The 65,251-nt window shown below is 35.8% G+C and overlaps 14 protein-coding genes and 1 pseudogene across 21 annotated transcripts in view; 10 read left to right on the plus strand and 5 right to left on the minus strand.

Moving 5' to 3' along the window:
- Nucleotides 1-379: 379 nt before the first annotated feature.
- On the plus strand, nucleotides 380-9,036 carry LOC145897129 (adhesion G protein-coupled receptor A3-like). 3 transcript variants are annotated; one of them, XM_082985326.1, is made up of 31 exons: nucleotides 380-559; nucleotides 682-779; nucleotides 1,056-1,136; nucleotides 1,200-1,271; nucleotides 2,042-2,113; nucleotides 2,177-2,248; nucleotides 2,354-2,514; nucleotides 2,592-2,704; nucleotides 2,762-2,885; nucleotides 2,959-3,149; nucleotides 3,203-3,313; nucleotides 3,369-3,527; nucleotides 3,591-3,752; nucleotides 3,843-3,971; nucleotides 4,147-4,226; nucleotides 4,283-4,536; nucleotides 4,589-4,758; nucleotides 5,253-5,392; nucleotides 5,522-5,627; nucleotides 5,908-6,059; nucleotides 6,168-6,260; nucleotides 6,324-6,488; nucleotides 6,546-6,615; nucleotides 6,682-6,795; nucleotides 6,864-6,932; nucleotides 7,094-7,358; nucleotides 7,460-7,707; nucleotides 7,768-7,869; nucleotides 7,930-8,042; nucleotides 8,100-8,290; nucleotides 8,347-9,036. In XM_082985326.1, the coding sequence occupies exons 1-31, from the start codon at nucleotides 425-427 to the stop codon at nucleotides 8,844-8,846; spliced, it is 4,512 nt and encodes a 1,503-aa protein (XP_082841452.1). In that variant the 5' UTR covers nucleotides 380-424; the 3' UTR covers nucleotides 8,847-9,036. The 3 variants fall into 3 exon arrangements, with proteins under 3 accessions (XP_082841452.1, XP_082841437.1, XP_082841445.1); XM_082985311.1 differs by having other exon boundaries at nucleotides 6,324-6,615; XM_082985319.1 differs by having other exon boundaries at nucleotides 3,224-3,313; nucleotides 6,324-6,615.
- On the minus strand, nucleotides 8,899-10,430 carry LOC145897150 (E3 ubiquitin-protein ligase MARCHF5-like). Its single transcript, XM_082985336.1, has 6 exons — nucleotides 10,178-10,430; nucleotides 9,905-10,110; nucleotides 9,708-9,838; nucleotides 9,450-9,634; nucleotides 9,228-9,393; nucleotides 8,899-9,173 (listed from the first exon to the last, which is right to left on the minus strand). Exons 1-6 carry the CDS (start codon nucleotides 10,312-10,314, stop codon nucleotides 9,051-9,053), a joined length of 948 nt encoding a protein of 315 aa, XP_082841462.1. The 5' UTR covers nucleotides 10,315-10,430; the 3' UTR covers nucleotides 8,899-9,050.
- Nucleotides 10,431-15,008: 4,578 nt separating this feature from the next.
- LOC145900834 (N-acetylglucosamine-1-phosphotransferase subunit gamma-like) lies at nucleotides 15,009-15,860 on the plus strand. The gene has a single exon (XM_082988887.1). It carries the CDS (start codon nucleotides 15,049-15,051, stop codon nucleotides 15,841-15,843), a length of 795 nt encoding a protein of 264 aa, XP_082845013.1. The 5' UTR covers nucleotides 15,009-15,048; the 3' UTR covers nucleotides 15,844-15,860.
- On the minus strand, nucleotides 15,839-24,169 carry LOC145900808 (uncharacterized). Of its 2 annotated transcripts, none has more exons than XM_082988886.1 (22): nucleotides 23,860-24,169; nucleotides 23,481-23,697; nucleotides 23,280-23,388; nucleotides 23,147-23,220; nucleotides 22,922-23,070; nucleotides 22,803-22,857; nucleotides 22,680-22,742; nucleotides 22,355-22,470; nucleotides 22,193-22,295; nucleotides 22,042-22,119; nucleotides 21,382-21,971; nucleotides 21,081-21,115; nucleotides 19,754-19,855; nucleotides 19,560-19,682; nucleotides 19,313-19,363; nucleotides 19,041-19,100; nucleotides 18,737-18,781; nucleotides 18,606-18,675; nucleotides 18,303-18,375; nucleotides 18,179-18,236; nucleotides 16,799-16,873; nucleotides 15,839-16,735 (listed from the first exon to the last, which is right to left on the minus strand). In XM_082988886.1, the coding sequence occupies exons 2-22, from the start codon at nucleotides 23,571-23,573 to the stop codon at nucleotides 16,665-16,667; spliced, it is 2,193 nt and encodes a 730-aa protein (XP_082845012.1). In that variant the 5' UTR covers nucleotides 23,574-23,697; nucleotides 23,860-24,169; the 3' UTR covers nucleotides 15,839-16,664. The 2 variants fall into 2 exon arrangements, with proteins under 2 accessions (XP_082845012.1, XP_082845011.1); XM_082988885.1 differs by having other exon boundaries at nucleotides 20,016-21,115.
- On the plus strand, nucleotides 16,887-18,175 carry LOC145900850 (uncharacterized). The gene is made up of 4 exons (XM_082988888.1): nucleotides 16,887-17,448; nucleotides 17,511-17,634; nucleotides 17,932-18,016; nucleotides 18,081-18,175. Exons 1-4 carry the CDS (start codon nucleotides 17,001-17,003, stop codon nucleotides 18,165-18,167), a joined length of 744 nt encoding a protein of 247 aa, XP_082845014.1. The 5' UTR covers nucleotides 16,887-17,000; the 3' UTR covers nucleotides 18,168-18,175.
- Nucleotides 24,170-24,681: 512 nt separating the features above from the next.
- Nucleotides 24,682-26,546, plus strand: LOC145912453 (actin-related protein 2/3 complex subunit 4). The gene is made up of 6 exons (XM_082999921.1): nucleotides 24,682-24,842; nucleotides 24,949-25,056; nucleotides 25,784-25,906; nucleotides 26,012-26,107; nucleotides 26,166-26,336; nucleotides 26,395-26,546. The coding sequence occupies exons 1-6, from the start codon at nucleotides 24,840-24,842 to the stop codon at nucleotides 26,398-26,400; spliced, it is 507 nt and encodes a 168-aa protein (XP_082856047.1). The 5' UTR covers nucleotides 24,682-24,839; the 3' UTR covers nucleotides 26,401-26,546.
- A 158-nt stretch (nucleotides 26,547-26,704) lies between these two features.
- LOC145912445 (thioredoxin reductase 1, cytoplasmic-like) lies at nucleotides 26,705-32,477 on the minus strand. The gene is made up of 16 exons (XM_082999909.1): nucleotides 32,265-32,477; nucleotides 32,053-32,113; nucleotides 31,886-31,995; nucleotides 31,188-31,322; nucleotides 29,990-30,161; nucleotides 29,784-29,926; nucleotides 29,326-29,441; nucleotides 29,134-29,273; nucleotides 28,858-28,927; nucleotides 28,664-28,772; nucleotides 28,535-28,608; nucleotides 28,322-28,478; nucleotides 28,158-28,265; nucleotides 27,994-28,102; nucleotides 27,258-27,379; nucleotides 26,705-27,182 (listed from the first exon to the last, which is right to left on the minus strand). The coding sequence occupies exons 1-16, from the start codon at nucleotides 32,361-32,363 to the stop codon at nucleotides 27,120-27,122; spliced, it is 1,788 nt and encodes a 595-aa protein (XP_082856035.1). The 5' UTR covers nucleotides 32,364-32,477; the 3' UTR covers nucleotides 26,705-27,119.
- A 2,230-nt stretch (nucleotides 32,478-34,707) lies between these two features.
- Nucleotides 34,708-36,822, plus strand: LOC145896176 (exosome complex component RRP40-like). The gene is made up of 3 exons (XM_082985059.1): nucleotides 34,708-34,879; nucleotides 35,704-35,993; nucleotides 36,253-36,822. Exons 1-3 carry the CDS (start codon nucleotides 34,867-34,869, stop codon nucleotides 36,661-36,663), a joined length of 714 nt encoding a protein of 237 aa, XP_082841185.1. The 5' UTR covers nucleotides 34,708-34,866; the 3' UTR covers nucleotides 36,664-36,822.
- On the plus strand, nucleotides 36,733-39,189 carry LOC145896166 (sodium-dependent glucose transporter 1A-like). The gene is made up of 8 exons (XM_082985046.1): nucleotides 36,733-36,963; nucleotides 37,020-37,162; nucleotides 37,399-37,538; nucleotides 37,600-37,942; nucleotides 38,005-38,213; nucleotides 38,269-38,452; nucleotides 38,667-38,858; nucleotides 38,963-39,189. The coding sequence occupies exons 1-8, from the start codon at nucleotides 36,877-36,879 to the stop codon at nucleotides 39,048-39,050; spliced, it is 1,386 nt and encodes a 461-aa protein (XP_082841172.1). The 5' UTR covers nucleotides 36,733-36,876; the 3' UTR covers nucleotides 39,051-39,189.
- Nucleotides 39,190-41,139: 1,950 nt separating this feature from the next.
- Nucleotides 41,140-51,783, plus strand: LOC145894099 (meprin A subunit alpha-like). Its single transcript, XM_082982562.1, has 17 exons — nucleotides 41,140-41,222; nucleotides 41,289-41,349; nucleotides 41,514-41,591; nucleotides 41,652-41,773; nucleotides 41,838-41,947; nucleotides 42,016-42,191; nucleotides 42,280-42,382; nucleotides 49,355-49,470; nucleotides 49,533-49,626; nucleotides 49,956-50,038; nucleotides 50,169-50,313; nucleotides 50,366-50,523; nucleotides 50,585-50,760; nucleotides 50,899-51,117; nucleotides 51,171-51,279; nucleotides 51,341-51,608; nucleotides 51,679-51,783. The coding sequence occupies exons 1-17, from the start codon at nucleotides 41,169-41,171 to the stop codon at nucleotides 51,770-51,772; spliced, it is 2,166 nt and encodes a 721-aa protein (XP_082838688.1). The 5' UTR covers nucleotides 41,140-41,168; the 3' UTR covers nucleotides 51,773-51,783.
- LOC145913211 (exosome complex component RRP40 pseudogene) lies at nucleotides 42,723-43,881 on the plus strand (annotated as a pseudogene). The gene is made up of 3 exons (XR_014403330.1): nucleotides 42,723-42,729; nucleotides 42,916-43,205; nucleotides 43,465-43,881. The product of XR_014403330.1 is annotated as an exosome complex component RRP40 pseudogene (transcript).
- Nucleotides 44,035-46,398, plus strand: LOC145894109 (sodium-dependent glucose transporter 1A-like). Its single transcript, XM_082982573.1, has 8 exons — nucleotides 44,035-44,176; nucleotides 44,233-44,375; nucleotides 44,612-44,751; nucleotides 44,813-45,155; nucleotides 45,218-45,426; nucleotides 45,482-45,665; nucleotides 45,878-46,069; nucleotides 46,174-46,398. The coding sequence occupies exons 1-8, from the start codon at nucleotides 44,090-44,092 to the stop codon at nucleotides 46,259-46,261; spliced, it is 1,386 nt and encodes a 461-aa protein (XP_082838699.1). The 5' UTR covers nucleotides 44,035-44,089; the 3' UTR covers nucleotides 46,262-46,398.
- LOC145894117 (multiple coagulation factor deficiency protein 2 homolog) lies at nucleotides 51,777-55,447 on the minus strand. Of its 2 annotated transcripts, none has more exons than XM_082982586.1 (3): nucleotides 55,334-55,447; nucleotides 55,141-55,256; nucleotides 51,777-52,404 (listed from the first exon to the last, which is right to left on the minus strand). In XM_082982586.1, the coding sequence occupies exons 1-3, from the start codon at nucleotides 55,441-55,443 to the stop codon at nucleotides 52,196-52,198; spliced, it is 435 nt and encodes a 144-aa protein (XP_082838712.1). In that variant the 5' UTR covers nucleotides 55,444-55,447; the 3' UTR covers nucleotides 51,777-52,195. The 2 variants fall into 2 exon arrangements, with proteins under 2 accessions (XP_082838712.1, XP_082838720.1); XM_082982594.1 differs by lacking the exon at nucleotides 51,777-52,404 and adding an exon at nucleotides 52,428-55,027.
- Nucleotides 55,448-56,528: 1,081 nt separating this feature from the next.
- Nucleotides 56,529-58,533, plus strand: LOC145898164 (zinc transporter Slc39a7-like). Its single transcript, XM_082986599.1, has 4 exons — nucleotides 56,529-57,257; nucleotides 57,321-57,425; nucleotides 57,498-57,653; nucleotides 57,707-58,533. The coding sequence occupies exons 1-4, from the start codon at nucleotides 56,537-56,539 to the stop codon at nucleotides 57,925-57,927; spliced, it is 1,203 nt and encodes a 400-aa protein (XP_082842725.1). The 5' UTR covers nucleotides 56,529-56,536; the 3' UTR covers nucleotides 57,928-58,533.
- A 6,463-nt stretch (nucleotides 58,534-64,996) lies between these two features.
- LOC145887781 (uncharacterized) overlaps nucleotides 64,997-65,251 on the minus strand; it is a 5,928-nt gene continuing 5,673 nt past the window's right edge. For all 3 annotated transcript variants that reach the window (XM_082978998.1, XM_082978999.1, XM_082979000.1), the window contains one exon: nucleotides 64,997-65,251. In XM_082978998.1, coding sequence (XP_082835124.1) covers nucleotides 65,063-65,251 — 189 coding nt within the window. In that variant the 3' untranslated portion in view covers nucleotides 64,997-65,062.

Raw genomic sequence — 65,251 nt, forward strand, 5'->3', positions numbered from 1 at the left:
TGTTTGTAAAATTGCTCTATTGGTGGCGTAGTCTCTGAATTCTTGTAATCTTTTTTCTCCTATGTGTGTTCCCTTTACATGTCATTTTTTTATTAACCCTATTTGATTTGTTCTGCGATGTTGCAATAATATCGGGTAATTTTTTTTCTTGCAAAAAATCAAATCATGTTTATTTAGCGGAAAAAACCAACTACGCGGATGAACAATAAACAAAGAAACAAAATGGCTCGGGCATGCAACAGGGGCACCGATAAAACCATAAAGGTTATCGAGTCCGGCGCCCATTGCAAAAGCCTAATCATTCTGGCGAGACCGCCATTCCTACTACACAATGCGTAAACAATTTACACCTTTTGTGTTTTGTGCTCGTTTTAGATCACCGCATAATGTTGGTGGATGCGTAGCATTGGTAATTTGTAATGCAATGGCTGAAGGACGTCTCAAAGAAAGGATAATCCATACATGTATTACGATTTGCTTAATTTTCGCCTTTTTGTGCCGATCAACATGTGGATGCATAGAGCCATTTTTCAGTGAATGTATTTGTGAAGTTCAGCAGGTACCTATTAGACTGAATGTATAATATATATGTGCAGTGCTGTACTTTCGGTATGTTTGATAAGCTTGTATATGTAAAAATGCCAAATCATGCACTGTAATCGAACTATTTTAAATTTTTAGTTGTTTCAAGAAAAAGGACGCCTTGTGTCATGCACAAATGTTGAAACTCTTGAACATTATTTTCCAATCTCAGAATACCCATTGGGCACTATTTCTCTGTAAGTTTATATATGTTTTAATCTAAATAATTTACAGTAGGGGTCTTAAAACTGTTTTAGAATGTTGCATGGGAGCTAGGAATAAAAAGGGTTGGATACTGTTATATGTCAATGGTCAAATGTATTCTAACCTCAAACTAATAGAATATGTGAGATTTTGAATATTAGTGCTTGTACAATTTTTGTGAAATAAAATCGGGAAAACCTTAAACTTTATGTTAGTGGTAGTACATGGATATTATGTGAAATACAACCCCAATATATTTTTTTTTGTAGAGAACTTACTGGTTGTAAGATCACCAATGTTTCAAAGCTTATTCCACGCCATCAGTCTTCTGTTAACAAAGTTTTGCAATTGTAAGTATGTTTATTGGCCAGTGTATATGACGTATCTTGTTATTGGAACCTAATCTTTTGCAGAATTTTAACTCATAATCAAATCAAGTATATTCAGGCAGGAACATTTCAGCACTTCAAAAATCTGAAATTATTGTAAGTACTTTATGCATGTTATGGTGCAGTGCTTCTTAACTATTTGTGGATATGTTATGTTCACTCCACTATGTTGTGAAATTACATTATTCTGTATCGGTGGTTCTTAACACTTTTTGCCTGGCGGATCCCTTTTGATGGCATTTCAGTAGTCACTGACCCTTAAGGTTTTGCTTAATACTGCTCTTCTGGCAAACTTTATTGTATTTACGTTTCTCGACGTTTCGGCTATTATGCAACAGCCTTCATCAGGAGGAAGTATCTGAGAAACGTAAATACAATAAAGTTTGCCAGAAGAGCAGTATTAAGCAATAAATATGCCTGGCAGCATCAGTAACAATTTACCTTAAGGTTTTTCCTATTTGGTTCTTGCTTAGCCACAATGTATTTTTGTTAGTGATATAACAAAGCTGTAACATGCTTCTGTAATTTAGTATGTTTTCAATCTTATATTGTGAAATGCGTAAACCTATTTCGAACGTAGGAGACGACTATAGGTTGTCGCAATCTTTCACATTTTTGTCCAATGTTTATTTAGTCTAAAAGTCACAATTACAACCTAATTGCATAAATCCAGCTTTTCTTTAAAAATGATACTTATTAAAGCCAATGTTAAGTAAATCAACAAATATAGTGCGCATTAAAAAAAACATGTGTTTTTTATTTACCCTTACAAGATTTTTTTCATGTGGAGTGGAGTTTTTGCCTGGTTAAAAGAATGTGTTATGCTGCTTGTCTGTGCACTAAAATTGTTATTTTATTATTTGAAGAAACCTCAGCCACAACAACATTGCTGTAATTACCACTGAAATGTTTGATGGTTTACCTGATTTGCATACATTGTAAGTGGGTTTTTAGTTTGGGAATTTACATATTTGTAGTGTAAAACTGTTTTCAAAACTCAGGTATTTAGACCACAACAGCTTTTCCTATGTTCCTGGAACTGCATTTGTTAATCTTCCTGCTTTAAAAAAACTGTAAGTCTGCTACTATTTTCTGTGGATGGTAATAGTTTTAAGTACCTAGCATTATTGGCATATTACTTCCTTGTGACTTCCTGTGTTTGCTCACAATTGTTGCAGGGATCTGACATCTGGCTGCATGATTTGCAATTGCCTCATGCATAATTTTATCTTGTGGTATCAAAAAAAGAAGAAAAAAATTGAACTTATTGGAGAGTGCGCTCTTCCTATAAAACAGCAAATGCTTGAACGCCTCAAACCAGAAGACCTTAAAACTTGTGGTATGGAGTGTTTAGTACAATTTTGTCACCACAGAAAGTATCTATAAAACCTTTTGATAAAGTTTAAATCTTTACAGATATCTTGGAAAAATTGCCATATTTTGAACTTTATCCCTCTAAAAAACAGGTTGTGTTTGAAGGTGATAGTCTGCCTTTATTTTGTGAAGGGACTAATTTACCATCATCAAAGGTGACATAGCTGAAAAGGTCTGAATTTAAATAAAAATATGTATTTTTGGTTGTGCAGATTACATGGAGACACAATAATGTTAAATTGGCTGTTGATCATGGTGGCTTGTCAAGCACATCATTATACCAGCCCAAAATATCGGCATATCATCATTTATTTAAAATTAATAACAGTTATTCAGGTGGGGGAGTGAATAAAGGTTGTAATCAGTTTTATTAACCCCAAGCTTAAAATTTTGGCATATTCTTGCACAGGCATTTGGTCATGCACAATTTCATCAAACTATTCTGTGGTTTCTGACCGAGTCGATATGCTTGTTTTAAATCAGAATGCTCAATATTGTCCTAAAGAGGTTGCAACAAATGACATGGGGCACTTTATATGGCCAGAAACTGTTTCTGGGATAACAACTTTCTTAACTTGTGATCAGCCACTGTCCACTGAGGTATTTACTAGAAAACTTACTTTTAAAATATTTTTTTGAAAACAACTCTCAAGGTTACCACCAATTCATTCAAGGCCAGTCGCAGTTGTCTGAATGTGGGGAAGTGGAATGAAGCAGACTATACTCAATGCCAACTTGCTGATGACTTTGCTCGACATATTAAAGTATGTGTTATTTAGAAGTGTGTCGAAAACTGTAAATCATTTTTTTGTTTTGTAGAACTTTTTTATGAAGAATGTAACTCAACGAAATGCAGTAAAAGAGTGCAACCAAGTTACTCAACTTTTGTCCAATATTAAACTTAAAGCAACTATTGGTTTAAAATACCTTGAAGAGCTTATGCTGATTTGTCTCACAAAATTTCCACCATCAAAAAATGTGAGTCATTTGGCTACACTTTAACACATCAAAAGGTCATTGGTTAGGTATTTTTTGTTTCAGAAAGAACTTGGAAAAATATTAGTTGAACTTTTAAGCAAAGCTTCAACTTCAGGATTTGAAATTATAAAAGACAGGGATAGCGCAGAATATTTTAAGTTGATGCACAAGACATTTCTCACAATGATGCAGCAACAACTAAGTGACAAATCTTTGTTTGTGGAGGTGAATAAACATGCTGTTACACATTGTGTTTGTTATGACATAATTATTGTTTAACTGTGCATGGTTTCATATAATGCCTGTAATTTTCAGACATCTTCGAACATGGCTGTGTTTGGAAAGAACCTTAACTCAACAGAAAAATTAATGGTTTGTTTGCCATCTTTTAAGAAGAGTTCACAAATGCAAGTAAAATGTAATTTTTCCGGAAATATTAAAAATGTAAGAATACCTAATATTTACTTTTTACTCTTATTTTATATAATTTGGCCTTTTTGTTGTCAGTGTAATTTTTTTTGTAAGCTATTGTGTATTGATGTCTAGTTTGTATGTTTATTGTTGAAACCTATTTAAAATTTTTATTTAATATTAATGTACCTTGTTTTTTTTTGTGCAGGTAAAGGAGGATTTGTTCATTGAAATCAGTTTACCAAGCATTAATGAAAAACATCAGAAAATATTTGTTTTGAACTATAGGTAGGAATATTTAAATTTAAAATGTTTGCAAACGTCAACTAAGATGCTCTTTTCAGAAATGGAAATACTTTTCAATCTCGACATGCCAAGACAATAACATTGCAGTATCATGAAAAGTGGTTCACTGAGAAAAATAAGAGTGATGCTAACTCAAATTATAAACCTGATCTAAGTGCATCAAAAGTAGTCACCGACAATCAGTACGAAGAACATGTCATAATTTCAAATGTTTATGCAATTACTATCAACAACCAAACAAAAGGAAACCTATCCCAACCAGCGAAATATGTGTTTTCTACAACAGAGAGAGGTATCTATGGCATGTATGTTATATTCATATCATGACTAACCTTTGTTAATAGTTCCAGCCATCAAAGCATTGTATGGATATTATATTGCATTGTGGGATGGCGAGAGGTGGTTGCCAACTCGTGGTTTTTGTCACTTTAACCAAACTGGTGTTCTACAAAATGATCATGAGAATCTTACAGTTGTACTTTGTAGGGTGTTTGGGACAATTGCTGTTATGAAAGTAAGTTGTTTACCTTTGTACATTGGGGTTTGGGGAACATGTGCCAATTTCTATGTATGTGAATGGTTGCTAGAAAGTTTAGAAATAAAAGGGTGGTCCAAGTTTGTGAGCATCTGGTGCTCTAATACTTTTTCAATGCAACCTGATAGACCCAAGCCTAAAATTTTTGAAAACTGTTTTTAATAGGATATCGGCAAAAATTTACTTAATATCTAAAAGAGTACTGAAACATGAGTTTCAACCTAGCACTGATTGCTGTAGAGAAGATTCCAGTAACAAAGAAACTAGTTTTAGATATAAATAAACTTGTAACTTGAAGCAGTTATATCCACCCAAATCTGTGTAAAGAATTAAAAAAGTAGCTTTTATCTGAAAGTGACGAAGAACCAGATTTTTCGAAGCTTTTTGTCAAAAAAAATATTTTGAATCATTTGTACTTCATGGAAATTTAGAATGTGTTTTACTGTATTATATTATTTTATCTTTTTGTTTAGAATGTTTATCATGGAAATGTGGTTTCATCTAAAAATGACAGCTACCATCCAATGCTTCATCCAATAGCGATGGTTGGGAGTGGATGTTTAGCAATTAGCCTTCTGACTGTGATTTTTACATACCTAAAATTTTCTTCCCAGTAAGTAGCACAAATACTAGTTGTTCAAACTTTCAAAACATGAAAAGTTTTATTACATTGGTAACGTTTCTAATTTGCTGATGGGTCACCTTAACATTAGTGTTCTGTTAATAAAAATCATTTCAACAGGATCAAAATATCTCGGGATGCACGACACATGTTGCTCAACAAATGTGTACATTTCCTAATTGCAATCGTGTTCTTTGTGGTTGGTGTCTGGAGAGTTAATTCTGAGGTTTGGATATTTTTTACTTGAAGTCATCTCTTTCTGTATATCCTAAAGAAAAAATACTATAACCAAAATCTACTTTCGATTTGCCATATCCTTTGAAGGGGAAGGTACAAATAAGACGAACCCACAAGGGCCATACCAGTCCATGAACAGCATTGTTCGCTTTCTTTTATAACCGCTGGGTTCCTCCTAAAATTTGATGTAATCTGTATGAAAAAAGTTCCTCACAGACATGGGCCCTGTTAATTAATCCCTTCTCCATAATTTAAACAAATGTGCTTAGTTTTTTTGCTACACAACTGGAATTTTGTTGCACTACTCATCGATGTCAATACTCCTGTGGATCACAATTTCTTCAAGAAACATCTGTAAAGAAATGCTCATTATACAAAACCCACCATCATTAGAGCCAAAACCATCAAGACCAATGCTTCGGTAGGAAATTTTGTTATAGTCAGTTGCTGACGATAGTGCAGTTGTTTTTTTGTCATTTGAAAATACATTTACCCACTTGTTGGTATATTTTGTGATGTTTCTCTGTAGATTTTATCTAATTGGTTGTGGAATTCCAATTATTATTTGTGGAATCACTGCTGCAGCAAAGCTGCAGAATTATGATGGGGATGGTGGAAAATAGTAAGAACTTACACATGTTAAGTTACTGAATGGTTTACCACATTACAACAAAACTGTTTACAGTTGTTGGTTGTCCTGGGAGACTAGTTTGTATGCATTTTATGGACCTTCAGCTTTGATTGCAAGCTATTGCATAATAGTTTTGCTTCGAGTGCTAGCAACATTAAATTGCACTCACAATTTAAAATGGAAAAGTAAAAGACAGAAGAATCATGCTGCAGAAGCAATGTATGGTTGTGAAATAGACATTGGCAACAATGCAATAATTTTTATGTATTTTTGCAGTAACTTAAGATCTACAAGTTATGGAACAAATGGTGATGCTGACAGTGATGTCTCACCTACAGTGAAAGATGTATGTATTTTCTGAATTCTTTTTTTTTAATTTGGCTGAACTTTAATGATGACCCATGCACAACAGATAGAAAATGAGCAGAGTTATAGAAGCAGGCTTCGTGGTGTGTCATTAACCCTTGTCTGTTTTATCGCAACATGGACTGCTGCTGCCATGTCTGTTGCTGCACCTCATATACAGGTTTAGTTTGAAGTCCCTTCATGTATCAATAAATCTTAATTTTGTGATAATATTTACCACTATTTTAGGAGTTTACCAACACTGCTCAGTATTCTTCATTGAACAACCCACCTACAAATGAACTTGGATTGTACATGGTAACATTTTCAAATATATTAGAAAAACTAATACGTACATGTTTCGCAGTCTTTAAAAAAATTTTTGGAATTAAAAAAACAGTTGCTGCTGACTGTAGCATTTATAACATACAGTCTGATTTGTTAGGCCTTTACAGAATGTGTTTTTATTCTTTTAACAGAATGTTGAACCAAAACCTGACCCTCCGTCAATTGATTTGAGAGTAATCTTCTCTTGTATTTTTGCTGTGTTTGCTATTTTTACTGCTGGTTTCCTATTTGTCCAACAACTGATCACCAGGAAAGATGTTTGTCAAGCCTGGAAAAGGGTTTGCACAAAACCATGTGCAAAAAACAAACATTTTCATGGTAGTGCGGACTGTTGTAAGAGAAAAACTGATTTAAAAACAACAAATGAAAGAAGGCAAGATACTGCCACAACTGCAGGTAAAATTTGAGTGTGTGTATATTAGGACTAGAATTTTTATTGATATCATGCCATGCTTTGTAAGCAGAGACTGTACAATTTACATAAAATTATTTCGCAGTGACTGATCCAATCACCATTGAAACCGTTCTTAACACTGACTCATTATGCGATGATCCAACTCCGGTACACCAAACATGCACATCCCACCACAGTTCCAATGTACCCAGATCCAGCATTAATTCAACTAACAGGCGCTGTGGTTCATCCTATATTATGTACAGCTCAGGAACTCATAACAAGTTTCAAAGAAGTGACACAAAAAACAGCTTTGATGGAAAATCTGTGTCTGTTCTGGATTCACAACATGTTAGTGTATTATCTCTGTAGAAATTGTATCCATAAGAAATATAATTATGTTTGGTATAGGGTATTAATGTTGTTGACCAGGACTGTAATTTTCAACATCATTACTGCCAGGAAAGTTATGTAAAGAACAGAACAAAACCTATTAAACTGACTAATCTGCAGGTAATCACTCAAATTTACTGATCATCTTCTTTGCCAACTAATTTTGCATGCTGTGTTTAGCACCAATATGATAGTTTAACTGAGCATAGCTTTGAAGAGAGCCACAATATGCACACTATTCCAGTAATATTGCAACCACCCAAAAAGTTAGACAACGGAGCATTGTATAACAGGTATGTGGTTTGCATTAGCTTGTTGTACTACCTGTGTCTTGTGATATTTTGTCCCAGATATCAAAGAATGAGAAAAGCTCTAGAGGCCAAAAAGCACAAACCACCACGATTAACAGTCTTGCGAGAACATGCACAAGACTCTTTGACAAGTGATGAAGAAAAATCAAAATACAAAATGTTCAATACTAATGAACTCACATCATTGTTGACCTCTAACACTACTGAAAAACCTTGTGTTCCGAGCTTAGGTACATGTGGTAAAAATGAGTTTGTGTCTGGGGTATTTCATTCCATTTATTTTCAGATAAGGAATATTGTGAAAGCCTATCCAACTGCAGTCATTCTGTAGAACCAAGCCTAATTGTGCCACAAACAACAAAGAATGATCAGAACAGGGTAGATGGTGAAGAAAATCTGAACCTAATAACAAACTACAACCAATCACTCAAAAAGAGTAAATGGGAAACTGCTGCATTTACAGAACCTGGGGAAGCAAGCATGCATAGAATTTCCAATGGAAGTTCTGCTGTAAACTTAACAAGTCAAGAAAGCACTGTTGATTGCACTTCCTCTGGGCACAGAAGACATTTCTACTTAACAGCAAGCGATGTTTTAGGCAACCTGCATGTTCCACCAAAACTGGAAAGGGAGCAAACTGATAATACAGGTTTCAATGAATTTGATCCACTTTTTGGATGCAGTAATTCAAATAAGGATGATGAACTCAGCCTAGCAAGCAGTTCACAGCCTTTTTACGCAGATGATTGTGCTTATGCTTCTCTGCGCAATGAAACTAGTGTCTGACTTTTAGCAAAAAGTGATAGCAAACACTACTGCCTTTGCAAGGGTTTGTACATTCTACTTTGTAACGATTTTTATTACTTCTACCTCCTTGTCCCTCAACATATCTCAAAATAATGGAGCAGGTTTTGTTTTTAACCATTTGATCGCTCATTTATGAAATACATTTTAATGAAATAAAATTTTACAGACATGTAATGTGTAAATTCATGTGGGTGTCCCATCATCACCATTATAATTGTTTATTCTTCTCCTTCCCAGTCGCGTATAAACTTGTTGTTTCAGGTAGATCTTTAGCACACCTTTAATGGCCACAAATGCTATTCCACCCTGTCGTTAAAATTTTTTACACAATAAATGCTGTTTTACTTCCAAGGAACCTACCAGTATGCTTCTTTGCAAATTTCCATCAACTTTTCTGAACAAAAACTTTCCAACTATGGTGGCTACCGTAGGAAAAAACATTGCCCCACAGAAAACTCGCGTAAACTTAATTTCTCTTGCTGGAGCATCCTGTGGTTGCAAAGGTCGGATGGTGCCAGGTTCCACACTTAAAAAAGGAAATGATATAAAATTGAGTTCCACCACAAGCAGAGTTTGGCTTACCCTGGAAAGAGAAGGTTTAAAACAGTTAGTTTGTGTGAATGTCGTCTCCACACTTTCAGCAGATACTCATCCCACTGAATCATTTTTCCCAACACCAGAACAACAGGAATAGCTGGTAAACCAATTAATAAAAACAAGGGATCTGCTCTTTCCATCATATCTAGACCTTCCTTATGTCCCAGAACCTAATCCAAAGAAAATTTGCAACAGTACTAAAGATCACATGTGCATTTATTTCAGCAGAATAAATGGTTTTACCTGCATAACAGTAATGGCTCCATAAGTAACAGCTGTCCAATAAACAGACCCAAGAAGCACACCAGTTGCTAAAATAGGTGAAGCTTTGTATATCATTCTGTCTACAGTTTGCATGACACCACAAATTTTACCTGTGAGAATTCCGAAGGCAAAATGTTTTTTAGCATAGTTTATTTTAAATATATTTTAGGTCATACCAAATGGAGGAAATATTATGATGTATTCAGTGTTGCACTGTGGACAACACACTTTTGTGTAGGCATGACCCTTTTGTTTTTCATCTACCCATCTCATCAAACAAGTGTGATGAACCCATTTTGTAGTTCCTCTACATCTGCAAGGGCGGGTCCACTCTGCTCCAACATCATCCTGCTCACTGCCAAAACACACCCAGCAATTCTTGCTGAAGATGTAAAAATGGTAGTTTGAACGATTAATCCCACAAACATTATATACCAAGGTTTTCTTACTGAAGATCTGGATTATCTGTGTTTAAGGTTTCCCTTTGTTCAGTTTCATCATTCTGACTACTTTCAACTTCACTTTCATCCACTTCACTTTCAGTGAGTTCGTCAAGTATGTTGTTGTTATTTTCAATGTCTTCCATTTTGTGTTTTTGTGGATGCACTTCCCAAATCAGAAAAAAGTGCCAACTGGTTATTTATCATAAAAACAACATCAACTATAACATTGTACTTGACATGGAAAGCTGTTTAGTGAAGGGGCCCTAAAAGCAAAATATCCCAATTAACAAACGAAGTGTTATCACATTGAATTTTTACTACTTTCGCAGAAAGCTCTAAATATATGCTGGGCTGCGGAAGTTATGCACACGTAAGAATGTTAAAATGAAGACAAACTAATAAACAACTGATGAGTGATGACTTACTCGAAAAAAACATATATACAACCAGGGGCGTATCCAGGAATTTTTAAAGGGGGGGGTCTAATTTTTTTAGGGAATTCCCCGATTTTCAGGTATAAACTAAGTGTAAACTATTGTGGGCGAGAATCGCAAAATACGAGCGCCGATGTTCGCGCCAATCGTCATATAAACGGTGGCTTTCTGGCTTGCGCAATTGTGTAACGCTATGGAAAGTTTAACAACTAAACTAATTGACTTTCACGCAAATAAACCGCTTGTCATTACAACGTGGCCACTGAAAAACGACGTTTCGTCCGTGAACTGACGAAAAATGACACTTGTTTCGTAACAATGCAACATGTTTGGTAACAATGCCAAGTGTTCGGTAACAATGCTACCTGTTTGGAAACAATGGCGAATGCAACACGATGCGGTTTTTAGGTCAACGTCAAAGAAAATTTCTGGTTTTCACGCGGATTTTGACAAAAAAATACAGTGGCGTTTGTTTAGTTATCAAAAAAGACCAAACTATTTCACAAAAGGGGGGGGTCCGGACCCCTCGGACCCCCCCCCTGGATACGCCCATGTATACAACTATAAAACACCAACCATTTCAGAAATAGTGTTGTTAAAATATTTCCACAAATACGTTTCGCATGACGTAACAAGAATTCTGAATACTTCTTAATCAACTATTAAGTCAATAACATGTCATTTGTGTATCTGTATAACTACTCAGAAAAATGTAGGCTACCGTTGCTTTTGAAAGCAACGATATCCATGCATATGTCCTTTTATTTTGCACGTAAAACGGACTATTGGCATTCTGGCAGAATCCAAATATATTTTTAGAAAAATGCGTTCCGCATCATAGAACAGCATTTCACAAGCGGTTTACACTATGCAATTGAGTTTCATCTGGGTTTATATCAAAGCAGATTACATTATTTTGCAAAATATTACATTTGACAACTATTTCGCATTAATAATACTACAGAAGTGCTACGTATTCCGTCAAAATGACCTGAAACGTGGGCCTTTTAAGGCTTTTTGCTTTGCCGGTGACGTCACTTTCAATCAAGTGCCAAACCACTTTCCACCACCTAGAATTTATTTTAAATCTCTGTATCTTTCAAGAATTGGCTGCTGAATAGCGTGAAGCAATCAAAATCGGTAGAAGTCCCACGTATTCCACCAGAATGACCTGAAACGCGGTCTTTACTGTACTTACAAATTAGAAGTTGTTCTTGCGCAACAGTATCTTGTCCGGGTTTCTTTGCTGAAAAATGTCATGTACTGTTGTTTTACATACGAGCTTCGTCATTATTCAGGGTTTGCCATAACTTCCATATTTGTGACTGGGCATCCCTAATTTTTAGATTTTTAAACTGAATTTGGTTTTTATTCGTTATTTTTGAACCACATGTTTTAATTGACGTTTTCACATCCATTTCAACAAGTGGATCATATTTGTAAAACTGACGCCGAGGACTGATTTGTGGGATTCATAGCTTGAACTCTGAACTCCTTGTCAGATTAAACAGCGCATTTTTATTTAAAGGTTATTTATCGTGAAACTTCCATCATTGATACTGTTCGAACAAGCAACAATAAATTGAAAAAGACTTTACTGTATGATAGCAAACAATATTGGACCAAATGGTTTTGCAAAAGAGTAGTGGTCTTGTCCCAAACATAATCTACGTTTAGGGTGCAAATGTGAAGCTGCAATTTGTCACGATGATGACGGGCCGATGGGTCTCACTGAAAAGGTCAGCTGATCTGCTGGCTAATTGACTTTAAATTGTCCGTTCACCAGTGCACTTGGCTGAGATACAGGCAGATGCGTATAATTGTTTATTAATGGAATGCAACCAAATAGCATAGAATAGGAATGGATTCAAATGAACTGGAATAGATTTAGAATCAAGTAGAACGGCCAGAAAAGGCAAAAAGCGTTGCCGTATAAACATATAGTCTCCTGATATGCGATGTTGTGAGAGAAAACAGTGGGCTCATAAATAACATTTGGGTGAGAAAGCCCCAGCCTATTGCGTATGATGAAGTATCCCTGTCACAAACAACCTCTCCGAACGATGGAATGAGACGACAAATTTTTATCAATGCAGCTTCCATTGATATACAGAAACTGATGATGCCTTTTCCAGGGCGACAAATAAATCTAAACAACCTTCGTACAAAAGGAAGTGAACATAAATGGTTACATGGACATTTTCGCAAGGGTTAGGCGTGTCAAAAAGAATCAACATACTTTATACAGCGACGTAAATCAAAATTAAGTATGCATAATATCGAGTCAAGTCAACCAGCATGGGCAATTGACATATTTCATCAAGAGGTGTTGCAAAGGAAGTTAATGCCTGTATGGAAATAAGGTTAGAATCCGACAATTTCGCCACTACCATTCATCAATACAAACTTCCAAACGGATAATATTAAATACCTCAAAGGCTATATCGATGGTTGATGAACATGGGAAACTCATCTTGCTGGTAATATGATAGATATCGCAGAAACGTTTCATGATATCGCATGACAAGACAGGATCGTCACACTGCGAAAACCGTCATTTGGCAGCTGTCGTATACATAGCATGCAATGTAAACATTTCTGTGTTGTTTGATTGCAATGGTAGATATCATAAAAGTAAATTTTGCCAGGCAATTTGTGCACGAAACACTGCATCCAGGCCAAATACGTGGGATCTCTACCGATTTTCATTGCTTTCACGCTATTTTGATTGAAAGTGACGTCACCGGCAAAGCAAAAAGCCCAAAAGCCTAAAAAGACCCGCGTTTCAGGGCATTCTGATGGAATACGTGGGACTTCTACCGATTTTCATTGCTTTCACGCTATTCAGCAGCCAATTCTTGACAGATAAAGAGATTTAAAAAAAATTCTATGTGGCGGAAAGTGGTTTAGCACTTGATTGAAAGTGACGTCACCGACAAAGCAAAAAGCCTTACAAGACCGTTGTTTCAGGTCATTCTGAAGGAATACGTGGGACTTCTACCGATTTTCATTGCCTTCACGCTATTCAGCAGCCAATTCTTGAAAGATATAAAGATTTAAAAAAACTCTAGTTGGCGGAAAGTGGTTTGGCACTTGATTGAAAGTGACGTCACCGGCAAAGCAAAAAGCCTCAAAAGACCTGCGTTTCAAAAGCGTACTTTTCGACAAATATATTTTGGGTTCTGCCAAAATGACAATAGTAAAAACGGCCATGCGCATGGACATTAAACTTTTCGATTGCGTGCTCTTTCTTAAAAAACTCCGCACAGATCCATTTCGAAATAAACAATTTTTTTGTTATATATGGCAACAACTTAAACAGAGGCCAAACCGCAAAAAGAAGAGTTGAGTTATCAGAATGGTTTCAAATACAATCGTTTCAAATGGCGTTAAGAAAATGCATTACATCGCTGTTTTAAACACACTTGCCACTTTCTTTCGCACAATATAACTTCTTCAAGTAAAAGGTGCCTATCGGTCAAGTCATATGGCACTGTAGGAGGGTCCAGACGACAGAACGGGGGTCAAATTAACATGTTGCTCATTTAACGAAAACACTATTATAGTCACTTGTACTTATTATTTATGTAATGTGCATGGGGAATTCGGCTTGTCATGATTCACAACATTTTAATATTTTCTTTAAACTTGGTCTTTTGAAATCGCTTTCTACACTTTTACATTTACACCCCGTCTTTCTGACGCCTTCTCTCTAGTTATCTCGCTTGCTTTACCTCTTTCAACTTACGTTACTTCCTCTAAAAGTCTCCTTTGTCACGTAATCGCAGCGATTATCTTTGTTTCTGCCCCGACTTTGATACCTCGTCCCTAAAATTTGCAACTCTTTCCACAAATAAACAGATCATGGTTTTGGGTCTAAAAGATCGCAAAGTGATCCCACAGATCTTGGCTTTCGGTCTGATAGATCATATAACTTGTGGTTTCACAGATTAGTCCAGATCTCAGACCGAACGGAGGTTGACGAACAAACCATCGGTGACGAGACCTGCAGCCAGTATGGTGTCATACTGAGATAATCTTGACATTATCTTGGTTGGGTTCGCGGCAACGGAAGCCTCTCAAAATCATCCTTTTGCGTCACTACAAATGCTCTGGCCTATATACTTCGTCCAATTTCTGTATCATGAAAATGCTATGTTTTTTACATGTAAGTGCTTTCCCATTATTATCGGTTCGGGTTCAAATAACTCTCCCAATAAATGATTGTCACATCAATCACATTATTCAACGTGCTTTAGACGAGTACATTTCTGAAATGCACAATTTTGCAGCAAAATACGCTCATGAAATGCGGTTTATTTATGCGGAACGATTTTGTGCAAATGTTTCCTCGATTATATTTGGAAATAAATATGATGCATTCATACATTGCGTTGTGCTTTGCAAGAGAGCTACTGACGACTGTACTTCCACACGCAATTTATGTATTTCTTGTTGCTTTTTTTTATTGTAACTCCTGCAAGGGAAATCAATGGAGAAAACATCATTCAAATGAAAATAGTCGATGAAGTGTCAAACTACGGATGGAATGCAGTTTCTGGGCCAGACTCGAGCAGAACCAGGTTGAAATCCAAAGTGACAGCAATGGATTTTCGGGGTCCACAACATTTAAAAACTTTAGTTGGGAAATGTTATGTGCATTTACAAGAGGATTACAAATATGAATTTTGTCCTTTCCAAAATGTTACTCAACATGAACGATCTATGAGATGGAATCCGTACAGTGGGATACTTGGTGTTTGGAGGGACTGGGACATAGCAAACAACACATTTGTATCAATGAACTTCAAAAACGGTGATTCTTGTGGAGACGATAGTCGAAGTGTCAAAGTAGATCTTATTTGTGGTTTAACTAGCAATATTACTTCTGTCGAAGAACCAAGGCAATGTTGTTACAAACTTACATTCACTACTCCTTTGGTTTGTCATGATGATTCCATGTTGGTTTATCCCACTATGAACTCATCATTGCAAGTTAGGTGGGACAAAATTTCCCAGGATTTGCACAATAAATACATAACGCCAAAAGGTTATGAAAGACTTAGGAACAAACTTTTGATTGATGCTGGCCTAACTTTTGCTGACCAAGACTTAGAGGAACACACATTTCAACCACAATCATTTCAATCCCTGGAGACTTGTAATGTTGAATATGCAAAACTCTATCAAAGTGTTGCTAAGTTACAAACACAAGTTACAAATAAGCCACGAAAATAGTCAACACCAATTTATTTTCAAGAAACTAAATGGAAAGATTGTACATGAAATCTGCTTTCTAGATACATAACAATAAAAGGAATGCAAATATGTTTTAGCTGGTTTTAACTTCTAAAGCAATGAACACTCACCAAGGGTTAGTGCAGTTAAGTGCATCAGTTTAATGTTAGCATCTCTGGTTTACAATACTAAATAACATACAAGCACGTAAAAGGTATTGCTGAAAGGCACTTTGGGATGATGAAGACCAGATTACAATTAAAATAGTAAAAAGTGAAGAACACTGTATGGGTGTGTTAAAAAAGAACAAACTTGCCCAAAATCTCATTAATTGTTGCATGTTAGATTTTGTGGCTAATGTGGTGTGGGCATTGGGTGTATACCTGTTATGCAGTGCAGTGCAATAACATAGGGCACAGGTTTGCGCATTGTCAGAAATATAAACAGTCCAGTCATGGTTGAGTCAGTTTAATGATACATGAACATAGAAACACATATTTCCATTTACACTATTGGCAACACTTGGAACTAAATTTAAATACAATTTCAGTATCGTGAATGCTATTATTGCACAACAAATACTTGATATATATCTTTAATTAATTAAATTTCCATTAATAAAGAGCACAAACATAAGGAGTGCAACTGCCACTATAGTGTCAAAACAAAACCACAATACTGATAAAAAAGCCAACAAAAAAACATTAACAAGTGCTTCATATAAATAACCTAATTTTGTGAATCTCGAAAGAGAAGACAACACACTATTTTTAAAGTTACTGGCAATACAACAATTTTATTTTAAATAATTAATATTGTTTTCAATTACTTGTCCATTTGCTTGGTGCCGGTCTTGCTCCCTTAGGTTTATGTGGATATCGCTGGCCATAACCTACAGAAACGAAAAAATGCAACAAACCATTTCACTAAAAATTCCAATATTCAATCCACTTACTGATATCTTGATTCCCATAAATAACTGGAGCTTGTTTAAAAGTGGGCGTTCTAGAGCTTGGATCATAAATACAATCTAAACAATGGTTTCATTAAACTAAAATGTACTGTGACAACAATGTAACTGTGACATCATAATGAATGTGTAAAAGTTATTTTACAACTGTTAAAATTGAAATACAAAACAGTTTCCTGATAAAACAATGCACAAAGTAAAAAAAGGAAGAAGGGGGGATAAAATAAAGAGAGATGCAAATACAAGTTTGTCAAAAATCAGTTTAGAACCAAAGAAAACAGCCAGCACCCGCTGCATGGAATGGATAAGTCAAATGCCCAACCAAGAAAGATGGTCCAAAGGAGCTACTCCTTCGACAGTAACTATTTGTAAGCGGCCTATAAAAAAGTATTCCAAACGATCTTTACTGTTGTGCAAACAGATGAATAAAAAGATTAGTTATCTGTCAAATAGACAAAAAATTGAAGGAAATCGTAAAAAACAGAAGACAAATCGGAGAGTACAGCTGTTTTTTGATCCTATAACCTGCAAAAAATGCTTTTTACAAAAGTGGAAAAGTCGATTTCCTGCACCAAAATCTAAACTGATATATCACAGAAAACACAGACCTGGCCATTTTCTCAACAGAGACACTTGTAAGTGCAATATTTTGGGGATATATCAAGTTAATCCAGCACTAAACCATTGAACTACTTAGATTCTACTACACTTGGATGGGCAATTTTACAAGCAATAAACAGTCTCACAAAAGACAAACTTGCATATCCTGTTAAAGTTCTTGAAAGGTTGCACCAAAGAGGGTTTGACAGCACTGATTTACCGTAAGTGCAAACTTATTTATGTAGAGTTAGTAAAGTAAATATCACTTCTGTAAAAGTGAGTGTGGGTTACTCTACAAAGAGTTTGGTGCCTTTTTGCTTATTTCAATTTGTAAATAAAAAAAGCTGGTCAATTTTGCACCATTAAAGTTGTCAGACAAACAGATTGGTAACCATAATTTAAAGTTTTACAAATAATTACTTCTAGAAGTTAATCTGCATGATTGTTGTTTTGCCAGAACTTACTTAAAAATGGTTATCATTGACATATTTAAACATTTTTTTTTTCAATTTACAAAGAACATTAAAGCAAGCTTTGCATTGGATGGAGGCCAAAGGGCTGGTATCAAGCAAACATACATTGTATTTTGAACCAAGTAAAAAAGTAAGTAGTGCATGAATCAATGATGTTTCAGCCCGAAGATAATTGGAAAACAAATTCTTTGCAGCAAAATAAAGAGGGTACCAGTGGACACTTTGCAACAAGAATTGTTTATAAAAATCAGTACAAGCGTGACCAGTCAGTTATAAAGTAATGCTTGCTTACCCTCATTTGTTCGAGTCCCAGTGAAGTTGTGTGCGGTAACTTTCAATACATTTGTAGTCTAAAAAATCAGTAATATGTAAGTCAGTGTAAATAATACATCAGGTTATAAAAAGGTATTTCTCACCCTTCCAAGTACGCCCTTGGCTTTGGCACGAAATCCAGCATGTGAACTTGCCCCACTTGTCCTTCGTCCTGTTCTGAATAACAATGATATGTCAAGACTCGAAACAAAGTTACATAAAAATGATTAGCTCATAAAGATAAATAAATAAAAATTCACTGGTATGATTTCATTTTATCTGTATATTTTGACACAAGAGGAAGTAATTTTAAGATGTAAACATATCAGTATCTATGAATTAAATTGTTTGCCAATCTAAGCAAGAATATTTGGAAAAAAATAAATAAATAAAAATGAACAAAATACTCATTGTGACTTGGCCTGAGCTCAGATATTGGTTCATATGAGGATGATTTTTCTTCAAAAGAGTTTTCATCTGTAAGATGACTGAAGCATTAAACAAACCAACTGAAGCATTAGCATAGTTCTTAACCCACCTTCATTAAAAATGTACGAATCAGCTGTTCGAGTAGGAAGTTGAGCTGAGCAAAAAAATACAATACAAGTTTGGTATGGACCTGTTTTATATCAAGGTACGGTCTTTAGTTCTATAGCTTTCATTGAAACTAGATCTTAAATTGAAAAGGTTGGATAGGTAATACATCAACTTAATTCGAACTGTTACAACTAGAGCAATATATGAAAGAAACCCCAGAAAAAATGTTTTGTCATACACCAGGTTCAAAGCCTGAAAAAAAATAGTCATTTCATCCAGCATGTTAATCTGCACAAGCTACATACGTGCTTCTGAAAATTGTGTTCTTCCAGGTAAATTAGGCGGGCTTTTCTTTGTTGACACAACTGCGTACAAATATCATTTTCATTCAAAAAAATAATCCATAATTTTCTTTCTAGAATATTTCTTTATTTGTGTTTTTTTTGAGGACGTTAATCAAATTTGAAAACAATTTTAAATTTTTAAAAATTATTTTACATTCTGCACAACACCCACAAAATTTTCTTCTGAAATGATATTATTGGACAACAGAGGCATTTGTAAGAACTACACCCACCAGCATTATCCACCGCTGCATAGTGATCATCTTTAACACTTTCTCTTGGGTCTAATAATTGAAGAAAATTTGGGAAATGTGCAACACACATTGGTACATGTAATTATTATTTTAAATCTCAACGAAGAAATCAATAAATTAGCAGTGGCAGCTGTAAAGAGTTAATAATAAATGTAAAACACCTATACCATGATTTACCCCAATACTCACAGTATGGTATACAAAAAAATAAATAAATTAATCTAACCTGACATGCTTTCTGCAGGAATTGAATAATATGGTGAATTTGGTTTGTTGGAAAATGAATTGTTCCTTGAGGAGCCATCAGATAGTTGCTGCGAGCTGGGCATTATTTCTTGATTAGAGTAGGCTGGTAATATTGAAAAAAAATACATTTTATTACGTATTGTTGACAATAATATATTTAGTATTCTAGTGTACTTTGAGATTCCGGCTTGTTGGTTGGTTGTACAGCTGGAATTTTGGGCTTTTTCGAGGCACGCTGTGGTTTGATTGGTGGAGATGGCTTCTGTGCTTTCAAATCTAAAGAAGGCCAACTTAGAGCTCTCATATAAAAAAAAATTTGCAATCAGCCTAATTAAAATTAAAACGAATGAATGAAGAAACTGAAAGTAGTTGTAAACATGCTTTGTACTAGCTAACAAATCAAAATAAAACCAATGTATGCAAACAAAAGACTGACCTATGTCAAAGCAAGGATCATGCAAATCATGGCTAGTGATTTGGGTTTCTGTAATAGATTCCTTTGATGTGGGTGAAGCATCAAATACACTAGAGGCTGTGGAACTTAGTGGGGATCTGTTAAATGGTCGGGGGCAATCGAATACAAGACTATTTTGTAGCTTTTTTGTACTGTTTTCAACATTACTTTCAGAGTATTTTTCACTCCAACTTTTCGGTTGCTCTTTGAAATGTTGGAAATTGTCCTTTTTTGTTGGCGCTTTAAATGATCGTTTGAGCATGTCATATGTGCTATCTTTTGAGGTTAAGGTTTTTTGAACATTCAATGGTGTGTAGATTGAGACACAAGTTGCTTTTGAGTCTATATCCACATCTTCATACCCGCTGGTGCTAAGAGGTTGAGTTCCGGTTATATTTACATAACCAACTTTTTCACTAGCAAGGGGTTGTTTAAAATCATCAGAAGGTGAATGTCTTCTTTTCTGCTTGTCATCATATTGAGAAAGTTCATTCTGTTGCTGTGGTTTCCGTCTAAAACTTTTTTTGGGTAGAACAGGTGGTTTGGGCTTTTCTGTTAATTGGGAATCTGCACTGTTTTGGGTGGTATTTTCTGTGGAACTGCTGCTGTTGTTATTTAAGTTCCACATTTGACTCTTTGAGTTACCTACACTTAAAAACCCAGATGATGAGACAAATGGTTTTGCTAGATTGCCTTTGTCCACAGAAAATGTCCGTGTAAAAGATTTTCTCGGGTTTTTAAAGGTGGGCTCATCAATCATTCTCAGGTCAATTGCAGAAGCTGTCACTGTCGGACTTGTTTTCTTTAGACTTGACTGTTCATCTGCAGTAATCGTTGACCACAGTCTCTCTTTTCGCTTTTGTACAGATTCAGCAACAACTATCTTGTTTTCAGCATTTGATCTTGGTTTGGGCTTTACTGGTGGTGGATTTAAAACCTGAACCCTTCCATGTACTTGTTTAATATGTTTTTGAACAGAAAGATTGGATGCCAAATCAGGAACACAAGAATTTGTTTGAAGATGTGACATATGATTATTTGTCTTACCTTGAACTCCATGAATCTCAGATGGTTTCCCATGTCTATTGATAAGAAAAAGTTTCAATACAAACTTGTGTTGACTTCACTAATCTCCCAGGTGTAAAATGTGTATTTACTAATAATAATTTAAGTTTATATTCATAAAAATATTTTCATTGTTGCTGCCAAGCATACTGTATTTACTCGATTGTAGGTCGCCCTTGATTGTAATCCACATGCGACGGCATTACAAAATTAATATAAGCCACACATGAATGTTAAAGGCAAACTTAGGTGCCCTAAACAAAAACTGAAAATATACAATTACCTGGGAGAAGGCCTTGTCTTTGAAATGGACTGAACATTGGAAGCTACACTGCTTGTATTGTCAGAGGTAACAATTTTTTTAGGGGAAATTCCCACAATTTTATGTTGTTTAGAATCAGAAGGTTTTTTTTGTAAAGATGGTTTGGGTGGAGGGACTTGCTGTTTGAAATCAGGATTGTTGGGCATACTAGATTTCCTAGTACTTGCTACTGGTGGAGACAATTGTTTGTGGGTTGTAGGTTCAATAGTTGAAACAGGTCTGGATTGATCAAGTGCGCCAGGTTTTCTATCCACAACTCTTCTACCAGGTTTGGGTGGAGGAGAACTTTCAATTGTGTGTCCAACTGATGAACCAAACCTCGGTTTTTCACTTGAATCAACTAATGAAACATTTTCATAGGATTGTCTTGACATCTCATTGCTATTGGATTGCTTTAACTGTGTTGTGGTGGCTCCAGGAAGAATAACATTTTCATAGTTTGTCGACAAAAGTGACTTGGAGAATTTGGATATTGGTTCTTGACCATTAAGTAATTTCAAATGCTTGGTGAACATTTCCGAAATAGCAAGGTAAACAAACTCATACTGATCCTGCAAGAAAGAAGCTTGTCTAATAAAATTGAGTTTCACTATGTAAAATACACATATTTATTCCTATCACCTTTGTTTGAACAATGGCAGGTCGCTGTTTTCTCATTTCTTTGACAACTTCAAATGCAGTGATCTGATTTGTGAGATTCTGTAACAGTTTAGGCAATCATGAACAAAAAAATTTTGCCATATCAAATGACATTGAACCCAAAACTATTCACCTTGCGAGTCAGCAAGTTTCTAAAATAATCAATAACAAGCACTGCACCAGTTCTTCCACAGCCAGCACTGCAGTGAACACAAACTGGGTTTTCCAAGTCCTTTCTAAAAAAATGGGTTGCAATTACCACAGATGGCTCATAGATGACTGTTGTGTAACTCACTGGTAGCCCTGCACTTGGCGAGCTGTAGAAATCATTGTTAAAATTTCCTCTCTAGTTCGTGGAACTCCATGGTCTGGCCATGCAGTATAATGCAGTTGAACAAGTTTTCTTTTTTCCTTTGACATTATTATGGATTTTGTTACATACCAAATGTATGAACAATATAACTTAATTAAGACGGAAGTGGTAGTTTAAGCAACATGTATGAATTACTTTTAAAAATAGCATACTGGGAGCATTGCACGTTACTTCCTTGTTCTAACTGCATCCTGAATAGCTGTAGGTATTATAAAAATATAGTGTATAAAGAAAAACCATAACTAACCTTTCCTTTTTGTACAAGGATATTACGATGACAAAAGCCACTTTTAGTACTTTGCTGGGATTCCTATGCAACAATATTTCAGCAAATAAGAAGCATAAATTAAAATCTCAATACACTACAAACCAAAGTGACAGATATGTCATCAAAATGCTTTGTTTCATTCTCTTCAGCCCAATATCTAATTGCAAAGGTGAAAAAAAGGTTTACAAACACAAATGATAATTTGTCTGATACAAATTTACCTTTCACACTTTGGTTTTCCTAGTTCTACTTCCCGACATACCATTACAACAAGTTTAACATTCCGTTGCCACAGCATTTGCCAAAAGTCACCAACAGTATGTGGCAAGGGTCCCTGTGAGGCGATGTATGGGCCACTTGCACCAGCACCCTAAATGTTTTTGACATAGATTAGTTATGGTTTATAAACGTTAAAAAAACATCATTATGTAAAAAATAGGCCTTACTTTAATAAAGCTTGCATTTATGTAGTCTGACATGCCTCCATTTGCTCCAGAAAGTTTTACTCTTGTTTTGTCAACTAAAATTAAAGCACAACATTAATAACCATTTGTCATAGGGTAAACCATTGTACTGTACAGGGTAAAATGTCTTTGTATCTATTTTTTTTCTTGTTTTCTTCATGTTCTCCAGACGAAGAGAGGTAACTGGGCTGTTTTTTTATTGATGCACTAAAAGCTTTAATTTTCTGTAAAATAAACATTAATAAAGCTAGAGGAGTGGGCGTGTTTAATCATTTTCTGTGTTTTAAATACTGTTTAACCAGAATCACAAATATACCTGGAATTCAGCAGAGAACCCATCATGGCCATCAGAACCAAGTTCATAAAGATTTTCAACATGATTCATAAATTTATTGATTGCTTCTTCCATTTTAATATGTTGTGCCTATCTTTGTCAACATTAAAATACCATCACACAGAATCAAAGAAGAAATAAAAAGTTAACAACTCAATTTAGGAGTTGGGAGTCCAGTTTCATTGATCTGACAGTGTATCTAGATAAATGTGTACATAATTTTATGTAAAAAAGTATTTCATTTTAATGTGGTTTCAAAAACCTGGAGGTAAATCAAAACAATAAACAAATTGTATGATAAAATGATAAAACTATGTGGTTTAAATTACAGATCTAATTCATTTTTCAACAAAGTACACACCTTTGTTTAGAAAAAGGGCATTTTAGCACTCCACTTGTCGGAACAACTACGAAAATACATACTTTTTAAACAAAGGTGCATATTATGTTTTTGGAATACAAGGATCTGTAGTGTATTAGTTTTTCTGGTGTTCAAATCCCATTTTCCGTCATCAAAATATTGCATGCCAATTGAATTAGCCCCCAGTTTTACTATATTAAACAACTTGCTAAAAAACAAGCCATAACCCCAGATTGCATAAAAAAATTAGTCACATTAAATTACACATACACCAAAACCGTTAAGCTGCTCCGCACCGCACAACGTTCGCCAAAAAAACCTTCCAATTTTTATCCGGCCATAATTTAAAACATACACAAATATCTGCTTTGTGTCCTTTGCAATGCTACGTAAATACAAAAATGCAGAACTTCATAGGACATGGTTTGAATATAGTAAAACATTAAATTACGGACGACGCCGGCGCCGCCGCCTACAATACGGATACAATGGCACCACACGCAGTCTGCAGTATCTAATGCCAAACACGGGACACAGCGTGTTGTGAAGATTGTTGACATAGAAAATGTGAGATACATGATGTACTGATTTTTACCACATGTAACCACACGCAACCAACCTGATGGGCAAATAAATTAGATGAATTAAAGGTACAAACCAGTGTTAATAGGTGCATAGTTACTGCACTTTTCACTAACGAGATAAAAATTAGAACAATCGATGTGTATGCGGTGTATGTTACCTCTGTCCTCCTATCGTCTCGGTACATTTAATCTAAAAGACGGAAATAAAAAGAGTTCGCCAATCAACCGTGAAGTTAAGATAGATGTGAACTGGAGAGTTGTTTGTCAGTAGGAATAAATTTTTTGAAAAACATAGGAATATTGATTTGCAATTACGTAAATATTTTTATATTGTTCATAACTTGACTTGTGTGTTTTAGATATATTACAAGATACGTACTCAACAAAAAGCACAAAATGGTATGCATTTCAGTTTGTTGCATCTTAGTAAATTAATATGTTTTAATTTTATTGTATTTAATTAACACACATATACATGTTTGTGCATATTTCATTTGCTTTGTAGTCTACCACACTTCGTCCTTATCTTAATGCTGTTCGTTCAACCCTTAACGCTGCTATGTGTCTTGAAAATTTCAACTCGCAAGTGGTGGAACGTCATGTAAAGCCTGAGGTATGTAGCAACAGTAAAACATTCCTGATTTTCAATTTAAATATAAAAAATATTATACCATTTTAAATAAAAAGAGTTTTTTTGTATCTTTTCTATTCCTAAATGCAAAAAAGGGTTTTTGCAGAGATATGTGGCCTGTGGAGTCATTTGTGCGGCATTTCTGATTGTACAAATATCACAAACATGTCGTGTCATCACTGAAACTTCAGTATTGCAGCAGCAGTTTGAAAACATTAGGGAAATATGGCAAAGCAACTTTATCAGTAAAAAAAATCATTGAATTCAATGTGCCTTGTGTATTGTGTTATTTACCGATAATAATTAAGTGACTTATATCATTTACTGTTTGTCCATTTTTGATAAAGCAATATATATTGTAGTATATTTTATCCCAGGTTGGTGCATATATTTTAACCAGGAAAATATCTGTTATGCTTTTTGTGATACTATCCCACAACAGTCACAGGCTTTATAACACTGTACAATAGATAAAATGGTAATGTCAAGTGAATTTGCCAGATGTCTGTATAAATTTAGTTATCATGTTGAATTAAACTGGTTTTACTTTTAAAGAACCCTCACTTGTAAGTAATCTGAGCCAAAAAGATTACAAATTATTTGTAAAGACCACCGATTGGAAATTTGGAATGAGCTAAATTATTTTTTTTCTCTAAAAATTAAAGCTTTTTTTGTAAAAAACTTTTTTCAACCTTTTTGTTTATTGCAGGTTGAAGTAAAAACAAGTAAAGAACTGTTGCTGACACCTGTTGTGGTAGCAAGAAATGAAAAAGAAAAAGTTTTGATCGAGTCTTCTATAAACTCCCTACGTATAAGCATTGCTGTTAAGCAGGTGTGTTATTCTAGGTTTGCCATATCTGTTTATTAGGTTACAGCCTAGCTGTTTACACACTTTATATTTTTACCTGTTATTTAGTTATGATTTCTTTGCTCACAGGCAGATGAAATTGAACAAATTCTTTGTCAAAAGTTCATGCGGTTTATGATGATGCGTGCAGAAAATTTTATTGTTTTGAGAAGAAAACCTTATCCAGTAAGATCCGTAAAAAATAGGGCATTTGAATTTTTGAGTTTGATGATCTGTTGAACAGGGTTATGATATCAGCTTTTTGATCACCAATATCCACACGGAGCAAATGTTAAAGCACAAACTAGTGGACTTTGTGATAAATTTCATGGAAGAGATTGATAAGGAAATAAGTGAAATGAAACTTTCAGTAAATGCACGTGCCAGAATATGTGCTGAAGAATTTTTGAAACGAGTAAGGTTTTTTTGAAAATCTAGAGAAGTTGTTATTAAAACTATACTTTTTGTTGCAGTTTTGAACACAAGGGTTCTCTGGTGTTATCAATCTTAATCAGAGAAAGCTCATGGAAGAGCTTTTCAGTAACATTCTTATATGATTATTTTGCTCAATGTTTGTCTAAATGGTTATTGTATTTATGATTAAATGTATTGGGAGGAGATTGTGCCATCATGCCTAATTCATTTTCAAACATGATGCTATGATAGTCAGAAAATAATCAACTTGTAAAAATAGTAATGTAAATTTATGCATATATAAACTGCCCTTGTATTTTTACTATTTGTTTAGCAATAAATCAATAAAATTACTTACAGACAGTAAAGTCAAGGAAAAATCTTTATTTTTCAAACAACAGTGTAATATCCCAGTAATTTGTTTCAAGAAGGGCAATTACTTTTGAACGAAAGCAATAAATATATAAAACACTGAAACACAGTTTCACCAAGATGAAAATAATAAATACACGTTGATCCTAATCATTTCCTTTTTACAAATGTAGCACAAGATCATTCAAATCATTCAAGCTTTTACAAGAAAAAATTCAAACTGCACCAACCGGCAGGTTTCTGATGCAATTGTCATAAAATTCAACAAAAAACATGGCACATAAACAAAACTTTATGTATGCCTGCTTTGAATTGAAATATTTCTTGGCAAAGCAACTTTCCTGCTGTTTGTCAAGTAGGCTGTCATAGCTATTAGTGGCAGCCGACTGGACGTGCAGCAGGAAAATTATCCTCAGCATCCAGTTTGACTAATTGAAGAACCAGACCTCTTAGTGATGTTAAGAGTTGTGAACAGCTGAAACAAAAACACCTTGTTTTGCATCTGATTGATCAGTCTCCAACAATAATTCGATCAAATTTGACAAAATACCTCTGCATTTGTTGGGTGAATTCCTATTGTTGCATCCAGCTGATTTTTTGTCATGCCACACTTCATTGCTGCAGCAAAACCTTGCATAACTTCTCCCGCATTTGGTCCCAGATAATGTAACCCTACAATTATGTAACCATGGTTTGGTGCCAAATACACTAATTCTATTTGAATAAGAAACTGGTGATGCTAATAGTACATAAATACAATATGTTGACATAATTAAAGGCTTGTTGCTTCAAAATACACACTGCTGTTGCTTCTAATGTTTGCAATGTTGTGACATTGTGTAAGAAAAATTTAATTATGGAATCTACAAAGAAAGGCTAAACTTAGAAAAACATGTAATAGTTCGCCTGTGTTGACTGGTACCCAATATATCGAGGATTGACCGAGCGAAAGGTACCACAAAGTGGAAATCTGTGTGCCTGCTAGTCTACCAGCTAGCATGTGCCACGGTCACCAGAAACCTTACAGGTCGAAACAGTGTGTACACCTGTCTGCAGCTCTCATTAAATATATTCTGTTTCTAAGAACAACCCTTTTCATCAAATGGCTGTTTAAAAACTACATGTTTTAAAGCACTAATTGTCTACAGCAGTGGTTCTTAGGGGGTGATCTGCTCCTGAGGTGAGGCTCAATCTTTAGGTTTGGTTAAATAATATACTATTGTTGATTTCAAAAGGTTGATAACAAGGAGAAAGGTTAAAAACCAGTGATTTTGTGGAAACCTTACCAACCACCCTTTCATTTTCCAATGTGTGTGTAATTGCTTTGACATAGCAAGTATTGGGATCATATGCAGGTACGGTCCATTCCAATGGCCACATACTACTGTGATAAACCTTAAAAAATGACACAGTTATCTAAATGAAATACCAAAAACAGCAACAAATTCACCTCAATATTTTCTTCACCAAACTTCTCTATTGCTTGTTCCTCTGATGAACCACAGCAACTATACTCCAAAGGAGTAAAGACTGTTGTTGGCACACCTTCATAATCACACTAAAAAAGTCAAGATCATATCATATTGCTTTAGTGAGAATATTTCTGTGATATACTTTGATAGTAGATCCACGATACAACCGATCAGCAAGCAACCGTCCTGCCTGAATGGCAACAGGAGTCAACTCTGGTTTCCCCTCTGCATTGTCACCAATGCAGTAAATGTTTGAAATATTGGTCTGATCATATTCATTAACAGGAATTTTCCCATTTCTATGTAAAAATAATTTCAGAAATTCCATGTACAATGGTTAAAAAAAGTGCTATACTTCGATATTAATACACCAGCTTCCTCCAATCCTATGTCCTTTGTTACAGAATCTCGCCCAATCGCCAAAAGCACCTAAGGTTAGTTACAATAAAACCTTGTCAATAAAATTGAGACACATTTCAGTTACAGTGTTAAACTCTTGAGTTATTTCACTCCCAGTTTCTGTACTTTTTCCAGTTACTCTCAGCAAACCAGGTTCTCCATCATCAATTTTATCAATACTGACAGGAATATACCTGAAAACAATCACAGAAGTTGTCACAATATATTCACTTTGTATTCATGAGATTGTTTGTAAACAATTAATTAAATGTGTACTACCTCCTTAGAAATTTTATTCCTTCTGTTTCCATGTGTGCTCCAATCTTTTCAGCTATTTGTTGATCAAAACCTAAAGCAATAAAATTTTACAGTAGGCCATATTAGTCTCTATGTATGCGTGTTTCTAATGTCTTGACACTTTGAAACAGATTGATTATTTTAAAACCTTGATTAACAAGACAGACAAGCTTTTGTGAGTTTCCCTTTCTTCATGAGGCATAAAAACAAGAACAAGAAAATATGTCTACAGCCATCACCCATACAGATATACCGTACCTCTTAAAAAAATTGACCGAACCATAACAGTGACATCAAGGCCAACACCTTTCAAAAACCCAGCACATTCAAGGGCAACATATGAGGCTCCAACAACCAGTGTTTTTCCAGGACAGTATGGTAATGAGAATAAGTCATCACTAATTAAAACATACCATGTAACCTTTACGATTTCAATAAAAAAGCTAACACCTTGTTACACAAAATTCCTTGGCTCCCGGAATATCTGGATAACGAGGTCTTTCACCAACAGCCACTACAAATTTCTCACTTGTAATTTTTTGTTCCTTGCCCCTTCTGTTTGTTGCCTATTTTAAATTAAAAATTGAAATTAATTTTGAAAAAGGTTTTAGTTGCAAATCTACCATTTAGATTTTTCATGTCATTATAAATATATATGATTTTTACCTGGATTGTATAAAAAGTACAACTTTGCATATAAATTTAACACTTCTGTCTTCTGATGTCATTAATTTGGCCAAATCTGAATATTACTGAAATGGCATATTCTTAGTCTTTACTCATACTAAAAAGTCAGTTAAACATAAAGACTTCTGGTATTGTATGTGTGGATCCTAAACAACAACTGTCAATATACTGGTGGAGTGCTCGCTGTGTGTACTACTATACATTATAATATATATTTTCACCTTGACTTCATGATTATTTTCAAATTTTGCATAGGAATTGATGTAAGTAACATTGTTGTCTCGAAGCTGGACTCTGTAACCCCAGTTTAATGAACCAATGTAGTTTTGCACTGCTTCCACCATGTTCATCCATGATAACTTGACTACAAATACATCCTGCGGGTTAGTATATACATAAGCCTGTCCACACTACCAATATTTAAAACCTGTTTCTGTGTCAAAATCCCAACCAAATGATTTTGCTTCCTTCACAGATTTTCCAAGCAGTGAAGCTTGGTGCATTAGCTTCTTTGGTATGCAACCAACATTAACACATGTCCCACCAAGTCCCCATGTTGTTCCTTTTGGAGTTGGTTTTACAAAATCCAGTACTGCTACCTATAACAAAGTAAAAACAAATTTTATGTGTAAGGCAGAACACTTTTTTTTTATATCTGGTGTTTTGAAAAATAAGTTTCAAACTAAGGCAAATTTTTAGTAAGTAAGAAATCTAAAAAAAAAACTTGGTGTACACAATGGATTTTAAAATAGTCTTACATTCAAAAAATTCATAAAATCAGCTTGGATGTACATTTGAAGTTTCAACGCTTGCCTAAACCGGGATCCCTAACCCAAATCAGACTTGCTCAATTAGGCTCAATAGCCCAATTTCTACCCAAAAGAGTAATTCAGTTTTGATATATTCCTTGTTCAACAACAAAGAACAGTTTTCTCAAAAAACAGTAGGTTGGTGACCACACTGCAGATAGACTATGTTTTAACTCTTTGTTTAGGTCTAGACATTAGAGCTACATGTGTTTAACCATGAGACTGATGTTTTCGACTGTCAATCTTATTTATCATTTCAATTGCATAATGTTAGGAAGTTGCACCATAAATCTTTCTGAATTGACCCGTGTTGGGTTTGATAGGTACATTTGTTTGTTTTGCTAGAACCACAGGTTGTATTGTTGCGTGTTGGTGTTGCAGAAAATCGAGTATGCCTCTTAAGCATTTAGCAAACACACATTTATGGTAAGTTACACCACTGTACAACAACCATTATTGTTTTAAATACAATCCTTCAAAGCCTAAAACACAAAGGGCAGTAAAACATCTTCTGCAGTAGCGATTTTCAGTGTGATGAACTGTTTTTGCATTGCTACATGAAAACAATAATAATTCAATTCCTTGTCAACTGATACACAAAAGAATTGCTGGCCACATTTTGCCTTTCAGTCAATAAGGTTTGATGCCCATGGTTTAATGAATTTCCAGTTGTTAAAGAAATTGATGTTTTGGATATGTTTAACAAGGCCTGATACTACATAACCTGCATATTTATTGGCCTGGTGCAGTTATAAATTCAGATACATATAATTGCAAGGTTGAGGTTAAAAAGGAAGGTACAATGCACTATCTTACCTTTTTTCCATACTTTGCAGCTTGTTTGGAAGCTGACAAACCACCAGAGCCACCGCCGATAACAATCAAATCATAGTCATAAACATTTTGCACTTTAGAATTTATCATTGGAAGTAGTCGTCCTTGATCATGGGCCTAAAATGGATACAAAATATGTCAATAAACTTGTATTTTTCAAACTATGAACAATGAAAGTCTAGCTTTTTTTTAACATTAATGTGCATCATAATTTAAAAATAAATATTGCCAATATAAGGTAAAGTGAATGAAGTTTTTATTGTTACATGTTTAATATTTTCTTCTGAACATCTTAAATTTATCAATATACTATTGGTTGGGACTGCACAAAATGTAAATGTATAATGTCCACTTTTCTGGCAGTTCATTTGATAACCATGTGGTCTTTGATAACACAGCTTTCAGAAAAGTACTGACCATATTTATGCTGTGTCATATAATGAAGGTTAAGTCTGTACCCATTAGTTTTTACCAATATTATGAAATGTTAAACCTTGTTGCTTTTGCACAATTTGGGAGCATTTCATGAACAAAATACTGCAGTAAATTTAAACATACAATCACTGTGGACTGTGTGACATTTTTTATGAAACCTATATGCAAAAAAAAATATGGTGGCATTAGTTCACACTAATGTTTTTGGGGTAAAATCATCAATATAATTATATTTTAATACCAACCTGCAATGTCACATCATATCCACCCAAATGCTGACCATTTATATACACATTAGGGACTGTTTTCAAATTTGATAGTCTAAACAGTTCATTTTGTATGTCAGATGCGTTATCTGAAAAAGTACCATATGTCAAAAGATTAAGTAATACACCTAATAAAAAGTTCTTACCAACTTGATCAATTTCAAAAACTTCAAAAGGAACATCTAATGATTGAAACAGAGCTTTAACCTAAAATATTTAAGTCTGTTTATTGACAAAAATTATATTTTTACCACAACACACAAAATTCCATATAAACATTACTTTCTCATACAAACAAGATTGAACAATATCATACACAAGGAAAACCAAGTCTTAAATTTTATGTCTAATGTTATACCTTTGCACAAAATGGACAAGTTGTTTTGCTGAATATCATCACAGAATTTTCTTTGATACACTTCTCCAGGAACAGAGTTATATTCTGTGCTGGAGCCATTTTTTAATAAAAACAGCAGCAGCAATGAAAATTGCCTGTCACCAACACTGAAATACAAAATAAATACACGGTACCTTTAAGATTTTGAATCAGTTTAATTTAAAATCTGTAAAGAGCGTGCCTTTGTCAGCCAAATTTGAAATGAGTTAGCAAATATTGCTGTCAGCATTTTTCCAGATGTTAAAACACGTGACAAAAGTCATGATTCAGCATAATTGACCTTTTTCTCTCGATCGGTAATTTTCGATTAAATCATCTTCATAAAGAATAATTTAAATTCGAAGTTTTACTGAGAAAAGTAAGTAGGGATGTGCTGCCTTGACCTTTCTCGCCCCGGAATGCTTGGATCCGGACAAATAGTTTCATGATGTCTGTTTGTTGCAGTTTTGTAAACAATTATTAGACACTTTCTGCCATGCTTGGCAAACTTAGTTGTTGAGGTGTGTGCTATATATAGTGTGCTTTGAAGTTGCTGTTAGGTTTATTGTGCAGCAGTTAAAGTTAAGCGATTGTAATTGGGTAAGATGGCAATGCAAAAAGTAACCATTTGAGTGTTACTGATGTCTATTACGTCCTGACCCAAAACTCCTGTAGTCTCCGGTAATTGTCCTTTTGTATTGTTGACATATCAGTGAATAACTGGGATAAACGCATGCTTTTTTGACAGAACACCGTGTTCGCCACGTCCCCGTGTTATATTGCTCTGCTTTGTAATCTATTTCGTGACTCACGTGATATCTGTTTCGTGATCCCTTTGTGAGTGTGATCGTAAAGGTTTGCTGCATACACGCGTTTTCGGGAATTGAAAAAGACAGTTTTGCAACCAGCAAGCATCTATAGTGTGGCGACAGTGCGCGCAAAATTCTGCATAACTTGGATATTCAATGAAGTGTAAACATGCATTTCACTAGTTTGTTGTTCCCCTGCCTTGTGTCATTTGATCGTAATCCTTTTTGCCTAATGATGGTCTCATATCGTCACGTATAATATTTTTGGGTTTGGACTTTTATTCCCTTCTAATGTTCTGTCCCGATGTTTGGCATCGTTTTTGTTGACTAATTTTTTAATACTAGGCTGAAAAGACTTTACAGTCCCAACTTTAATAAATGATGATCTGTTGATCTTAAATTGTTCACATATATATATCGAACTAAACAGTGTCACAAATATTGTAGCAAATTTGCATTGCGAGAGAAAAATGTTTCAAATGTGAGGATATAGTTTATTCGTCTGATGTTTCAAACTATCTGACATTTCATCAATTCGTTCAGCAACATCAGCATTCCTGCTTAAAGCGATTTAAATAATTTTGCTTTATCCGAACACATAGAACTGTTTTCAAAATACATATTTGTTTATAAAATCGCAGACTTTGCAAATCATGTAGCTTAGTCCGTAAATTGCAGTAACAGCAGCAATTGCAGTTCTTTTTCAAATTTTCACACAATTGTTGATTATTTAAATCAGCCTGCCTTCACATTGTGCTCTTTTGGTGTCGTGTATCTTTGACGCATTTCCATTTATTCTGTAACTCCCGACCTTTCTTTATTACGTTTCTTAGCTGGTGGAGCACTAGCCATTTTATCTCTAATTGTAAATTTTTAACCACTTGTCTTTCTTTGCTCGCCATTTCGACGATTCAACACATAGCGCCCTCTATAAAGTTAAGTTATTCATAACCTTTACAAACAAACACGGTTGTGTTCCATGTGTGGTCAAGCGCGCTAATCTTCGTGCTGGAATCAACGCATGCATTGTCACCCCTGGATTTCATTTAAATTAAAAATTATTGTCAGAAAAAAACACATGCATTATACTATGCGTTAAGCTAGTTTCAAAAGACCTGTATTATCACCGTCACAATCATGACAAACACAAGTGTCACGTGGATTGTTACGTAACAAAGTGACACTAAACGGAATTTACGTCGTTTACCGATGTTTAGGGCGATACGTCTGACGGAAATGTTTTTTGCGTGTTTCCAAAAACCTGGAAAAGCCACCCTTCATATTTTACAAAACGTTAAAAAATCGACGCCTATGGCTGGAATTAATCAGTATCCTCAACGCATGGCATATTCCTGAGAAGTCTAAATTGATAAATTCATTAAATTGCAAAGACATTTTTAAACAACAATGAATAAATCGTACGAAGTAGGTGCTTAAGACGGCCGCGTGTTTGACGTGCTTGGTTAACACTTACTTATGTGGTCTTTTAGCCCTCCTGTCAAATTTCCTGCCAGCCGAAAGGTTTCCCATCCCTGCCATGGAATAGGCCATGTTGTTGTTGATAAACATTATTTGCTAGTATTTGATGTGTAAACCTGCTATATGCTCGCAGATATGCTGGTGGATATAGGAATTACCATTTTTCTAATCTTGAGCAGTGTTTTTGTTTTGGTTTTATTTATTGCGATATTGTGGTTTGTTGCATGGAAACTGTTTTTGAAACGTGTTCGCTTCATACAAGAGTTAACTGAACCAAAGTTGGACGAAAAAAAGAAATGAAAGCTGCAGGTAAAGGTGAATTGTTGTAATGACAGCTGGAGGTAAATTGTTGTAGTCTAAATTTCTTCTATTTTATTTACCTTGCAAGTTATTTTTTCTTGACAATCTAAAAAAAAAATTGGGCTTGTTACTAAATAAGGATACCACATATATATTTTCAAATAACTGGTTGCAACAACTTTAGACAATACGATTTTGTAGAGCGAGTTAAAAATCTGTGATGCAAGCCAGAAATTGATCTAACATGCAATCGAAAATAGGTTTGATTTTTTTCTAAATCTATTGTGTGTTCTGAGAATAAAAATTTGTTGCTTTTTACTTTAATTTTTTAACAATCCTCATCATTTGAGTAAACACCCTCACACCAACACAGCCAAAAAATTCACTTTTGTCTGTTCATCCATGTCCATTCAACTATTTTATTTGTCTGTTATGTGTCTCTGATTGCCTTGTTTTTCAAAACATTGTGACAGTTGAGTCAAGGACAGCTTTCACTGAGGAATATAGCCATTGTTTTGTAAATCAAGCAGGGCAAGGAACACAAGTTTGAACAAATACTGCATGTATTTGCAAAAGTTCAAATCTAATGTTTGTAATGCAGTTTTATATTTAAAAATATGTTTTGTAACCATGACAAAAAATGGCTTGTAAGGAATTTCGGTTTTAGTTGGTAGGTATATTTATATGTATAAAATATTACTGTAAATCTTAAGCATAAACTTATCATCCTCTGTAAAACTAGACTTCTGGTTATACTAGCTGATACCTTATGAAAACAAAAAACTGTCAGACATTATAAAATGTATACAATGGTTTGCAATATTTTTGTGTAGATGTACAATCCAACAATGGTGACCTTTTCTTTCTTCCGGGAGATGTCATTACTTCTCACATACGCTTGCACTGCAACAGTGATACAATTCGATTGGGACCTGGACTCCATAAAACTGACTGTGATGTATTTGCTTCCAAGTCTGGAACATTGAAATTTAACTTTCCAAACACTTTCTGGATTGAATGTCACCAAAAGCGATATATTCCTTGCAAGGGTGAAAATGTGATTGGCGTGGTCAGTGGTCGCCATGGTGAATATTATCTGGTTGATATTGGATCCAGTGACCAAGTTAGTGTCTGAGTGATTTCAAATTAAATGACCCAATTTGCATCCCCTTCTTTGACCTGACACAATTTAATGAAACTTCTAAGCAACAGATTAAGGAAAATGAACTCAAAATTCGTTAAAATTAACCGAGTTGCCTTTGACATGTCATTTTGGGAGGGAGGACTATTGTACCCTGTAAATAATATTTTCTTTGGAATCATCTGTAGAAAGAAAAAATCATACTGCTTCAACATATTAAAGCACAATTCTGTGGTTATAGGCTCTGCTTAATTGTCTATCCTTTGAGGGAGCATCTAAAAGAAATCGTCCCCATCTGTCTGTTGGTGATGTTGTATTTGGAAAGATTGTAGTTGCAAACAAACACATGGAACCAGAAATAACTTGTGTTGATACAAATGGAAAGGCCAATGGAATGGGAATTATCAATAACAATGGGATCTTGTTTACCACTTCACTTAACTTTACACGGAAGATTTTATCACCAAACAATATTTTGTTGCCTGAATTGGGCTCAAGATTGGCATTTGAAATAATTTTGGGTCTAAATGGAAAAATCGCACTATTTTGCAAATCTTCAGCTCTGACAATTTCGTTGATGAATTTAATTCTGAAAACAGAATATTTATCAAATGATCAAACCTTGGAAATTTTGGACGAATTGTTTAAATAAATGAACTACAATTTAAATGCAATGTTTTATTAAACCTGTTTTGCCAATAATGTAAAAATTGCTGTTTCAGGAGGGATGATAAACAGGAATAAATAATTGTTTGGTTTTTTTGACAATTTTTCTGCTAAAACTATTCAATTGTTGTTGGTTTTGCTTATGCCCTACAAGTTGAGGTATATGTAGTGATAAAAACTAAAACAAAATTTGGCAAGTATGACATCCAAAAACACTGGTTTGGAACAAAACACCTCTGGCCAATACTTAAAAACAACATGCCTCTGTGCAGGATTCTTGGCTCTGGTAAGATAAGACATGTAAAATTTGGGTTGTCGCTTGGTTTTAAAATTTTTTTTTAGGGAATTGCTATAGCATTGCCTGGACCAACGCTTCCAACACTGGCACACAATTTGCATATCAATATTGAAGGAATATCGTTTGTTCTTCCTGCTCGGGCTATAGGTTACTTGCTTGGTTCGATTTTAAGTGGATTAATTTTGAAGTAAGCGACAAGAGCAATTTTGCAGTCCTTTCATTGCATAATGTATAGCATTACAAATCAATCTTTGCACTGAATCTATGACTATATTTTAGATGGTTAACAACCATAACAAAATGAAACAAACAAGTGGAATATATATAGCGAAAATGTACTATTTGTGTTGCGTTTACTGCAAGTTCAGCAAAATTTTGGTTGTGGTTGAAACGCACTGACCCATAATATTTTTTATTTTGCAGCAAGTTGGATCAGCAGTTAATGATTTTTGTCTCACTTTTTGTTAGCTCCATCGGTTTGGTTATGGTACCTTGGGTTGGCAAAGTTGTTCTTGGTCTTGTTATGTCATCAATAGGAATTTCTATGGGATTTCTAGACACCGGTAGTCAAATTTACCATCTTTATTTTGTGCATGCCTGCAAAAGAATGTAGTGAATTTGCAGGGGGAAATGTGATGTGTTTAAAAATTTGGGGTGAGACAAAATCAGAACCATTTATGCAGCTTCTTCACTTTTCATTTGCCCTGGGAGCCACATTATCTCCTTTGATTGCACAACCATTTATACTTGACTTGAGCAATGGAATGGATGGTTTAGTAACCAACAACACAACTGTTATACCTGTGAAAAGTGAACCACTTACCTCCAATGTATACTGGGCATACACCATAGCGGCTATTGTGGCTTGTGTGGTTGCAATAGCATTCCTTGCATTATCATGCACAAAAGTTGGTGATGTGGCCTCAAACCAACAAAATACCATCAAGGAGGAGGGGAGTCTCTACAGGTTCAATCAATCTGTTTACATTGTAAATGCGTAATCAAATGGTAAACTCTAAAACCTTTAAGGTCAGTCATTTTGGGATTATTATTCATTTTCTTTATGGTGTATGTTGGAATGGAGGTAGCCTTTGGTCTTTATATTTTTACTTTTGCCACTACCGGTTTCACAAAATTGTCCAAAGATGAAGGAACTACATTAAACACCCTTTTTTGGGGATCATTTGCTTTTGGGCGATTTATTTGTATATTTTTAACTAAGTTTCTTTCACCAAATGGTAAGTTGAACCATGTTGGTGAATTTCATGTGAAGACCATTTATTTACTGTTTAGGTTTGTTACGGACTGATCTAGTGGGTACGATTGTGTCAACTGTAATATTGCTGTGTTATCCACTTTATGCTGATTCCGCTATGTTTCTGCTGTGGGCAGGCGTCATGATGTATGGCCTTTCAATAGCAAGTACTTTTCCTACCGGAATTTCATGGGCTGAACAGTACATTACAATCAATGGCAGGTTAGTTTTTTTATTTAAATTTTAAATATTTGGATTTGTCTGAACATACTTAAACTTGATGAGGTGCTTGATCTAATTTTGTTACAAAACTTTTTTATGTTACTTTTCGAACAATTGTGAAAATAAGTGCTTATTAATAGTTTATACACCGACACAATGCGAAAAGAATATGAATATTTGTGTCAACGTTTGACTGTTGGGCTTATATTTTTAGAGCAGCTAGTGCCTTGGTTGTTGGAGCCGCACTAGGTGAAATGATTTGTCCGTTGGTAGTTGGGAAATTTGTGGAGAAAAATCCGATGAGTCTGATTTACTTTACTGCCGGTTGCACTGGGTTATGCACTTTAACATACGTCATACTTCAGTGCGTAGCTTCATCGAGGGGAAAGCGTTCCAGGCAAAGCATGTAAGTTAGGTTGAAAAAAATCAATAATCTACAAATTCTTGGTGTTATAAATGTCTGCGACTGTTGAGGGGATAAAACACCTGCTTAATACCTGTTGTGTTCAGGACTAAAAGCGTTAAAAGTAGTGGTCTGGAGGAGAGCATGGAGCTTCTGAATGACCTTGACTCATCAAACAACAATGAACTGGCGTAAAAGCGACAATGTGACGTTTTTTTGAGCAGTTGAAAATATTACACCAGTAGGAATTAATCAAACGATTTTCAATGCAGTTTCTATTTGTTTATTTCTCGTTTACTGCGCAATTGTGAAATAAAACCTGGAAAAAACGATTTGTAGTGTTCGGAATGTAGTAAACTTTTATCTAACGGGATAGAAAATCGGTAATTAGTAAAGATGCGCCTAAAATGTCTATTGAGTTTCGTGTGAACTCAGTAACTAAAGCGTTAAAGATAAAGTTCCTCCCACAAAATAAGATTGCAATTTTCGTTTACTTTTGATGTATTTACGGGTCCGATTTCTTGTTTATTTATCATATTATGTTCGCAGAAGTACAAGTGGTTTCCAAAGAGTTACAGCACCTTCTATCAACAAATACAAAAATATTAGTAACTAGCATCTACGGATGTGTCCTAACGAATCTCGGATTTGACAGAATAGTACGAATTCAATATTCTAATATGATTCCGAATCTTGACAGCGAATTCCACATTCAATATGCTTTGCTTTAATTTAAACAGCGTCGCTGGGAATCGTAAATTGTCGCAGGATATGCAAAAAAATGGATTGCGTGAAATAAGCAATAACTGAAACGAATTTAGCTCACAAATAAGGAAACAAAAATGAATTAATGTTGCTCTACCGTTATTTGTAATAGAACAAGTGTTTTGGGAAGTAAAGGAAAATATAATGACTTTAATAAACATTCGTTCCGAATAGCCTACCTTCAGTCGAAATTCGGCCGAATCTTTTGTGGTTTGGCACGAAGCCTATACGTTTCTAAAGTTTAACTCACACATATGAAAAGGCCAGAGCGGTCAGTGTAAATAGAGGGAGCTGCAGGTTTTTTACTCCTCATGACTCCTTTTGTTTTATCCATTTTATTGAACCGTCAGTTAGTAAGGGCATTTGCATGTGATTTTTTGGGGGATGACCTATGGCGGTATCTCACAATTAAATCCTAAAAATTGAGTCTTGAAGGTCATTTGCATTTATACACCTATAGCGACGGTTTCGCTTTTTTTCCAAAATACATTGCTGGGGCTTGTGATTCATTAAGGGGGACTATTAGCGCTCAATAGAAAATGAATGTTGGCAGCTGCACTAAAATAGCACACAATGAGGTATTGCGAAGGCTTACCAGAAAACTTGACATCCTATGGGTACAAATTAAGAGCCCTGTGACGATGCTGCCAATGTAATTATAAGACAACTAATTCTAAATGCATTGTGCAGAGGAGGGTTGGGGTGATTACACTGAATTGCGTGTACTTTTTGTTTTACTTTTTTTCCACAAGACAAACCTACATTTTCTGCTTTTTAGTAAATCCAAGTTACTCAAAACTATGGACACACCAGCCGTTAAATTCTTTAAAAAAGGAATTCTTTTATCGTTCTGGCTTACTTTCACCACCGATGCGCATAGTTTTATGGATTTCGTGCGAAGCTACAAAACATCCTTATCAAACTACAAACATTTTGCTGACGCTCGCACTCACACGCAGGTGCAGGGATAAGAGTTCATCTTTGAACTGTGTGCTTTCATTTCGACGTTATTAAAACAGCGTTAATGATTTGTTAAAATGTCCTTGGATATAAAACATAATAGCGTCGGTTATGTCAGTTCAGATAAATTGATCTATTTGGAAGAGTAATTCAGCTGTTTTTCGTTTCTTATTGTTAAAGAATTCATTGTCATATAGGTAGGCAAATAATGTTGCGTTATTGTTTTAAATTAGTGTGTTTAAACATTTTGTCTAAAATAATGCAAAAAGTAGGGCTACCCCCATTGGTCAATGGATTTGCGCGAAATATTATTTTCAAAAACATTATAATTTTAAACCTTTTTGGCAAGTATTGTGGCACGAATATTCTTTATTTTAACGGGCATCCTACAAGAAATTAAAAGTGTGATGGATGTTAAGTACTACTGCTAAACTTACTACTACTATCGTGCCAAAATTGGCCCTATACTCTCACACTGCTGAGTGGGGAATAGTTATACGGGCCTTAATAACTGCTTGTTCCTATGTAACAGTTACCTGTATATACCTTTTCAGTCAGTTAGCGTTTAAAACGATTAAACTGATCGTCATGAAATTTGTTTGCCTCAGCTGTCTTCTCATAGCCGGTTTGTTTCTGGTTCAGGTAATTTATGATAGTGCAAGCTAATATTAAAAACTTTCCACCAAAAAAATCTACGTGTATTTCAAGGCGAAACAAGCTCCGCTTCAAATAAAAGTTCAAAGACGAGAAGGAGTTGTCACGAAGAGCGGTTAGCAACAATATAAAATGTGCCCGGGCCATTTTAGTGAAAAAAATGCTGTTGGTACAGTTGGGGACACGTTTTCTTTTAGCCAATAGCTCTTTAATGGCTATTGCAAAATAATATCCTTATTCGCAAAAGTGATGATCCAATCATATGTCTTTTATTTGCAGAACTTTTTGTGGGGGCAACTAATGAAGAAGATACCAAAGATGCTCCCCAAGATCAAGATGTGTTTGAAATAAACAAAGGTAACTGTTAAGACTGAGTCCATTTAGAATGCGTTCATATATAAATCGTTTTTCGCGCAGATGAAAGTCTTCGTGACGGCGATATTGTATCATCCACCCCCTACAACACATTAGTTGATGAAACAAAACATTGGGGAACGAAATCAATACCCGTTGCCTATGTCTCGGCACTTGGTCTGGAAGTATGTTTCGGATGATTATGCACAAAAGTTGTAATTACATGTACACAAAAACGGCAATTTACAGGCGATTGCTACGATCGAAGAAGCAAGTCGTGAATATGAAATGCGCACCTGTTTAAGCTTTGTTGATCGTACGGCAGAGGATAACTATATTGCATTTGCCCCTCTAAATGGGTAAAATGTCGAGTATTTTACGAAGTGGTGCATACAGCTTTATTGTTTTGTCTTATGTTGCGTTTCAGGTGCTATTCAAGTGTTGGAGAAGTGGGCGGACCTCAGACAATTTCAATTGGCAACGGTTGCGAGAAAATGTCAGTTGTGCAACATGAAATTATGCACGCCCTCGGTATTTATCATGAACAATCGCGCACCGACCGTGATGACTATGTCACAATAGAAACTGCAAACATAGATTCAGGTGTGTGGCTTGAATCCAGTATTATTTAAACCACGATCCTTCAAATGTTGTTGGACATTAATGGCTACATGTGTCGTTTTTACTCAAGGTAAAGAACACAACTTCGATACTTATAATTATGATGTAGTGGATGACCGACGGGTTCCATACGACTACAACTCAGTCATGCATTATGGTGACACATCTTTTTCGTGAGTTTCCTCAGAATTTTACTGTCTTTCGGAGATTGTACCATTTTTACCATTTTGTTAAAGTTGTATGTTTAATTATGTTTTTTTAAAGGTCCAATGGCCTTCCAACCATCGTTACAATTGACCCGGCTTTTCAAGATGTTATTGGACAACGGCGGACTTTTAGTGATGGTGACGTCACTAAAATAAGTCGGATGTACCAAACTACCAATGCAGTAAGTTCAAAGAATATTTACGCCATTGCTAAATTTTTGTAACGCACATTTTCAACGTAGCTGAGCCGCTAAGATTTTCGTATAGCTGTAATTTCGAAGAAGAGTCTATCTGTGGATGACAAAAAATGGCTTGTAAGGAATTTCTGTTTTAGTTGGTAGGTATATTTATATGTATAAAATATTACTGTAAATCTTAAGCATAAACTTATCATCCTCTGTAAAACTAGACTTCTGGTTATACTAGCTGATACCTTATGAAAACAAAAAACTGTCAGACATTATAAAATGTATACAATGGTTTGCAATATTTTTGTGTAGATGCACAATCCAACAATGGTGACCTTTTCTTTCTTCCGGGAGATGTCATTACTTCTCACATACGCTTGCACTGCAACAGTGATACAATTCGATTGGGACCTGGACTCCATAAAACTGACTGTGAAGTATTTGCTTCCCAGTCTGGAACATTGAAATTTAACTTTCCAAACACTTTCTGGATTGAATGTCACCAAAAGCGATATATTCCTTGCAAGGGTGAAAATGTGATTGGCGTGGTCAGTGGTCGCCATGGTGAATATTATCTGGTTGATATTGGATCCAGTGACCAAGTTAGTGTCTGAGTGATTTCAAATTAAATGACCCAATTTGCATCCCCTTCTTTGACCTGACACAATTTAATGAAACTTCTAAGCAACAGATTAAGGAAAATGAACTCAAAATTCGTTAAAATTAACCGAGTTGCCTTTGACATGTCATTTTGGGAGGGAGGACTATTGTACCCTGTAAACAATATTTTCTTTGGAATCATCTGTAGAAAGAAAAAATCATACTGCTTCAACATATTAAAGCACAATTCTGTGGTTATAGGCTCTGCTTAATTGTCTATCCTTTGAGGGAGCATCTAAAAGAAATCGTCCCCATCTGTCTGTTGGTGATGTTGTATTTGGAAAGATTGTAGTTGCAAACAAACACATGGAACCAGAAATAACTTGTGTTGATACAAATGGAAAGGCCAATGGACTGGGAATTATCAATAACAATGGGATCTTGTTTACCACTTCACTTAACTTTACACGGAAGATTTTATCACCAAACAATATTTTGTTGCCTGAATTGGGCTCAAGATTGGCATTTGAAATAATTTTGGGTCTAAATGGAAAAATCGCACTATTTTGCAAATCTTCAGCTCTGACAATTTCGTTGATGAATTTAATTCTGAAAACAGAATATTTATCAAATGATCAAACCTTGGAAATTTTGGACGAGTTGTTTAAATAAATGAACTACAATTTAAATGCAATATTTTATTAAACCTGTTTTGCCAATAATGTAAAAATTGCTGTTTCAGGAGGGATGATAAACAGGAATAAATAATTGTTTGGTTTTTTTTGACAATTTTTCTGCTAAAACTATTCAATTGTTGTTGGTTTTGCTTATGCCCTACAAGTTGAGGTATATGTAGTGATAAAAACTAAAACAAAATTTGGCAAGTATGACATCCAAAAACACTGGTTTGGAACAAAACACCTCTGGCCAATACTTAAAAACAACATGCCTCTGTGCAGGATTCTTGGCTCTGGTAAGATAAGACATGTAAAATTTGGGTTGTCGCTTGGTTTCAAAAATTTTTTATAGGGAATTGCTGTAGCATTGCCTGGACCAACGCTTCCAACACTGGCACACAATTTGCATATCAATATTGAAGGAATATCGTTTGTTCTTCCTGCTCGGGCTATAGGTTACTTGCTTGGTTCGATTTTAAGTGGATTAATTTTGAGGTAAGTGACAAGAGCAATTTTGCAGTCCTTTCATTGCATAATGTATAGCATTACAAATCAATCTTTGCACTGAATCTATGACTATATTTTAGATGGTTAACAACCATAACAAAATGAAACAAACAAGTGGAATATATATAGCGAAAATGTACTATTTGTGTTGCGTTTACTGCAAGTTCAGCAAAATTTTGGTTGTGGTTGAAACGCACTGACCCATAATATTTTTTATTTTGCAGCAAGTTGGATCAGCAGTTAATGATTTTTGTCTCACTTTTTGTTAGCTCCATTGGTTTGGTTATGGTACCTTGGGTTGGCAAAGTTGTTCTTGGTCTTGTTATGTCATCAATAGGAATTTCTATGGGATTTCTAGACACCGGTAGTCAAATTTACCATCTTTATTTTGTGCATGCCTGCAAAAGAATGTAGTGAATTTGCAGGGGGAAATGTGATGTGTTTAAAAATTTGGGGTGAGACAAAATCAGAACCATTTATGCAGCTTCTTCACTTTTCATTTGCCCTGGGAGCCACATTATCTCCTTTGATTGCACAACCATTTATACTTGACTTAAGCAATGGAATGGATGGTTTAGTAACCAACAACACAACTGTTATACCTGTGAAAAGTGAACCACTTACCTCCAATGTATACTGGGCATACACCATAGCAGCTATTGTGGCTTGTGTGGTTGCAATAGCATTCCTTGCATTATCATGCACAAAAGTTGGTGATGTGGCCTCAAACCAACAAAATACCATCAAGGAGGAGGGGAGTCTCTACAGGTTCAATCAATCTGTTTACATTGTAAATGTGTAATCAAATGGTAAACTCTAAAACCTTAAAGGTCAGTCATTTTGGGATTATTATTCATTTTCTTTATGGTGTATGTTGGAATGGAGGTAGCCTTTGGTCTTTATATTTTTACTTTTGCCACTACCGGTTTCACAAAATTGTCCAAAGATCAAGGAACTACATTAAATGCCCTTTTTTGGGGATCATTTGCTTTTGGGCGATTTATTTGTATATTTTTAACTAAGTTTCTTTCACCAAATGGTAAGTTGAACCATGTTGGTGAATTTCATGTGAAGACAATTTATTTACTGTTTAGGTTTGTTACGGACTGATCTAGTGGGTACGATTGTGTCAACTGTAATATTGCTGTGTTATCCACTTTATGCTGATTCCGCTATGTTTCTGCTGTGGGCAGGCGTCATGTTGTATGGCCTTTCAATAGCAAGTACTTTTCCTACCGGAATTTCATGGGCTGAACAGTACATTACAATCAATGGCAGGTTAGTTTTTTTATTTAAATTTTAAATATTTGGATTTGTCTGAACATACTTAAACTTGATGAGGTGCTTGATCTAATTTTGTTACAAAACTTTTATGTTACTTTTCGAACAATTGTGAAAATAAGTGCTTATTAATAGTTTATACACGAACACAATGCGAAAAGAATATGAATATTTGTGTCAACGTTTGACTGTTGGGCTTATATTTTTAGAGCAGCTAGTGCCTTGGTTGTTGGAGCCGCACTAGGTGAAATGATTTGTCCGTTGGTAGTTGGGAAATTTGTGGAGAAAAATCCGATGAGTCTGATTTACTTTACTGCCGGTTGCACTGGGTTATGCACTTTAACTTACGTCATACTTCAGTACGTAGCTTCATCGAGGGGAAAGCGTTCCAGGCAAAGCATGTAAGTTGCGTTGAAAAAAATCAATAATCTACAAATTCTTGGTGTTGTGAATGTCTGCGACTGTTGAGGGGATAAAACACCTGCTTAATACCTGTTGTGTTCAGGACTGAAAGCGTTACAAGTGGTGGTCTGGAGGAGAGCATCGAGCTTCTGAATGACCTTGACTCATCAAACAACAATGAACTGGCGTAAAAGCGACAATGTGACGTTTTTTTGAGCAGTTGAAAATATTACACCAGTAGGAATTAATCAAACGATTTTCAATGAAGTTTCTATTTGTTTATTCCTCGTTTACTGCGCAATTGTGAAATAAAACCTGGAAAAAACGATTTGTAGTGTTCGGAATGTAGTAAACTTTTATCTAACGGGATAGAAAATCGGTAATTAGTAAAGATGCGCCTAAAATGTCTATTGAGTTTCGTGTGAACTCATTAAGTAAAGCGGTAAAGATACGAAATAAGATTGCAATTTTCGTTTACTTAAGATGTATTTACGGGTCTGATTTCTTGTTTATTTATCATATTATGTTCGCAGAAGTACAACTGGTTTCCAAAGAGTTACAGCACCTTCTATCAACAAATACAAAAATATTAGAAACTAGCATCTACGGATGTGCCCTAACGAATCTCGGATTTGACAGCATAGTACGAATTCAATATTCTAATATGATTCCGAATCTTGACAGCGAATTCCACATTCAATATGCTTTGCTTTAATTTAAACAGCGTCGCTGGGAGTCGTAAATTGTCGCAGGATTTGCAAAAAATGGATTGCGTGAAATAAGCAATAGCTGAAACGAATTTAGCTCACGAATAAGGAAACAAAAATGAATTAATGTTGCTCTACCGTTATTAACAAGTGTTTTGGGAAGTAAAGGAAAATATAATGACTTTAATAAATATTCGTTCCGGATACCTTTAGTCGAAATTCGGCCGAATCTTTTGTGGTTTGGCACGAAGCCTATACGTTTCTAAAGTTTAACTCACACATATGAAAAGGCCAGAGCGGTTAGTGTAAAATGAGGGAGCTGCAGGTTTTTTACTCCTCGTGACTGTGTAATATCCTTTTGTTTTATCCATTTTATTGAACCGTCAGTTAAAAAGCGCATTTGCATGTGATTTTTTTGGGGGATGACCTTATGGCGGTATCTCACAATTAAATCCTAAAAATTGAGTCTTGAAGGTCATTTGCATTTATACACCTATAGCGACGGTTTCGCTTTTTTTCCAAAATACATTGCTGGGGCTTGTGATTCATTAAGGGGGACTATTAGTGCTCAATAGAAAATGAATGTTGGCAGCTGCACTAAGACAGCACACAATGAGGTATTGCGAAGGCTTACCAGTAAACTTGACATCCTATGGGTACAAATTAAGAGTCCTGTGACGATGCTGCCAATGTAATTATAAGACAACTAATTTTAAATGCATTGTGCAGAGGGTTGGGGTGATTACACTTAATTGCGTGTACTTTTTGTTTTACTTTTTTCCACAAGACAAACCTACATTTTCTGCTTTTTAGTAAATTCAAGTTACTCATAACTATTTGGACACACCAGCCGTTTAATTCTTTAAAAAAGGAATTATTTGATCGTTCTGGCTTACTTTCACCACCGATGCGCATAGTTTTATGGATTTCGTGCGAAGCTACAAAACATCCTTATCAAACTACAAACATTTTGCTGACGCTCGCACTCATACGCAGGTGCAGGGATAAGAGTTCATCTTTGAACTGTGTGCTTTTATTTCGACGTTATTAAAACAGCGTTAATAATTTGTCAAAATGTCCTTGGATATAAAACATAAGTGTAGCGTCGGTTATGTCAGTTCAGATAAATTGATCTATTTGGAAGAGTAATTCAGCTGTTTTTCGTTTCTTATTGTTAAAGAATTCATTGTCATATAGGTAGGCAAATAATGGTGCGTTATTGTTTTAAATCAGTGTGTTTAAACATTTTGTCTAAAATAATGCAAAAAGTAGGGCTACCCCCATTGGTCAATGGATTTGCGCGAAATATTATTTTCAAAAACATTATAATTTTAAACCTTTTTGGCAAGTATTGTGGCACGAATATTTTTTGTTTTAACGGGCATCCTACAAGAAATTAAAAGTGTGATGGATGTTAAGTACTACTGCTAAACTTACTACTACTATCGTGCCAAAATTGGCCCTATACTCTCACACTGCTGAGTGGGGAATAGTTATACGGGCCTTAATAACTGCTTGTTCCTATGTAACAGTTACCTGTATATACCTTTTCAGTCAGTTAGCGTTTAAAACGATTAAACTGATCGTCATGAAATTTGTTTGCCTCAGCTGTCTTCTCATAGCCGGTTTGTTTCTGGTTCAGGTAATTTATGATAGTGCAAGCTAATATTAAAAACTTTTCACCAAAAAAATCTACGTGTATTTCAAGGCGAAACAAGCTCCGCTTCAAATAAAAGTTCAAAGACGAGAAGGAGTTGTCACGAAGAGCGGTTAGCAACAATATAAAATGTGCCCGGGCCATTTTAGTAAAAAAAAAGCTGTTGGTGCAGTTGGGGACACGTTTTCTTTTAGCCAATAGCTCTTTAATGGCTATTGCAAAATAATATCCTTATTCGCAAAAGTGATGATCCAATCATATGTCTTTTATTTGCAGAACTTTTTGTGGGGGCAACTAATGAAGAAGATACCAAAGATGCTCCCCAAGATCAAGATGTGTTTGAAATAAACAAAGGTAACTGTTAAGACTGAGTCCATTTAGAATGCGTTCATATATAAATCGTTTTTCGCGCAGATGAAAGGTGCATACAGCTTTATTGTTTTGTCTTATATTGCGTTTCAGGTGCTATTCAAGTGTTGGAGAAGTGGGCGGACCTCAGACAATTTCAATTGGCAACGGTTGCGAGAAACTGTCAGTTGTGCAACATGAAATTATGCAAGCCCTCGGTATTTATCATGAACAATCGCGCACCGACCGTGATGACTATGTCACAATAGAAACTGCAAACATAGATTCAGGTGTGTGGCTTGAATCCAGTATTATTTAAACCACGATCCTTCAAATGTTGTTGGACATTAATGGCTACATGTGTCGTTTTTACTCAAGGTAAAGAACACAACTTCGATACTTATAATTATGATGTAGTGGATGACCGACGGGTTCCATACGACTACAACTCAGTCATGCATTATGGTGACACATCTTTTTCGTGAGTTTCCTCAGAATTTTACTGTCTTTCGGAGATTGTACCATTTTTACCATTCTGTTAAAGTTGTATGTTTAATTATGTTTTTTTAAAGGTCCAATGGCCTTCCAACCATCGTTACAATTGACCCGGCTTTTCAAGATGTTATTGGACAACGGCGGACTTTTAGTGATGGTGACGTCACTAAAATAAGTCGGATGTACCAATGCAGTAAGTTCAAAGAATATTTACGCCATTGCTGTAAATTTTTGTAACGCACATTTTCAACGTAGCTGAGCCACTAAGATTTTCGTATAGCTGTAATTTCGAAGAAGAGTCTATCTGTGGATATGTGCAAGATACAACAGATGCCGGCGAATGGATTAGGTGAGGCGAGCTCTGGTAGGCTTGTTGGTTTGCAAAGAGAATTGAAACAAATTTAGGTCATGTGATGCATGACACAGTTGTTTTGCATGGGGCGTGGTTTTATGGACTTCGTACGCAAGTGCAAAACTCTTATCAAACTACAAACATATTTTCTGGTAATTGCACTCGTCGCATTACGACGGAATTTTCCACTTTGAATTGTTTGCTTTTCAATTGCACCACAAGGTCACATACTCAGTGCTGACAAAGTTAATCTTGCTGCAATGCACAAAATCTGTAAAACTCTTTTAAATATTTTTGAAAACATTATTTTTTCTGTATTTGCACAGGTACACAATTGGTGAAACCTCTGAGATTAGTGTTTCTCCATCCGTGCCAGAAACCGATGGAACAAAAGGAACATCCGGAATTGGTAGAGTAAAATGCTGCTATACTTGCAAAAACTTGTTTTCAAAAACTGGACTGAAGTATCGAAAATTGGATTAGTTGTCTAAATCTGCACACTGGGTTTTCGTTATGACTTTGAACATATATCCCCACAGGTACTTACATGCTGTTCGACAGCAATGTTGTCCAAGGAGGAGTTGCCAATATGCGTACTATGCGTCTAAAATCTAAAGTTACCCAGCAATGTTTGGAATTTTCCTATTATATGGATCTTACAACTGACAGCGATGCATCGCTAAGGTGAGCATAACATTTTCACGAGAGTTATTTTGCAACCTACGCCTTGTTTTAGTGTGTACGTGGCAACAATCGATACCACAACCGGCGAAATACTGCAAGTTGGATCTCCGGTCGTTACATTAACAGGTGATCATGAGAATTATTGGAACGTTGAACGTCTCACCATTTCGACCGCAGAAGAGTACAAGTTAGTATTTGCTGCAAGTTCAGGTAACAACTGTTTACCCACAGCTCATTTCGTTGGTTTGAACCGCTCTTGTTTTGCTACAAGGAGGCGAAACCCTCGACGCTATTGCTGTAGACGATATTACGGTCCTTGACAAACCATGCGAGACTGGTTATTTCGTCATTAACGACTACGCAGAGTTAATTGCTAGCTCATCACCGGGTGATTACTTGTACAGTCCTGTTATGTACACGGATGATGGATATGCCTTCCAAATTCTGGTAATCCTGGACCCAGTATATTCGAAATTCTAAATTTTACACGTTGTCTAAAATATACATTGATTTGAGAAAAAAAAAGCTTTAAAATTTGTTTCAGAAATAACACAATACTTCTACGTTTTAATTTTTATGTTATAGGTATACCCAGTGGGATCTTCCAGTGCAACTAGTGGATACATGTCAATGTACTACTCTGTGGCTATGGGAGTCAACGACGATAAACTAAAATGGCCCTTTTACGACCGATTTCTCAAGTTATCAGTGGTTGACCAGGATGCCGATGCACTCATCCGAATGAATCAGTTTAGCAACTTTATTACCAGTCCAGATGGTGGCGACTGGGATCAACCAACCACAGTTAGTTATAACTTTAATAAATAATGAAATTGGTAACACATGAAAACACATAGGAACGCAACGGCGGATACGGATACCGGAATTTCATGAAAGTTAGTGACATCACCAACACCCGTAATTTCGTCAAACACAACTCAGTAATGTTTTCCATAGAAGTCACAGGTAGGGTATATATTTCTTTCCCTTGTAATGAAGAAAAAACAAAAAAATATATTTCTGTTAGACATGACCAAATGGGCTGCGTCCAAAAGAAATGGAGATCCATATGTTGTAAGACCTTCCAACTCTCTTATGCTGACACGAAGTGGTGAAGACCAACGTGAACCATTGTTTAATCCTTGCCCACAAGATGATGACACTGTTACGGAATCAAAGGCGATAGCTATTGCAGGAATTAGCGCAGGAATAGTGTTTGTTCTAATGGTGCTCGTTCTCTTTGCTTTCAACTACCAACACCAAAAACATTTTGGTCGCATTGTTGAAGCTTTTCTGTAAGTTATGTAAAAGTTTTGTAGGCCTAAAAACTCGTGCTTAATGCAAATATTTTTCACAAAATTCCAGAAAACGAGACAATGCCCCACCCACATACCATCGGGCAAGCTACTCACAACCCGATGGTCACGTAAACTTCTCCGTCGATATTGACAAGAAATAGACATACATTAAAGAAACCAAATTTTATTGTAATTACGCACATAATTTCGGCAAATGAAAAAGCAAAAATCATTAGTGGATTGTTTATTTTCATGATAGAATGTGCTTTCAGGCACTTAGCGTACTTAATACTTTTGAAACGATTATTTGCAATAAACTTGACATCACCGTTATGGGCTACATCTTATACGTTTCCTACAAAAATACGAGATCCATTCCAATGTGCATTTTAAGATTAAACCATCTCAAAACAACCGCTAAACAAAAAATATAGCCTAGAATTGTATTTTTAATTTCATAATTTTTTTGAAAATCCGTTTGTCATGACATAAACAGGGCGTACAAAAGTGCTTCAAACAAATCCCCAAATGCAAGGTAAATATTTTAGATAATCTCCATTTAGGCTGGTAGAAAACGTTTCAATTTAGTTTTGATCTCTAGATTGACTGTACGGCGTCGTGTATTCATGAAAGTCTAACTTGCCGTCGTTGTCAATATCCTGATATTTTAAAACTTCTTCCACAATTGAAACCAGCTGTTCGTCTGTAAAACTCCGCTCATTTTGTTTAACACCACGTGTCTCCATATTTTCTTGTTCGTGATGTAAAATTGACATAATGATTTCGTTTCCATCTATCAAGCAAAAAAAATTAACATTTTTTATATTCAGCTACAAATTTAGGTTTAAAATATTGCTTCACAATCACAGCTGTTTAACAACACAGAGAAACAGAATTATTTTGTAAAAAGTAAATAAACGGAACGAAATATGAATTTATAAACTGATCGTCGAGTTACAAATATAGTGAGCTGCAGACAGGGCCCAATGTTTCGACCTAATAGGTCTTATACACGAGTGACAAACCCCGTGGAGAGTGTAACATACGTCAAAGAAAACCAGTGCTTGTAGGCCTATTGCGTAATGTTTTGTGTGCAGCATTGCACAAGTATTGCAGAATCCCATAATGTGACTCAAATGATTTGGCCATCGAATGTTCTCGAGTAAAGCGAATTATTTAATATCCTGTTTACCATATAAATGTTCTCACAGGAAACAAACTCTTGTATTAAACTAACCATTTCAATGCATCCCAGATAATACAAAAAGGATCAACTCCTTCCGTTAGTGAGCACCAGAACGCGTGAACCAGTAGTGACTCCCAATGGAGCACGCTTAAATCATCTATATCCGTTCACACAGATAATCTCGATGTGTACTGTATTTTATGTTCTTGTATTATATTACTTCGACCGTATGGTGATATCACGTGACATTATTGACCAATCAGCTCTCATAATGGAGAGCGTAAAAGAGTCCAGTTTTTACCCGTAAATTCAGTCTAGTCTTCGCCATTCTATACGCTAACATTCTATCTACGTTGTATTGAAAAGTTGAAATGTACCGTCGTAATGAAGCAGATAACAGAAATGAATACAATTATTCGGGAAATATACTAACTCTGGGTGCTTTATAGAACGTGGCAGAAGCAGATTTAACAATCGAAGAGGCTCAATTCGCGCTCAAGCTATCGAGGCACTGTTAAATATCTCGGAGACAGGGTTATTTACAATTGGTTTAACTCAGCGAATAGAATGGCGAAGGCTAGACTGAATTTACGGGAAAAACTGGACTCTTTTACACTCTCCATTATGAGAGCTGATTGGGCAATAATGTTACTTGATGTCACCAAACGGTCGAAGTAATATAATAAAAGAACATAAAATACAGTAGCCTACACATCGAGATTATCTGTGTGAACGGATATAGATGATTCAAGCGTGCTTTTTTTTTGATTCAAGCGTCCTGCATTGGGAGTCTCTGGTTCACACGTTCTGGTGCCCACTAACGGAAGGAGTTGATCCTTTTTGTATTATGTGGGACGCATTGAAACGGTTAGTGTAATATAAGAGTTTGTATCCTTTGAGAACATTCGATGGCCAAATCATTTGAGTCACATTATGGGATTCTGCAATATTTGTGCAATGCTGCACACAAAACATTACGCAATACAAGCACTAGTTTCTGTGACGTAATTGCGGCATTTGCCAAAAAATGTAAATCATACTTTTTACAAGTTGGGCTATTTACGGATAGTGTGTAAATATACACAAAAATAGCTGAATGGCATCCCTATTGCAAAATCAACAACGTAAGATGCCTGACAGAAATTTGATCTACTAGACTACAAGCCATGTAACATCAAACCCTAAAAAACTTTACTATCGCGGCCGTTTACTTTTCTGCAAAATAAAGCTGCTGGTGCCATTTCGGCATTTTCTTGCTGTTTACCAATGTTGGTCACTACCCATTACAACAACAAGACCACCTCGAAGGGCAAATCAGGCGTTTGCGGGGTTGGTATAAATTTGTGTGGCTTAAGGCCGCATATCTTTATTTCTTTCAAAAAATAAGTTTCGCGGGTATGAAATGCCCACATGCCCACTCTGTCACAATATAACGATGACGTAACAAACCAATCAGTGAGACATAGAGGTCAATTTTACAGTTGAGTGAGCACATATGCGTGTGCTGTTGCTAGGTCGAATTTGAGCCAGTTTCGCTACTGGTATCTGTAACTTTCAGTCGCAGTAAACTGTGCAAAATCGGCAATAATATATTCGAATTTCATTGTAGTTATTTTCACAAGAAAAGTATAGTGAAAACCCTTTTTTTAATATTTCTGACAATACACAATGTAAGAAAAGCAATTTTGCCAATCACAAATAAATATTTTAGGTGTCACAGTTGTGGAACATTACTTACATATTGCTAACTTTTTTTTCAGAAAACTGAGAAAAAAATAACTTAATTTTTGATTAATGATATTGTTTTGTTTAAAATAAATAGAATGAAACAAGCACATAACATCACCACCATGCAACAAACAATATAAGACAAGTCATGTTGTGGTATTTAAACCATGTATACGAAAAGTTTCCCAAATATTTTTCCTTGATATTACAAATAATCTTTATCGCAGTTCAAACCACTTCTTACAGGCCATAATTCTATGTTGATCCAAGCAAAAGGAAACTAAATTTTACAACACAACTGTTGTATCTATCCTGCATGCATTTCATTCTTTGCCCATGTACATCTTGTACTCATGAAAATCTATGTATCCATCATCATTTTCATCAGTTTGCTTCATCAATTGATCAACATGTTCAATTATTAAGTGATCATCCACTACTTCAGCCACATTATTCTGACTCTGGTGGAGTTGTATAAAATCAGCACCAAGTTCATTGCCATCTACATGCATGCACTTATTACATGGGTTTCACAAGAAGTGCTTTCATGCAATTCATTCAAAACTTTAGATGAGTGATTTTATGTCATTAACTGTACCATGCGATCGCATTTACCTAACTTTTCATCACCATCATAGTCATGTTGGCGAAAATAGTGAAACTGCAATTCAGTTGCGTCCATGTCTTCTGGACTTTTGTCAATGATTCCATCAAGATCTTCTTTTAAATGTCTAAAACAATATATAACTCTTTTACCAATAATCTTGAATGATACTATATGTTAATGAAGAGCCAGATATTAACTTACAATTTGTTATGTTCCGTGCTCGGATCCATTTGATTTCGAATGTTTTCGTCACTGAATGCAATGTTTGCACTCATAACGATCAGCAGACTGTATTTCAATAAAGTTGTCATTATTTTACCTAAACATAATATGAAACGTATTAACTTATACATATGAAACTGGCAATAACAACAACCAGCCACAAGTCCTAATATTCATAAACTAAGCTCATGTAATATAGTCATAAACTAAGCTTCTAAAACTTGCTGGCAGAATGACAGTTCTCGCTCGCTTCTGCGCATAGGAAATATTTCTAATCCATGTGTACACGCACGCGTTTCGACACGCAACAATGAGTTTTCGAAAAACAATCGTCTTGGCTCAGCTGAGAGACACGTCACCACGGTGTTGGAGTTATTAAGTAGAATTGCAACATTTTTGGCTGGCCGCGTTATTGTATTAGTTATTTATTGGTAAAGCGTGAAAGATGTGAAATAAAATACAAGTACCTTATCGAACGTGGAGGTACAGGTCTGATTTCGTTTACAGACCTGCTACAGAAAATGTTTTTTGCTAATATGATGTTTTCCTACGTATGTGAATCCCATGCAAAAACGCGTGTAGCACGGCGGCAAATCCCCGTTTTTGGAAAAATTTCCCGTTTAGGGAAAGCAGAAGTTGTCGAAGATGTACCTAGCATCAAAAAAATTACGTTTAGGCAAATAAAATCACCTGGAAATTAACAGCAACTAGTGCGTCTGGCAGCTATTTTTGTGTGCGTTTTTACTGCAGTCTTGATCATATGGAAAATGATAGCAGATGCACACTGAAGCTTATTGTTACGTTTTGTTACAAGTGCATACAATCAAATGTTTTATTGTTTGATGTAGTGTTTTTTTGTTTCATACCCTGTGATTTTCCATACAAACAAGGTGATAAAAGTGCACGCCGGGGCCAAGTAGCTTCTTGACTTACTGGTTGTAATTAAATCCCGACATTTTGTATTGCCTTGACGCAAATTTTAGCTTTGTCGAAATACAAAATTTCCCCCAAAATGAATTTTCCATTGTGTTACACACAGTTTATCAAAGAACTTCTGTCTAAACCCATGCATTTTAAGTCAATCTTTATCTGCTGTACTGTGACGTCAGACCAATTGATGACATGAAGTTGAAATCATGAATAATAACAAACACTACATATATATTTTTAGGGAAAATTGTGATGAAGTTTTATAGACTGTTAGATATTCTTCTGTTTGTTTGTTTAATTGGATTGGTACACTATTGTTCCTGCCACAGTCACAATGATGATGATGATGATGAGGCTGCTGCAATTCAACACGGAAAAGAAAAGTGGTTCAAGCAACCATCACCTTCTGAAAACCTAGGCACTGATGGACATGTTCACAGCCATGGTCACCATCACCACCATGAGCACCATGAGCACCATGAGCACAATTCGGAGAAGAAAAAGAGAACATTTTCAGAAACTTTTTATATGTGGTTAAAGGCTCTGTCTGCAACTGCCTTGATAAGTGCTGCTCCATTTGCAATACTTTTTTTGGTTCCTTTGGAAAGCAATGCTGCAGAATACCAACCAATGCTTAAACTGCTCTTAAGTTTTGCATCAGGGGGCCTTCTTGGTGATGCATTTTTGCATTTAATTCCTCATGCAATCCACCCACATACTCACCATGATGATGAAAATGTTCATGATCACTCCCATTCTCATGGCCATGACCATTCATCCTCAACAAAAGTTGGACTCTGGGTATTGGCGGGCATAGTGGTATTTTTGACTGTTGAAAAGTTTGTTCGCCATGCGAAAGGTGGCAATGGCCACAATCATGTCATAAACAGAAAAGATAAAGTTAGTGATAATGAGACAGAGGACAGTGACGAAGACAAAAACAGGCATAGTAAAAAGAAAACCATCAGCAAAGGTGTGAAAATCTTAAATATGATTTGGGAATTTTTGTGACTGGTGTTACCTTTTAAATCTACAGACCACTTAAAAAATGAAGACAGCAAACCCGAAGGCATGAAAGTTGCTGGCTACCTAAACTTAGCTGCTGATTTTACACACAACTTTACTGATGGACTTGCTATTGGTGAGTTTGCTGTATTAGTATAATTATTTCAAAAATAAAATAATAATAATGATGTAAGATATGTATTTTCAGGTGCTTCTTTTCTTGGGGGGCAAACACTGGGGATAATTACAACAGTAACAATACTGCTACATGAAGTTCCTCATGAGATTGGAGACTTTGCTATTCTTGTGCAATCAGGCTGTGACAAAACCAAAGCAATGTTTTTACAACTTTCAACTGCAACAGGTCGTTACCAACAAATTCAATTTTAAATTTTTTTAATTTTGGTTAATCTGAAGGTGCCATGGCGGGATGTATCCTTGGTTTGCTTGCTGAAAATATTGGAGAAGCTGCTGTTTCTTGGATATTACCTTTTACAGCAGGAGGATTTATATACATAGCAACTGTTTCCGTAATTCCAGAGTTGTTGGTTGATTCCAGCCCAAAACAAACACTAAAGGAAATTGTGTTTATGTTACTTGGAATTGCAATGATGGTAGTTATTTCTGTGTTGGAGTAAATTCTAATATATGCATAACTGTTGTAGCATTTATTTTAATCATGTGTCCTTTATTATGATGAAATATGTTACTTTTAAGTTTAAAATATTGGCACAACATATTTGATGAAGACAACTCAATGAAATATTTACAAACAAACATGCCTAAGGTTTATCTGTTCACTTTTGTTGTATGGTGTTAACATTTCAAGGTTTGTGTTCTATTTTCGCAATTAGCTTTGGTCATAAACAATCCCCAAAAGACCACTTTAAAAGCATAAAATTGCTTTTGTTCACGATGAAAGATAGAGCCAAAAGAGGAAATGTGAGCTGCAGTTAATTATTTTTGGTGTTCAATTTCTTGTTTATTGTGGGGTTTTGTTTACCACATATGTTTTGTATACATTTCTGTTTGTGCCAAGTGATTAGGGGTCTAGTTTTTTTTTTACTTTAAATGAGCATGAAAGCAAAATTCATAACTTTTTTTTGAACTGGCCTAGTGCCAGATATGTTGCACATGTCTATGTGTCATAAATTGTTATGTGTGTGGTCAATGTTATTTTTATACATTGCACAAAACAAGGTTGAAAATAAAATTGCATTGGTAAATGCTTTTTTAGCCCAGGACTTTGGGTATAGCCAGGGTTGGTGGGATAAATAGAGAAATTAATTGTTTTGATCTTTTCTAGGGGGTGATGTCTCCTGACATTAATGTACACAAAACATGTTGACATGGGCAGATAAGGCTTGCATTTAAAGTTATTAGCACTGAAACAAAAGTTTTGAAATAGTGAAGGCTTGATAAGCGTTTAAAAAATTGCACCACTTGGACTGTGAGAATGTATGGAATTGTTTTGTTTCGGTGTGGTGATACGTGTTTGCAGAGATTGGTATGGTTAAGTTACCCATAGGAACCAAGCGCAATGAGTCTCTAGGAGGCCAAAAATGCCTTTATTTCTCTGCAGCATTCGCTGGCAAACGTTTAATGTTCATAAACAATTCATTTTCAGGCTTGTGGGAACAAATCGCAAGCCGGCGATCAAAATTCCACTGCGATTTAAAAGGTAGATCACGTAACGTAACAGCGACACAAATGGAAGAGAAAAAACGCTAGGGGAGACCGTGGATACCTCGGACCAGGGGTGTTACGTCACAATTAGGTATTGTTAAGACACTTTTACAAAAGCTTTATGTCTCCATCAAACGTTTACAGGAACTTTGGAATTAAATCATGTCTGCTTAGAAAATAAAATCGAAAAAGTCAATTTAACAGCGAAATCAAGTTTTTCAATTTGTATGTGTAAAAAGGCTATATATCAGTCACAGTTAATCAAAATGCAGTATTTTTTTGTTGATTGCATATTCAAATATGTATTCTTGGATAGGCCAATGATGAATTAGTAATTTATATTTCGTCACGTGGTCGGGGATAGTGTAGCGAACACAGGTCAAACCAAACGTGGTACAATGATAATAAAAGCTCTGAAACAATAAAGGACTATAAAGTGCCGTTACCAGTTGGTCCGCCCTGTCATGCCTAGCGGGCACCTGTGAGTGTGACTTGTGTTCATGCTTTATATGGGCCTGCAGCGTACAAATAGGATTCCCTATTTCACTGCTGTGCTGAATCTAAAGTCTGTTTGCGCTGATATACACTACTGAATTAAAAGCTCCGTGAACAGACTTCTTTATTAATGGAAACACACGATTGCAATTACCAGGTGGCTTAAGTTTAACTTGTTTCAAGCGCGTTTAACACGTGACTGAATTGCAGCGAATTAGCTATTAAAATAAAGTGCGAACGTTTACAGCGCGATGGCGATAATAACGACAGGGCCGAGAGAGGTCGAGAGACTAAGAGCGTAGACTAGACTAGCCCAGACTGTCGAAGGATTACGAAAATGAGCGTTTTATAACAAAGTGTTAGAAAAAATGTGTTGTCCAGCAGGATGCCAGAAAACCTGTGGGAGCTCCGGTAGGAAAGCTTCACACCGTCTGCAGTCTTCGGTCCGTATGTGTTCCAAATGTGTAAAGAATTAAGTACGGAAACATGCGTGTTGCTACAGGCCACATTGGCTTGCATGATTATTCCATTCGACTTGTGGTTTCATTTGGACTGCTGCCGTACGTTTCAGCGGGTGCCTCTAAAATACCATTGTAGGCATCGTAGGCATTGAGCCTAGGCATTGTACTCTATGCGTACAGTGCCTAGACTCAATGCATACGATGCCTAGACTCAATGCCTACGATGCCTAGACTCAATGCCTACGATGCCTACAATGCCTACGATGGCTACAATGGGTTTTTGGAGGGACCGCGTTTCAGCCATCTTAATAAAAGATTGTTTACCTGATTGGTGTCGGATATAAGTAGTCAATAGAAGAACACGCATTAAACACAACAATATTTTGGACATCATGGCAAGAAATTGAGAGAAGACAACACTTTTTGAGTTTTCTGAAAAATTATCAGGTCACAGAAGAGAATGAGAATAAACAGTGGCTTGATAAAATGATCGAATTTCGGCAGTAAGAAAAAACCCCAAAGAAAAAAAATCGTTTGATTGTGAATGAAGAGGACAGTTTAAATGCAGTCATGCTGCTGCGCTTATTATTCATGCAAGTCACAACCTTAGCAGCACTGATGTGGAATCTGCGCAAGCGGAAAAAGCCCTTAGCTCCAATTATGGTGAAGTCTGTTAAAGAGATGCACCCAACGAAAGAATATAGTCCTATATCACGGCGTACAACTTCTGAGGACAAACTGTGGCTCCAGTCACAGCTAAAACAGTATGGGCAATTTACGGGCATGGCATGGTTGCTGCTTTCTCCAGAACCACAACCAACAAAGAATTAAAAAGCTGCCTGTTGACACAGTTGAAGATATCATACTCTGTCAGAGTTTTGCTGAACATAATGATAAGTTTTGCTTGAAAAACTAAAAACTGGCATTCTTAAAGCAATAGCGTATCCAGGGGCGCCCAAGGGATCCGGACCACCCTTTTGTCAAATACGTTTTTTTTTATCATAATTATTTTTTTGTCAAAATCCACGTGAAAGCAAGCACTACTGCAACGTTTAGCCAAAAACCGCATTGTGCTCAAACTAGCCATTGTTATTCTATTACAAAACACATTGCATTGTTACCAAACAAGTTTTTTTTTTTTGAACGAGGCATTGCAGGACGAGGACGATGCATGCAAAGATGAAACTGTGATCAGTACCAGTATAATTTATAGTCGAGTTTTAACGATTACAATGTATTGATTAAAAGTACGCCTGACCGTGCACTCGCGTTATAGTCACCAGGCTACGAGATATTTTGTTATTCGGCACGCAAGTTTATTTTTCTCTCAATGTTCGACGCACAATAAAAAACTGACATCTTCTTCTTAGTGACCTTGACGGTGTGCACGCGGACGAAACTACACTTAACTGAAACTTTAATTAAATATACCTTCCATCTGTTAGAATCTGGTGAGAAGATTGCACTTGAATGGTCCAGATTAATGAATAAAAAAAAAAACAATTGGTCTGAAATCGTATTAAGTTATCCAAAAATTTGCAAGGGCTTAATCAGTACAATGCGGCTCCAGCTTTGTAAAAAAAAGCAGGCTGTTGTGATCCACCAGTTGTGCAAGCTGATGAAATTTTGTCTGGGGAACTAGGTGAAAAAGAAAATTATATTATTGAATATACCATGGAGGATATACCTACACTGCAGAAGGCCCAAAAACGTTTACATGTAGTGGACCTCCTGCAAGCAACATAGCCACAGGGGAAATTAATTAAGATAATGGAATATAAAAGAGGACACCTTAAATATCTCCATGAGAGGATAGATAAATCAGATTTATTATGTTTGCTGCATATATTCATGTTTCTATTGTGCGTCGTAGCCCAGAAGCCCACGCCTAATGAACCATCAATAATAATTAAGTTTCATGAATGGCACGCTGTTTTTAAAGTCGCGTTAGCCGATTATATGCAGCGCGTGATAATAGCGGGATTCACACCAGACGCGATTGACGGCAGGCGGCGCGGTTTTCGAACGGCGGGGATTCACACCAGCCGGCGTCATGCCGTGACGTCGTTATTTTCCCGCTGGAAGCGTTTGACGGCGGAGTTAAATCTGATTTAACTTTTCCGTCAGCCACTATGATACGAAGCTTGTTTTCGTTGGGTTTTGGGTTTGTTATGATTAATTTTAGGTGGTTTTAAGTAATTATATTTGTATATGGAGTGTTAGGTGATAAAATATCAGAAATTAATTAATGTATTACAGATTTGTGCACTATACAATTTATTAACTAAGATAATTACAACGAAGTTTAAAAACTTTGACCGAAAAGCAAAAAATCTGCAAAAACTGTTTGGCTATAACAGGCTATGTCTTAGCACATGCTACTACTGTTCAAACAGAAGTAGTCTTTTTGGTTACCACGAATGTAAAAAATGCATGGAATAACATTTCATTTGTAGCGAAATATCGTACCCTCTATAGTGACTTTTTTGGCGCAAATTGCTTTTTTGGCGCAATTGCATTATTGCGTCACATAATTACTCTATAGCCCTCGTTTGGGTCCGTGGCCCCCCTGGCCAATTTTTAACCCGTCCACGCTATTGGTGACGTCACATTTTTATGCCTGATTCGAGTTCGTGCGAATAAAGTTTCTTGTTTATATTGAAATGTTGTCATTTCATGAATATCCTTTCAAAAATGTATTTATTACCTTCACTGAAAAAAGATGAGCTGCTACATAATACGATTTGTCCTTCCAAAATCCAGAATATTTAATGTTTTGTGTTTTAACTCTCTCGATTATCAAAAGTTGCTTTCGTCGGCTCAATGAATTATGTGAAAGAAACACAGCTCGTCTTTTGCCTCTCTGTAAAGTTTAATGTGTACTCTTTCCAGTCCGTCGCCATTTCTGTCTTGTTGTGTGACCTCACTATGATGACACAGAGAGTCGAATAATTTCATTGATTGCGTTCTTTTTTTATGTTCTTTTTATAAGGAGTTGTGTCATTTCAATGTAAGCTTGGTCACTTTCTTGAAAATACAGTAAAAAAAAGAAAAGGTCAAATTATGTTTTTGAGGGCAAAAAGAACGAAAATAGGTATGTTCCTTATTTAACATTAAAAGCAGGCGAACAATTATGAACTACTGCAACATCTAACGTGTGCGAGTTTCGGCATTCATGTTGCGACGTGCACAACCTGTCAAACAATACGTTGGCCAATCCAAAATAAATTTCAACAAGATGGGCACAACACCGGTCAGATTGGAATTTAGCCAAAGGCAAGTTGGGAAGCAACGACAAGACGTCTCTGCACAACCATTTTGCAAACGTGCACCCACCGGCAGGAACGCGCCTAAGCATTTCAAGTTATTTTTCGGTGGTATTTGTGGAACAGCCAATGGCTAAAAGGCTGGATGTGTGTGAAGCCAATTGGCTGAACCGCACCCAAGCCTTAATAAACATTCAAACAATTATTCTTCCCCGAATTCGTTGATAAAATTGCTGGCCGCTTTGTTTGGTGTTGTGTTTTATGAATGGAGTACATCTTTTACCATTGTTAATGTGTTGTTGTTGTTTAATGACGTCATGCTTTCGTGCTGCGGGTCGTTATTATTTTGCTTGCTCACGTGATTCACACTCCCTCATCTTTCTACATCCGGTGTTAGAAGGCCTTGCGCTGCAGTGAAGTTGGCAGTTGTGTAGATGCAGTGGGAGGGGACATTGTGCTCACCATTTCAGTTTTATTTTATTTTTTGCATATTTTAGGTATAGGCTACATATAGCTTCGAGTGTTGTAATGCTTTTTATTTGCAGAAACTGATGATGCGCCTATGTAGGCGAAATCGACTTTTCACATTTTAAAAAATAAACCAACTGACGGTGATCAGAAACGCTTCGTTTTAAACTCCCGTAATTCGTACTAACAACCCCCCATGTATGCGAGTTGTGCATTCCTGTCTGTTACGTCCTGTATGACTGACATCATAACTCACATGATTGACAATTGGGCTCTAATTAGGGGTCACGGCTGAATGCGTTGGTTTAAGGTCCGACGGTAATTAGGTTGGCAGTTCAATCTTTGAAATGTTTTCATCTCAAATTTCACGTTAATTTTTAGTGTAATTATTACGCCTTCGTATCAGACAACGTTTTTCGTTCTCAGCGTTAGTATTAATTTTAGTTAAGTATTAATTGTATATGTGACTTTTGATCTGTCAAATTTCCCAACTTAATTGTTTGAGAAAAGCTTAATATATCGTTAAAATGTGTTTGTGCATGACTAATTTTTTCGTCAATCTTCGACATAAATGTGTACTTTAAAAGATGGTGCTTAAATTAATTTCCACCACGCTTTCTGTGTAATTGGATTATTACGTATCGTTTATTTGCGAAATCGCATGACAAAATTTTTGACCATTTGTTCATGGCGTGACCGCGCGATCCCACGCAAATCACGCTGTCTATATGCTGGCAAATAGACATTAATTGATCTCGATTTATAATGTCATTTTAACGTCAAAACTCACGTTTATCGAAGTAACTTTGGGGCTATGTAAATAAATTTGGTGGTGTAGCAAAACGTTGCAACAAAATAGTTTGTAAAACAGTTAAAGTACGCTTAGTTTGTGTGAAAGGCAGTTTTAGAATTATTCTTAGTTGGCCAAAAGCAAGCGAATAACGAACTCACGATAACCGTGTTTAAAACGCGTAACACTGTCCTACAACAGTGCCTTCGAACGCAGTGTTTGATAAACCGTGATATCAGTTTTTCCAAAAGACTTTTTGCGCCCGTTGTGCAAGCCCAAATCTTCAGAGAAAATACATAAAGCTAAATTGTCACAACTTGCCAGGCGACCTTCACGTATCTAGGGGATTTCCACCACCGTAATCAGACAACGCAGAAGTATTACCATGCTTTCGCATAGCAAGGCAGGATCGCATCACAGCACAGGCCCTCGAAATTTGGCGATCTCAGCTCTCGTATATAAATCAATTAAGTCCTGTTTGTGTAGAAACCTTGCCAAGCAATTACGTTAATGTATCATACATTACAATTTATCAGTGGTTTCTGTGTTGTTTTATTGGCGCCAACAAAACTAAACCTGACAATATTGCCATATTCAAAAACTATATTTATTTCTTCGTATCCACAATGGACTTTTTTGATTTAGATACAGGTTTAGCAATAGTGGTTATACCATGTTTATCCCTCATATGATAACGAAAACTTTGTTGTATTCCATAGGCTTTGTTGCACACTTTGCATTCGTAAGGTTTTTGGTCGGAATGAAATATCTTTATGTGCCGTCTCATGTTTCCCAT

This window comes from Ascidia mentula, chromosome 1, assembly GCF_947561715.1.
Source record: "Ascidia mentula chromosome 1, kaAscMent1.1, whole genome shotgun sequence".
Classification (NCBI taxonomy): domain Eukaryota; kingdom Metazoa; phylum Chordata; class Ascidiacea; order Phlebobranchia; family Ascidiidae; genus Ascidia; species Ascidia mentula.

Excerpts from the sequence above, each read along its gene's own strand:
- LOC145897129 (XM_082985311.1), top strand. The coding sequence starts at position 425 with ATGGCTGAAGGACGTCTCAAAGAAAGGATAATCCATACATGTATTACG. Across the intron at positions 3,528-3,590 it reads AATTTCCACCATCAAAAAAT|AAAGAACTTGGAAAAATATT; the intron begins GTGAGTCATTTG and ends TTTTTGTTTCAG. Across the intron at positions 6,261-6,323 it reads GATGGGGATGGTGGAAAATA|TTGTTGGTTGTCCTGGGAGA; the intron begins GTAAGAACTTAC and ends AACTGTTTACAG.
- LOC145897150 (XM_082985336.1), bottom strand. The coding sequence starts at position 10,314 with ATGGAAGACATTGAAAATAACAACAACATACTTGACGAACTCACTGAA. Across the intron at positions 9,839-9,904 it reads CATAATATTTCCTCCATTTG|GTAAAATTTGTGGTGTCATG; the intron begins GTATGACCTAAA and ends GAATTCTCACAG. Across the intron at positions 9,174-9,227 it reads ATTTGCAAAGAAGCATACTG|GGTGGAATAGCATTTGTGGC; the intron begins GTAGGTTCCTTG and ends TTTTAACGACAG.
- LOC145900834 (XM_082988887.1), top strand. The coding sequence starts at position 15,049 with ATGTATTTCTTGTTGCTTTTTTTTATTGTAACTCCTGCAAGGGAAATC.
- LOC145900850 (XM_082988888.1), top strand. The coding sequence starts at position 17,001 with ATGCACAAAGTAAAAAAAGGAAGAAGGGGGGATAAAATAAAGAGAGAT. Across the intron at positions 17,635-17,931 it reads TTTGACAGCACTGATTTACC|AACATTAAAGCAAGCTTTGC; the intron begins GTAAGTGCAAAC and ends CAATTTACAAAG. Across the intron at positions 18,017-18,080 it reads ATTTTGAACCAAGTAAAAAA|CAAAATAAAGAGGGTACCAG; the intron begins GTAAGTAGTGCA and ends AATTCTTTGCAG.
- LOC145900808 (XM_082988885.1), bottom strand. The coding sequence starts at position 23,573 with ATGGAAGAAGCAATCAATAAATTTATGAATCATGTTGAAAATCTTTAT. Across the intron at positions 22,743-22,802 it reads ATGACATATCTGTCACTTTG|GAATCCCAGCAAAGTACTAA; the intron begins GTTTGTAGTGTA and ends ATTGTTGCATAG. Across the intron at positions 16,736-16,798 it reads TTATGGGAATCAAGATATCA|GTTATGGCCAGCGATATCCA; the intron begins GTAAGTGGATTG and ends TCGTTTCTGTAG.
- LOC145912453 (XM_082999921.1), top strand. Across the intron at positions 25,907-26,011 it reads TAAGCATTGCTGTTAAGCAG|GCAGATGAAATTGAACAAAT; the intron begins GTGTGTTATTCT and ends CTTTGCTCACAG. Across the intron at positions 26,108-26,165 it reads TGAGAAGAAAACCTTATCCA|GGTTATGATATCAGCTTTTT; the intron begins GTAAGATCCGTA and ends TCTGTTGAACAG.
- LOC145912445 (XM_082999909.1), bottom strand. The coding sequence starts at position 32,363 with ATGGCTCCAGCACAGAATATAACTCTGTTCCTGGAGAAGTGTATCAAA. Across the intron at positions 32,114-32,264 it reads CTTGTCCATTTTGTGCAAAG|GTTAAAGCTCTGTTTCAATC; the intron begins GTATAACATTAG and ends TAAATATTTTAG. Across the intron at positions 30,162-31,187 it reads CTGCAAAGTATGGAAAAAAG|GTAGCAGTACTGGATTTTGT; the intron begins GTAAGATAGTGC and ends ACTTTGTTATAG.
- LOC145896176 (XM_082985059.1), top strand. Across the intron at positions 35,994-36,252 it reads ATATTGGATCCAGTGACCAA|GCTCTGCTTAATTGTCTATC; the intron begins GTTAGTGTCTGA and ends CTGTGGTTATAG.
- LOC145896166 (XM_082985046.1), top strand. The coding sequence starts at position 36,877 with ATGACATCCAAAAACACTGGTTTGGAACAAAACACCTCTGGCCAATAC. Across the intron at positions 37,539-37,599 it reads TATGGGATTTCTAGACACCG|GGGGAAATGTGATGTGTTTA; the intron begins GTAGTCAAATTT and ends GTGAATTTGCAG. Across the intron at positions 37,943-38,004 it reads GAGGAGGGGAGTCTCTACAG|GTCAGTCATTTTGGGATTAT; the intron begins GTTCAATCAATC and ends AAAACCTTTAAG.
- LOC145894099 (XM_082982562.1), top strand. The coding sequence starts at position 41,169 with ATGAAATTTGTTTGCCTCAGCTGTCTTCTCATAGCCGGTTTGTTTCTG. Across the intron at positions 41,948-42,015 it reads GCATTTGCCCCTCTAAATGG|GTGCTATTCAAGTGTTGGAG; the intron begins GTAAAATGTCGA and ends GTTGCGTTTCAG. Across the intron at positions 50,761-50,898 it reads GATATGCCTTCCAAATTCTG|GTATACCCAGTGGGATCTTC; the intron begins GTAATCCTGGAC and ends TTTATGTTATAG.
- LOC145894109 (XM_082982573.1), top strand. The coding sequence starts at position 44,090 with ATGACATCCAAAAACACTGGTTTGGAACAAAACACCTCTGGCCAATAC. Across the intron at positions 45,156-45,217 it reads GAGGAGGGGAGTCTCTACAG|GTCAGTCATTTTGGGATTAT; the intron begins GTTCAATCAATC and ends AAAACCTTAAAG. Across the intron at positions 46,070-46,173 it reads AAGCGTTCCAGGCAAAGCAT|GACTGAAAGCGTTACAAGTG; the intron begins GTAAGTTGCGTT and ends TGTTGTGTTCAG.
- LOC145894117 (XM_082982586.1), bottom strand. The coding sequence starts at position 55,443 with ATGACAACTTTATTGAAATACAGTCTGCTGATCGTTATGAGTGCAAAC. Across the intron at positions 55,257-55,333 it reads AGCACGGAACATAACAAATT|ACATTTAAAAGAAGATCTTG; the intron begins GTAAGTTAATAT and ends ATATTGTTTTAG. Across the intron at positions 52,405-55,140 it reads TGATGGTGATGAAAAGTTAG|ATGGAAACGAAATCATTATG; the intron begins GTAAATGCGATC and ends TTTGCTTGATAG.
- LOC145898164 (XM_082986599.1), top strand. The coding sequence starts at position 56,537 with ATGAAGTTTTATAGACTGTTAGATATTCTTCTGTTTGTTTGTTTAATT. Across the intron at positions 57,258-57,320 it reads AAAGAAAACCATCAGCAAAG|ACCACTTAAAAAATGAAGAC; the intron begins GTGTGAAAATCT and ends TTAAATCTACAG. Across the intron at positions 57,654-57,706 it reads ACAACTTTCAACTGCAACAG|GTGCCATGGCGGGATGTATC; the intron begins GTCGTTACCAAC and ends GTTAATCTGAAG.